The sequence below is a fragment of the Dromiciops gliroides genome, chromosome 1, assembly GCF_019393635.1.
Source record: "Dromiciops gliroides isolate mDroGli1 chromosome 1, mDroGli1.pri, whole genome shotgun sequence".
NCBI classification, from domain to species: domain Eukaryota; kingdom Metazoa; phylum Chordata; class Mammalia; order Microbiotheria; family Microbiotheriidae; genus Dromiciops; species Dromiciops gliroides.
In genome coordinates, this window is record NC_057861.1 from 129,908,447 (window position 1) to 129,980,535 (window position 72,089).

The window sequence follows — 72,089 nt, forward strand, 5'->3', positions numbered from 1 at the left end:
CGGACTTGAAGTTAGGAAGATCATTTTTCAAATGCTTCCTCTGGTTTGCCATGACTACTCATGTATAATTTATGTTGAATTGTTTGAGTTCTTGGGGTTGGGGGGAGGGGAGAGAGGAAGAGAAGTTGGAACACAAAGTTTAAAAAATTGATGTCAAAATTTGCTTTTACATGTAATCTGGAAAATAAAAGTCTAAAATTAAAAAAATTTATAAGAACAAATGCTGCCTCTGACACCTTCTAGTTTCATGACCTCAGGTAAATCACTTAATCCCTATATGTTTCAGTTAACTCCTTGGATTTATAAACTAAGTCACAGACAAACTTTAACCTGTGTTGGTTGAGGGAATTACCTTAGTAGGCACTTTCCATACTGATGAAATTTATTCGGTATTTCCAGGATCTTTCCAATATTCCTTCATGTATTTTTCCGTGAACTGTTGAAGTGTTGAATTTAATTTCTGTTCAATCAGTTTTCAGTTCTGTCCAACTCTTCATGACCTCATATAGGGTTTTTTTTTGGGGGGGGGGATATATTGCAGTGGTTTGCCACACCCTTCTCCAGCTCATTTTATAGATGAGAAAACTGAATCAAATAGGATTTAGTGACTTGCCAAAGGTCACACAGCTAGTAACTTTTTTTTTTTTTTGGTGAGGCAGTTGGGGTTAAGTGATTTGCCCAGGGTCACACAGCTAATAAGTGTCAAGGGTCTGAGGCTGGATATGAACTCAGATCCTCCTGAATCCAGGGCTGGTGTTCTATCCACTGCACCACCTAGCTGGCCCCAGCTAGTAACTTTCTGAGGCTAGATTTGAACTCAGGAAAATGAGTCTTCCTGACTCTAGGCCCAGCACTCTATTCACTGTACCACCAAGGTGCTCCAACTTTCATTTCTAGCATTCTACAATTTCAATCCATAGGATCTTGAAGATAAACTCCTCTTCCTACTTCTCCTTTTCCCCAAATGGTTAAGAGGTTTTCTAATTTACTTTTCTTCGATCATCTATTCAGTTTTTGGATTATTGCCAGTAAAAGACATCTTTTCCCTTACTCATCAATCTGTAGCACCTACTATTAAAAAAAGAAGAAAAAAAAGAAAGAAAAACCTTTCCACTACATCATTCTTTCCACTGGGATCTTGCTAAATGTTAAACAATTTTTGCTTTCTCCAATATCTACACTCTGAGCACACTTTGCTAAACATAGATGCCATGATGCAAACAGAAATAAATCAGCACAGAAGTTATCAGCCTCCTCAGGGAGCTGACCTAAAGAAGCTTGACTCACAATCAATCATTTCATTTCAAGAGTTGATCTCCAAAGTACCATAGAGTTAACACTTATACCTCCCAAACTTTTGTTTTACTCACCTTTCTACTTAACATACCTGCTAAGCCCACACCAACTTCTTTCTTTTTGCTCCTAGATTACCAGACATTCTTTTGTTTTTTAATCTTTTTTTGTGGGGCAATGAAGGTTAAGTGACTTGCCCAAGGTCACACAGTTAGTAAGTTTCAAGTGTCTGAGGCCGGATTTGAACTCAGGTCCTCTTGAATCCAGGGCCGGTGCTTAATCCACTGCCACCTAGCTGCCCTGATTACCAGACATTCTTACAGGAAGTCATGAAACTGTGCTGACAGTCCATCACAAATTCAGGATACTAGATTATAGTCATACCAGTACTGCTATTCAATTAAGCCTTTTTATTCATTTCTTACCAACTACCTATAGAATGAATACCTCACCAGAACTATTCCAAAAGCTTTCTCACTTTCATTAAATTTTGGGGGGGAATCTGTTTAACTTTCAACTTACTTTACCAATACCCCCAAATTTCTCTGTATTTTTACCAGTGGATTACAGAATCATAGATAAAAACCTGAAAGGTAACTGAGAGGTCATCTAGTTTGATTTTATAATTGATGAAACTGAGGCCCAGCGAGGTTAAAGGGCTTCTCCAAGGTCTCACATGTAATAAACACTTGAGAAGAAATGGGAACCAAGAGTCCTCTAACTCTAAATGGCTCTGAGCCATTGCTTTTTCCACTTTCCCATGGAAAGAGCAAGAGACATGGTCTTCTTTCTTATGAAGACTATGCCTTTAATCCCATCCCATACCCCCTGCTCTTAGTCATGCTCCATAAATCATCTTTCTCTCTTACATCATCAATTTCACTTCCACTAGTTCTTTCTCCTCTTCTTACAGATATAATCAGACCATCCTTCTTTTTTTGTGGGGCAATGAGGGTTAAGTGACTTGCCCAGGGCCAAACAGCGGGTAGGTGTCAGGTGTCTGAGGCCGAATTTGAACTCAGGTCCTCCTGAATCCAGGACCAGTGCTTTATCCACGGTGTCACCTAGCTGTCCCCACCCTTATTCTTTAAAAAGAAAAATCAAATCCTTTTATCTATCCTCTTAAGATAATTATATGTCCTCTTTCCCCCTCACTTTTACTGATAATCTTCCATGAAGAATAAATAATCCACATTCAATGTTTTTATTTCATTACCACCCCCTTGTTCCTTAGTCCCTTAATTTAATTTCTACCACTATTCTATTTAAATTATTTTGTTAAAGGTCACCAGAGATCATCTAATTGCTAAATTTTATATATATATATATATATATAAAATATATGTTACATAATATACATATGTATATACATATACATATACATACATATATATATATAATTTATATGTGTTTGTATAAAACTTCTCTTCCTCCTTGACCTCTCTAGCATTTCCCACCACTGATCACTGCCCCTTTATCCTTTAGCTACTGTTACTCTGTAAGTTCTTGGTGATTTGTCTACTTTTCTGGCCCATACTCTCTTTTTTGCTGATTTCTTTTGAATTAGTCAACATTGTTTTTTGTCTTCTCTTCCTTAATATTGTGATCTCTAAATGAATCTTTGTATGCTCTTGATGTGAATGTCTCCCATATCTAAATCCCTAGCTTGGATGTCTTTGCTGAACTGTAGTCAAATATTCATCCCTCACTCCCTATTGACTATTTCCCCAAGGATGCCTAACATTACTTCATCCTTATTTCTAATACTGCAATAATCATTTACCCCTAAAACTTGGCATTTTTGCTGAGTTACCATTGCTTAAAATGTCGGAAACAAATTAGAGACAAATTATGACCTTTCCCTCTTTCTAGCCTTCCATATCAAATTAGTTCCCAAATCCATTTTGCTCTAACCACAGTAGAGCCCTTCTATTGATATGTATACATACATACATATATGTATACACACATGCACCCCAACAACACACATATATTTGTTGTTCAGTCATTCAGTTGTGTCCAAATCTTTGTGACCCCATTTGAGATTTTCTTGGCCAAGAAATGGAGTGTTTTGCTACTTCCTTCTCTACCTCATTTTATAGATAAGGAACTGAGGTAAGTAGTGTTGACTTGTCCAAGGTCATACAGCTATTAAGTGTCTGAGGCCAGATTTGAACTCAGGAAGATAAGTCTTCCTGACTTTAGGTCCAGGACTCTATCTACTATGCAACTTAGGTGATATATATCTATATCTATGTATGCATATATATGCACATATATCTATATCTATATCATCTATATCTATATCTACATCTATATCTATCTATATCATCTATCTCTATCTCCATATATATTGATCTTTGTGTGTCTTTAGCAAAATGTGCTGAGTATAGATATTTGAGGGAACAAAAATTGTTTAACATTTATCCAGATTCCAGTGTGTTAAGGGCTAAAATTCTAGCTAAACTGTCTAAAATATCTAATGAGTGGTCGCCAATAAATTATAAGCTTTAGCAAGAGTTAGACTTTTAAGCATTTATTAAGGAGAATAAGAATTTGGTAAAGAGAGAGAAAGGCCTAGATTCCTATCTATTAAAGGGAGAGCACATTTCTAGCTCCGCTCTCCACCAGAGTCCAAAGGAAAGACCCAAGACAGAGCGCTAGTCTCTTCCTTCTTCCTCCCACTACCCAACGTCACTTCCTGACGCCAAAGAAAAGACTCCTGGTCTTGCCCTCAAAGACCTTCGCTTCATGGGCGGAACTCTTCTACAGTAAGTCTCCAGCAGGTGGCGTCATTCCAATCGTTACAAGTGGAAAGAATGATGTAATGGAAAGGTTTTTCTTTCTTTTTTCTTCTTCTTTTTCTTTAAAATAGCAAGTGCTACAGATTGATGAATTAGGGGAAACACATATATATATATGCATATATATTTATATATAGATATGTCTAGATATAGAGAGATATAGTTATGTATATATAGATAGTTATATATATGTATGTATACATACATAAAATCAATGCAATTTGAAATTTTAATAGTATATATGTATATAATATATGCATAAACAAATAAATTACAGAGTGTTCAGAAATCTTAGTGAAGTTTTTAAATAGTTTTAATAGCTTAAAATTGCACTAAGGCTTTTAGGACACCTTGTATTTATGAAATGGAGCATTCATAATCAGATATAGTTAGCATTCTTCTTTGTTACAAAAAAGGTTTTCTTTGGGGGTTGGTAGAGAAGTCATTGATAGATAATGATGGTGTGAAAAAACATCAATAAAACATTTATTTTTTTTAATTAAACAAAATTATTGGACTAGGCAATTTCCCAGGGCTCTTCTGGGTCTAATAGTGTGTGGTTTTGTTGCAAAGAGAATTTTTATTATAGCATAGATAAGCTCTGGAGCTATTTGCCAAACTTTCATTCTTACTGGCAGATTGAGTCTCCAGAGCCAGACTATTCCTCTCCTCAGAGTTTTAGGATTAACTCTGAGGAGCTGTTTTTCTCACCCTGTATGGCTAAGAAGCTCCAGCCAGTATAATTCTGACCGTGATGGAATTGTTATATTACTCACTTATCTTTTAGAAAGGAGTATTTACTAAGTTAGTGTAGTAAGAACTGTTGGGACTACACATACCCCCAAAGTCTGTGTCACATTCTCACATATTACACACAGTTCCCAAGAGAAAGTAGTCTTAAACTTACAGATCACATGTTAACTCACATCTCCCAGAAGTTCCTTTTACAGATTATTCAGAAGTTCCCTTTAGGTGTTGTATAGCTTCTCTAAAGTTTTTTTTTTTTAGGACCTCAAATTTTCATACCATTTTCAAACTGCATCACATCATCTTTAAAGCTTTTGAGATCCTGCTTCAACCAAGGGAAGAGACTAAAGCAGCCTTCTTAGGACTGGCTCTCTCCTTTTTCGACCACCTAACTCTCAAATAATGGTTCCAGCTAGTTCCCCAGAGGTTATGACAAAGTCCCTTAGCCAAACTGAATAGACTAACAGACACTTCATAGCACCTAGAGAGGTTCTCAGGCTATGTTAACACTTAGCGAACAATCAGATAGGTTTTCACCCGATAAATCTTTCAGAGCTTTCCATCTTGTTACTTTAAATCGTGTGGGGGTAATTATCTAGGCTGACCCTTACTCTAACACTGGTGTTTATGACTTGGCTTTACTTCATAAGAACAGTAAATATGAGCCTTGAGAATACTTAGATGGTTTTTACCTCACTTTATTATCACTCTTTTCCAATTTGCTTATTCCTATGAACCAATAGTTAGTGAAATCAGCACTTCTTCCCACTGGCCTAGTTTATTTACTAATACATCCTAGGCAGCAACTTAAGATCTTTGCTTTAAGATATCATTTCTTCAGAATATTAAGGTGGGTGGGGAGAGAGGAAAGAGGATATATTATTTTCAAGGGGCTATAAAACACCTTTTCCAGGCTTGTTTATTGAACTTCAGAGGTTGAGTCAGATTAGTAAAACAAAATCAAAGGGCTCAAACAGTAACATAGTCTACTCCTGAGTCAATCATGAGGAGTACTCAGTTGTAAAAGGAACACTTGTAGCCCAAAGAAAAGATCTTATAGCTTCTAGAAGGGAACCTTTTAGACTCATAGTATCATAGAAATAGAGCTGTAAAGAACATTAGGGTCAGCCTAGACTAAATTTACTTAATAAGTGAGGAGACTAAGGTCTGAAGAAGCAGAGACAATCTAAGGTCACAAAGTATTTGAACCCAGGTCTACTGACTCGAAAATCTACCAGTTTTCCTCCTTTCATAAGTTTTGGTAAGGTCCAAAGTCAAGTTTTCTTAATGTTATATTGAAACCAATGTGGCTCAAGAGCTGTCTATTCTTTATTGCCTGCTTTTTCTATGTGGCAAACCCACATTTTTTTTAGTTGTTCATCTTTCATCAGTAGCAATGCTTCTCCTACACAATTCTTTATTTATAATGTGCTACATCTTTCTCTTGTCTATTACATACCTCTTAATTGCCCTTTGTATGATCCTCGAATTGATTCTGAGAAAATTATCCTAGGATTAAATGTTTTTTTGTTTTGCCCAGTGGCCCTAAAACTTGAATATCATGACTTACCATGGCAACTGTACCCTAGCAACTTGTGTTTTTAATGTTTTTCAGACTAATATTTTTCTAATGGTATCAAAGAGCTTTCATCTAAACCTAGTTTATACACAGTAGCTTGAGCATAATAGATGTACCACAGGATCTAAAGGTAGAAAAATACTTAGAGACACTCTAGTTTAACCCCTTTACTTCTTGGATATTTTAATTTCTCCTTGAATTTTTGTGACTTTTGTCTTTACTTCTCGGCTTTCTTTGTGATGAACAATTAAACAACATTTAGTAAAGAGATTCTATTCTATATCCATATTCTTTCCTACTACTCTTCTCACCTCTATGCCATGAGAGAGAGTATATATTTATTTTTCCATATAAATATTTTATTATTTCCAGTTACATATAGAGATAGTTTTCAACATTTGTTTTTATAAGATTTCTTGTTTCAAAGTTTTCTCCCTCCCTCCCCAAGACAGCAAGTAATCTGATATAGGTTATATATGTACAATCACATGAAACATTTCTGCATTAGTTATGTAATGAGAGAAGAATCAGAACAAAAAGGAAAAACCTCAAAAAAGAAAAACAACAACAAATATAATAGAAATAGTATGGTTCAATCTACATCCAGATTCAACAGTTCTTTTTCTGGGTTTGCAGAGCATTTTCCATCATGAGTCCTTTGGAACTATCTAGGACCATTGCATTACTGAGAAGAATCAAGTCTATCACAGCTGATCAACACACAATGTTGTTGATACTCTGTACAGTGTTCTCCTGGTTCTGCTCATCTCACTCATTATCAGTTCATGCAAGTCCTTCCAGGTTTCTCTGAAATCCACCTGCTCATCATTTCTTACAGCACAATAGTATTCCATTACATTAATATACCACAACTTGTTCAGCCATTCTCTAATTGATGGGCATCCCCTTGCCACCACAAAAAGAGCAGCTATAAATATTTTTGTATATGTGGGTCCTTTTCCCTTTTTTATGATCTCTTTGAGAAAAAGTCCCAATAGTGGTATTGCTGGGTCAAAGGGTATGCACAGCTTTATAGCCCTTTGGGCATAGTTCCAAACTGCTCTCCAGAATGGTTGGATCAGTTCACAGCTCCACCAACAATGCATTAGTGTTCCAATTTTTCCACAGCTTCTCCAACATTTATTATTTTCCTTTTTTGTCATATTAGCTAATCTGATAGGTGTCAGGTGGTACCTCAGAGTTGTTTTAATTTGCATAGAGAGAGAGTATATATTAAAGAGATAGTATTTGTAAATTTGCTTAGCAGAGTACCTGGCACATGGTAGATGCTATAAATTTACCCCTTCTTTTCCCCTTCTTTTCCCTGTTATGAAGAGTTCAGATCTCTTTATTTATATTGTTAAAATCATTGTGCATATTATTCCATTCATTTGATTTATTCCATTCTACAATATTTCTTACAAATCTTCCCAAATTTCTCAGAATTCCTCTTATTTATTATTTCTTAACATATAGGAGTATTTAATTACATACATGTATCATTACTTTTCTAGCTATTCTCCAAACAATAGAGATCCACTATATTTCAAGTTCTTTGATACTACAAAGGGTATTGCTCTGAACATTTTATATATTAAATTTGTTTCTGCCTTTAAATTCTTAGGGGCATATGTCCAATAATGGGATCTAACACCGTATTATTTTATGATTGAGGAAAATGAGAGCCAAAGATATTAAGTGACCTTGATATAAGGCCATTGTCCACTGTCATCATCCTCATTCTCATCAACAACAATAACAACATCATCACCATCACCACAACAACAGGCATTTATTAAGTGCTTACTAGGTGCCAAACACTATTGTAACCACTGGTGTATTCATGAAAGGTTAAAACATGATCACTGCTCTTAAGCAGCTCATATTCTAATGGGGGTGACAATGTGCAAACAACTATGTATGTACATACGTGATAAATGCAGTATAAATTGCACAAAATTCTTAGAGGGAAGGTGCTAGCAGTGGGGCGTAGGAGAGTCAGGGAAGGGGAAACCGAGAAAGGCCCCTTGCAGGAGGTGGGATTTGAACTGAGTCTTGAAGACAAATTAGCCAATAAATAGCCAACCTAGAGTCTGAACCTGGGTTCTCTGACTCTAAAACTATCCTTCCTATTTCACTTCTTGGTGTCCTTTAGTCAAATAATCACTGTTCTCAGGCTTTTCCAAATGATACCAAATAGCATCAGGTTAAGTGCTTCTGAAAGGTGATTGTCATTAAAACCCAAGGATATCTAAGAGCCTTATTCTAAATTAATCGGCTGTCGCTGGGGATTTTTGTACTCTAAAACAAACTCAAAAAAATAGTTAATTAAGTATTTTAGCTGTGATTATATAAACATAGGCCTAAAACATCTGAATGCTTCAGTACTTGTGTCGCCTTAGACTGGTGCTGTCAAACTCAAATAGAAATGGGGGCCACTTAATCCCTCTTAAGGATCCCTGCAGGTTGCATATTGACTTAGAAAACCTCATATTCAAATTATCTATGTTCTACTCTATATTTATTTATTTTGCTAAATATTTCCCTATTACATTTGAATCTCATTCTGGCTCATCCAGTGAGTATTGCTGGCTGCCTATTTGACACCTCTGCTGTAGGCTATACTATAATTTGTCTTAACTCAAAACTTTCTATACGCTGCCCTCCAAAAATTTTGAAGGAAAAGATATAACTTCCACCAAAGAGTTAATGTCTTTTGGATGTCCTAATGAGAACCATGAATAACTACCAGTTTAGAATTTGTCCTTTCAAGATTGCATATTCAGGTGATTACTAATTGTTCTTTTAAGGAATTATGAATCTTACATTAGTACATTGAATCCTTCATCCTATATTCCTTGTGTAAATTTTATCTTAAGAGACTATAACTCTGTCCCCTCCAACCAATCAATCAATAGAAATCCCTACAAAACATGAATAAGAATTTTATAGGGAATAAAATATTGCTTTGGGCATGAAAACTTGGAGAATGCAATGTTTATTGTTTGCTAAATCTGTGAGAAGGAAAGCTGTAACTTATTCACTCATGTTAAATGGATAAATGTTTCCAGTTTGTTTTAATTATTACCTAATCTTGAAAGGACAGGCATTTTGAAAGTTCTTTCTTGACTTCACTTTTTAAAAGATCAAACCATTTACTTTGTGCTTTTTCTACTGCCTCAAAAACACATATGTTTCCCTGAAGGAAATGCTGGCACTAGTAAGGAACTGTCTGTAGCTGAAGTTTGTTCAGATAATTAGGAAGAAAAAAATTGAACTTCAAATGCTATTGCCTCCAAAGGACTAAGTTAGAGGTTTTTAGAATTGCTAAAACCTGTCTGAAGCTCATTTTCTTTAACCTCTATCTTTAAATCAACTGTCTTACTTTTTTTGTTGTTTAGTTTCTTGGTTCCTATTGTTCCAATATTACTAGCCATGCCAAATGAGTTGCAAACTCTTGTCAACTATTTTCCCAGAATCTTACTCTCCATCATGTGGTTACTATACCACCATAATTCAAATTCTCTTTGTCTCTTACTTGAAGTCCTGAAGCAATATCCCAACTAGATTCCCTGCCTCAAGTCTGTCCTCTCTCCAATATGTCTACAACATAGCTTTAAACAGTGTAATCTTCCTAAATCACAAGTCCGAACATGTTACTCCCCTTTTCAACAACCTTTACTAACTCCCTCTTTTCTCTAGGATAAAAAGAACCCCCCCTCCACCTTAACATTTAACACCCTTCACAATATTGTTCTAGCTGACCTTTTCATTTTTATAATACAACACCCCCATTCACATTTTTTGCATTCTAGACATATTGACCTATTTGGTGCCCAAACTCAGCACTACATTCCTTTATTTCATGTATTTGCACTAGCTATTTCCCATGTCTAGAATGTATTATTATCTAACTTCCACTTCTTAGAATCTTTACTTTCTTTCAAAGTTCTCTTCCTTACTACCTCCATTAAGAGATGATCCTAATACTCAGTTTACTAGTACCCCTTGGGTTTTCATTTATAATAATAATGAAAGGAATGCAAATTAAAGCAACCCATAAAATTTCACTCCACATCTATCAAACTGACAGAAATAACAAGAGAAGAAAATGAAAAAGAGTTGAAGGTCGTATGAGAAATAGATATACTAGTGCATTGTTGATGAAGCTATATGTAGGTCCAGTCATTCTGAAAAGTAAAAGCACTATATCCATAAATTTATTAAACTATGCATACCCTTTAATCCAGCAATACTCTTACTAAGCCTATACCTCAGAGAAATCAAGGAAAAATGAAAAGGATCTATATGTACAATAATATTTATAGCTGCTTTTTTGGTGATAGAAACTAATGAGGGAGGAGTGTTTTTCTATTGAATAGATAAAGAAATTGTGGAACATAAATATAATAGAATATTATTTTGTTTTAAGAACTCATGAAATAGAAAATTTCAGAGGAAACTGGGTATATAATGAACCGGTATAAAGCAAAGTGAGCAGAACTAGGAGAATAATGTATAGGAAGATAACATCATAGAGAAATACAATTTTGAAAAATTTAGAACCGTGATTAATAATGATAAGCCATGAGGCCAAAAGAATAAAGATGAATTATGCTGCTCACCTTCTAACAAAGAGCTGATGACCTTACAATGTAGAAAGAGATGTATGTACATTTTAAGATGGCTAATATGGAGATTTGCTTTACTGGACTATGTAGTTATGTGTTGAGAGATTTTGTTTTGTTTTAATTTGCTTAATGAAGGTGGTAGTACATGGGACTGATTGATTAAAAACAGTTATTAATGGAAAAATTATAAAAATAATTTAAAATATATTTCTCTTCAGGCTCCATTCTTTTCTTTTAAAAAATAACATTTTATACTCCCATATTACATGTAAAAAGAATTTTAACATTTGGGGTTTTTTAAAGTTTTGAGTTCCAAATTCTATCATTTCCTTTCCTCTCACCACTCCATAAAAAGGTAAGTAATCTGCGATGTCATACACATGAAATCATGTAAAATCCCATTCTTTTCTCTTCAGACTTTCTCTACCATGCTATAAAAGTCTTCTTTACCTTAGAAGTTCACTTTATCCCTGGGGGACAGTTAGGTGGTACAATGGATAGAGCATTGGCCCTGAAATTGAGAGGACCTGAGTTCAAATCTCACCTCAGACACTTACTAGTTGGGTGACCTTGGGCAAATCACTTAATTCCAATTGTCTTAAAATATCTGGGGTCAGCTCCAATCATTCTGATGTATATCTTGCCACTGGACTAATATGGTTCTGGAGGAAAGAGCGAGACTAGTGACCTTACACAGCCCTCCCTCATTTAAAGCCAATTCACTGTAAGTCATGACATCGCTCCAATGTCATGTTCCTCTTCAAGAATGAAGGACAAACAACAGAACAGAACTTTATCCCTGAATTTCTCATCCTGGAAATATACTCCAATTCTGTGTCCTCTTCCTCTGATTGGCTGTTTCCTCCCAGGGCCACTATTTTAAAGATGTCAAGGTCAGATTTTCCTTCATTCCTCTCCCTGTTCCACTCTGTACTTTCTAGACTTTCTACCATTCCCCATAGGCTTACCTTCCTCTTTTCATGCTTTCTCTCTTACTTTTATGTGTAGTCTTCACCATTAGAATATAGGATCCCTGAGGGGAAGGGCCTTCTTTATTTCTATTTTCATTTGTATTACCAGAATATAGCCCAGTGCCTGGCACATACTAAATATCTAATAAATGATTGTTGACTTGACTAAGTAAAGAAAAAAAGTTTTATATATCTACCTCACACTACAATAAAGTATAAGCTACTTCTAGACAAGGATTTTTTTTTTTTGCTTTTTCTTTCTATTCCTAGCACCCAATATAATGTGATCCACATAGGAGATACTTAAATGTTTGTTATATTGGATTATATACTTTTAAATCTTGAATATATTTCTTGAACCTGGGCTTTTACTTTTTTTTCTTACAGTTTTGATAAAGAATTCTCCTGTATTAAGTGACTCACCTCATAATTCTGATACTTCACTGTGATGATGCAGCTGCTTACTAACCCACCCAGGTTTGGTCAGCCTTCTCCTACTATATTCAGCACTATGAAGAGTTATCAGCCATAACTCCTGCCAAATTTTTTCTTAGAACCATGGGAAGAGGGAATGATACTTTGAAAAGTAAGGTACATGACTTCTTGTTATACTGAACAAAATAGCACTCCCTTCTTTTGGAACTCTAGTCTACTTTATTGATTTATTCCCTTCTCTATGTGAGTACTCATACCAACACTTCAAATCACAACCTGTTCATAGCTGCCCATCCTTTGTGGATTTTGAACTGTAGATGTAGAAGAAAGGGGTTTTGCTAAAGATTTTATTTGAAAAAATAACTGGGTGAGAAAAAGAGCCTCTCTCAGTTTCCAGCTATATGAGTGACCCTGTTTCACCCTGGGTAGTAGAGTCATTTGCTTATCTAGATAGTACTCTATGACTCTTAGGTTTCATAGCCAAGGGCAGTCTACATAAAAGATCCTTATTAATTAGATTAGCTGGACAGACTAGATCTAGCCAGTGATGCTACTTTATGAAGTCAATCAATCAATAAACATTTATTAAGTTACCCACCAGATTCTTAATTCCAAGAACTATGTTAAGCACTGAAGTGTCTCACTAGAAATGTAAGCCTGCCTCTATTCAATATAAAGATCTTTATACTACCATGCTGTGGTTCTCTCTGTCTTGGTCCTCTTATAGTGATCCCATGATTTTTCCCTAGAACCTTCGAGATCTGTAGCATATAGCACAATGTTGCATTTTCACAACTACTGACATAAATGGGTTTAATTACCTATATAAAATAGTGAGTCTGGAACACTGTCTACCTTTGTTATTAATGTTCAATAATTGGATTAGAGTCCATGTTCTGTTGGTGATGAATATCAGGTGAAATATCAAATTACAATTCATGGATCTTTTTTTAATAGCCTGTGGGGGGCAGCTAGGTGGCACAGTGGATAAAGCACTGGCCCTGGATTCAGAAGGACCTGAGTTCAAGTCTGGCCTCAGATACTTGACACTTACTAGCTGTGTGACCCTGGGCAAGTCACTTAACCCTCATTGCCCTGAAAAAAAAATCGCCTGTGGTGGTTCAAGCTGTAAAGTCTAAAATTCTAGCTGTGAAGTTTAAAATCTAACATGTGTTCACCTGACCTGACCCCAATGTGGGGAAGGAACTAAGATTTACTTATCAATTCAGCAAGAGTTTAGGCTTTTAAGTATTTATTAAAGTATATTAGAAGTTAGTGAAGAGAGTGAGAGATTGAAAACAGATTTCTTATAGAATGGAAAACCCTAGCTTAGATCCATTCAGGATAGCCAGAGATAAAATCTTGCCTTACCCTAACAGCCCACGTGATGTTCTCTGTCTGCCACCAAATCAAAGTCCTGAATGAAAGAAGCCAGATCCTTAGCCACTTCTCCCAGAAGCTCCCTGTCAAACAGGAAGCAGGGCCATCCTCACACACAGTTCCAAGCTAATTGGCTGGTAGTACTGATTGACACGACCCACAGGCGGTAGACACAACTTCCAGATGCCAATCTGACCTTCAAAATCCCAGAAAGGTCACCTCATGATTTCTCCTCAGGGCAGAGCTTCCCTGCAATGTCTTTCTCAGTAGGGTGGTGGAGCTCCAATTCTCACAAAGCTGAACAGTGTCCCACACATATGAGTTCTTTGCTTTAAGATAACTCAAGGTTAAAAGTGGAGAATTGGATTCCATTCTCATTTGATACTGTAAGGATTATTTATTCTTAATTTTCTTAGACCTTGTTTATTAAAGGGAATGCTCATTTTTACATTCTCTTTCAGTTTTCTATCCTTTGCCTTATTGTACTTTCAATCTTCAACTAAACCTCTCCCTGCCAGACTCTAGAGATGCCTATAAGTAAAAACAAGAATGTCTACAGGAGATTGTAGTAATAACCAGAGCTACAAATAAGAACTACAAAACTACTAAGAGAATGATTCCTTCTCCACCCCCATACTCTCTTGTTTTCATTAAAGAAAAACAGAAGATCAATGGGATTCAGCCTACACTCTTCCCAAAATTTTTTGTACTCTTTCAAGGGCCCTCTTTAATAAGAGGGAACATGCTTAGCTTAAGATAATATGACAAAAAAAAAACTTTACAGGTGAGATGCTTAGATTCTTCTAAGTGACTCTATGAGTGGCAGAATAATTTCCTCTGTCACTATTGTCTATTCACTTGGCCTCCATTTGCTTGAGAGTAAAACTATGACAGCATTTCTAGGTTGTGTTGTTTCAAGTGATGCCAAATCAGAACATGTCTGTGCTGCACTATTAGGTAAGCTTCATCCTGACCCTTTCATTGTTGGCCACTTGTAGTATGTTCAGCAGTTTGATGCTCCTGTATTTTAAGCCAAATATAAACCTCATTTATTGAATTCAGATACTATACATGATGGTGTTTTTGGTTTGCTGAAAGCCAAGTTAAGCCAATTAAGGTTAAGATACACTTAAGATATCCCATTGCAGCATAGTAATGATTCTTTTCATGAAAAGGGCTACATTTCCTGTGGACACATGTCCACAGGGTTATGACAGAAATTTCATAAGTGGAAGTGAACATAATTTAAAACATAGGTCACATAAGGGCCAAATTTAATATGGGGGATTAATTGGGTGGCTTGCCATAATATTGGGGTAAGGAAGGAGATTAACAGCCTCTTTCAAAAAATGAAACAGGGTTTACTAACAGGAACAAATTCAAAACACAAGTAAGATTAGTAGAACTAGGGACAAGGGAAAAAGGGAATAGGGGAAGGAAAATAATATGACCTGAAATCACACCAACTGGACTCAGCTGCACCATGTCTAACCCTCTCCCTCTAGCCTATCAGAATGAAATTGACTCCTTCCTTCTCTCTATCCCAAAAGGCCCCCTTCCACAGGAAACAGGGTCCACATACACACAGCCCCAAGCTAATTGGCTGGCAGCCCTGATTGACAGAATCAACAGGCGGCTGTAGAAATGCCAGCCACCCCAGTTTCTGGATGCTAGGGGTCACCTGACTGCCCCCACTGGGGTTCCAATCATTATAATTTGGCCAGGCCCACATAGGCGTCAGCACAAAGTGATGATGTGAGCTGCAGTGCCATGGATGGAGCACCTTGCCAAAGCAGAGGGGGTGGAGCCTGAGGCCAGGCTTCTAATTTTAGCCAAAGGTGGGGTCAGAGAAACCTCAAATCACAATTAATTCTTTACAGTCACATTTGAGGATATTAGATGGTTCTGGGGGAGGGATTTTAGGACAGAACAAACAAAAAAACTTTAGATTCTAAAAATATAGAAGAAAAATCAAATCTATTTTTTGAAAGTTTTAGAGATTTCAGATGGAGAAGAGGCTAAAAGCATTGACCTGGAAGTCAAGCCACTTAAGTTTGAGCCTTTGATCCATCACTCCAAAGTTGTTAAACCTTGTGTGGGTTACTACTGTAATGATTGGAATGATACCACCTGCTAAAGATTTACTGTAGGAAAGCTCCACCATGAGTTGAAAGCCTCTGAGGGCAAGGCCATGCAGCTTTTCTTTGGCATCGGGAAGTGACATTTGCTTATGAGTACTGTCTACCAAGGCTACCAGCCAATCAACTTGAGGAGCCTCCCATTTCTGGGAGGAACACATGAAGTAGGAAGCAGATGCTGGTGGAGGAGTTCACTCTCTTTTGGTTCCTGACCTGGCCGTGGTGGAGGCCAGACTCCAGAGGACTTCACAGGACAGTTGAGGAAAGATAGGTTTTTCAGGCTGTAGGAATTCTGTTCTCAATCTTTCTCTTTCTTTTACTATCTTTCAATAAATCCTTAAAAACCTAAACTTGTTTATCAGCAATTTTAGTCAGTTTCCCCCCAAAACTAGGGGGACAGATTAGAAGCTACATTTAGAAATTTAAATTACACACTACCTACCAAAGTCTCAGTTTCCTCATCTGCAAAATGAAAGGGCTAGATCAGAAGATCTCAAAAGTCCCTTCTATCTACAACACTCAAGGACTTTCTGTGGTGTGAGAAACAGGTTGTTACCTCCTGCTGACAAAGACATTGTAAGAATCAGGGCACCGCCCCCTGATGAGAAAGCATGAGACTAGCATCCAGGAAGTTGCCTGGCATCCCAGAAGTTGCCTCTATTCATAGAACTGCCTGTAAGTCATGTCAATCAATGGACCAGCCAATTAGCTTGAAGCTGTGTGTGGGAACTGCCCTGCTTCCTGTTCCACAGGGGGCTTCCAGGAGTGGCTGGGACTTTCTCTCTTTGGAAGCCTGAGCTGCTAGGTGAAAGCAGGTTTTCTTTCTATTTATCCTGCATAGATCTGAGCTAGGTTTTTCCATTCTTTCAGAGACTGGTGCTCACTTTCTCTCTCTTCACTAACTTCTAATACACTTTAATAAATACTTAAAAGCCTAGACTGTTTCCGAATTTATCAGTAAATCTTAGCTAGTCTCCCCCCGCCACCACCAAACTAGGGGGGGCAGGTAAAGACACACATTAGATTTTGTATTCTTTTTTTGTTTTTTTTGCTGGGAAATGGGGGTTAAGTGACTTGCCCAGGGTCACACAGCTAGTGTCAAGTGTCTGAGGCCGGATTTGAACTCAGATCCTTCTGAATCCAGGTCCAGTGCTTTATTCATTGTGCCACCTAGCTGCCCCTACACATTGGATTTTAAACATCACAGTGGCAAGGTGAAAGGACAGAAGGAAGTTGGGAAAGAACAAGCACAGCAGACTTGAGCTACAGCATAATATGTTCTATGAGGAGATGTAGATTTCCCTGCACTAGCCCTACCCCAACACCTAATGATTCTTGAGACTTGGTCTCCAATTAGCATGAGCTAGACCAACTTCTTGTATATTTCCCCCAGGAGAATGGGGGCTCAAAGACATTGCATGAGACCATGAATCATATCTTTTGACCCTACTCTCACATCACTGTAAAACAGGAGTCCTCGGCCTGGGGTCCACCTTGATTAAATTCAATTTATAATATTATTTCATTATGATTGATTTCCTTTTTAATCCTATGTATTTTATTTTATGCATTTATAAACATTATTCTGAGAGGTAGTCTACAAGTTTCATCTGACTGGCAAAGGGATCCATGACACAGAAAAGTTAAGAACCCCTGATGAAATAGTTAAATCACACACAAAGTTAGATAGATAGATAGATAGATAGATAGATAGATAGATAGATAGATAGATAGATAGATAGATAGATAGATAGATAGATAGATAGATAGATAGATTATAGATCTAGATCATAGATAGAGATATAGAGATAGATGCATATGTATATACACACAGGTACACACATATGTACATATGGCTCCAGAGGAGAGAGTAAGACTGGAGACTTTGCACAGCACCTTCCTCACTTAAATCCAGTTCATTGCAAGTCTTGATATTTGTCATGGTCCACTTTGAGAACAAAGAACAAACAACACATATACATATATATGTTTTTTATATACCTCTATGTATATATGCTATTGCTTCTGATAGAATGAAGTCAAGGCTTGTTTAATTTTTTGTATATCCCAATTGCCAAGTACAGTGCCTGCCATATAGTAAGAACTTAATGAATATTTATTGATTGATTCACTTTAAAAAGGTTGGTTGCACCTTCAGAAATTCCAATCACCACCTAAACCTTACCTAGTTGCTTACTGGGTCTGAAATTACTTTAAGGCTGGAAAAAGTTTTTATTACACAATGAATGATAAAAGGCTAAATGACTAGATGCAATAATATGAATGAGTGAATTTCTGGTAAAATGTAAATCAATGAAGTTACACCTTATACTAAAATAAGGTCAAAATGGATACACGATTTAGACATAAGAGGTGATACCATAGGTAAATTAGGAGAGAAAGGAATATTCTACCTATCAGATCTTTGGAAAGGAAAACAGTTTATGACCAAATAAGAGATAGAGTATATTATAAAATGCAAAACGGATGATTTTGATTACATTAAATTAAAACATTTTTGTACAAACAGAAGCAATGCATCCAAAATTAGAAGGGAGACGGAAAGCTGGGAAACAATTTTTGTGGCCAGTACTTCTGATAAAGGCCTCATCTCTAAAATATATAGGGAACTAAATCAAATTTATAAGAATCCAAGTCATTCCCCAATTGAGAAATGGTCAAAGGATATGAACAGGCAGTTTTCTGATGAAGAAACCAAAGCTATCTATTCCCATATGAAAAATGCTCTGAATCTCTAATGATTAGAGAGATGCAAATTAAAACAACTCTGAGGTACCACCTGACACCTATCAGATTGGCTAAAATGACAAAAAAGGAAAATAATAAATGTTGGAGAAGCTGTGGGAAAATTGGAACACTAATTCATTGTTGGTGGAGCTGTGAACTGATCCAACCATTCTGGAGAGCAATTTGGAATTATTCCCAAAGGGCGATAAACCTGTGCATACCCTTTGACCCAGCAATACCACTTTTGGGTCTTTTTCCCAAAGAAATCATGGAAAGGGGAAAGAGACCCACATGAACAAAAATATTTATAGCTGCTCTTTACGTGGTGGCAAGGAATTGGAAGTTGAGGGGGTACCCATCAATTGGGGAATGGCTGGACAAGTTGTGGTATATGAATACAATGGAATACTATTGTGCTGTAAGAAATTATGAGCAGGAGGAGTTCAGAGAAACCTGGAGGGTCTTGCATGAGCTGATGATGAGTGAGATGAGCAAAACCAGAAGAACATTGTACAGTGTCATCAACATTGAGTGTTGATCTATTGTGATGGACTATATCCTTCTCACCAATGCAATGGTACAGAAGAGTTCCAGGGAACTCATGATAGAAGAGGATCTCCAAATCCAAGGAAAAAAAAAAGAACTGTGGAGTATAGATGCTGAATGAACCATACTATTTCTTTTGTTTGGGGTGTTGTTGTTTTTTTCTATTTTGAGGTTTTTCATCATTGCTCTGATTTTTTCTCTTATAACATGACTAATGCAGAAATAGGATTAATGTTATTATGTGTATGTATATCTATATGTATAGATATATCATATTACCTGCTGTCTAGGGGAGGGGGGAGGGAGGGGAGGGAGGAAGAAAAATCTGAAATTGTAAAGCTTGTATAAACAAAAGTTGAGAACTATCTTTACATGCAACGGAAAAAAAAATAAAATACTTAATTAAAAAAAAATAGAGTATAGATTTAGAGCTCAAAAGAACCTTAGAGATCATTTAGTATATTAAATGTTCTCATGTTTCTGATAAGAAAATTGAGAACCATAGAAATTAAGTGACTTTCCCACAGCCACACAGCTAATAAGTAGTAGAGATATGATTTGAACTCAGCTCTACAAATTGATTCTTTATGCTACACCATACCATCTTTTTTTTTAATGTGTTTTTTTTTTTTTTTTTGCAGGGCAATGGGGGTTAAATGACTTGCCCAGGGTCACACAGCTAGTAAGTGTCAAGTGTCTGAGGCCCGATTTGAAATCAGGTCCTCCTGAATCCAGGGCCAGTACTTTACCCACTGTGCCACCTAGCTGCCCCCCATACCATACCATCTTTATAGTGGAAGTAGTAAAAAGAGCATAGTAGTATTGAGTGACAGAAATTGTATTAGATGTCCTTTGACATACCCTTTTCAGGAATGATGGAAGTATTGATTTGATTATTACTCCATAGTTGGAAATCAGTTCAGGTTCTGTGGGAGTGGGTGGGAATGAAATGGCAAGGAGGCTGGGGAAAATATGAGTTATTCAGGGAGGCAAATTGAATTATCACCAGGGAAAGACTAATATAGTGGATCACATAGGCCCTGTCCAATCAGACCAGTAGAGGGCTTCTGGAACAAGTTTCTATACATGCATATACCTTTTCCTTTTTATATAGTTTGAATTATCCTATATGCCTGCCAGTCATGACAGTGACATCTCATGGTAGTGATTCAGCTTGAACATATCCTCAACCCACAAGTGGTGACAGATACCAATTCTGATGATTGGCCTGAAAGAAATGAATACCATTGAATGGTGGGGAGGATGAATGGGTGGTAGAAGATCTAGGCAGTGTAGAGTTAGTCTGAGGGGAACAGCATTGTGCTCAAAAGGGCTAAGACCTGGTGAGAACCAGGGAGTGATCATCAGAGCTCCCTTTGGCACCAGGATCTCTGGTTCCTGTAACTTCCAACAAGCCGCTTGACCTCTTGTATCTCACTTCTTCAGGGGAGCAATGTCAAATGCTATGTTAGACACAGACTCTAAAAGGTCAGGACTGCATTACTCCTATTTATATTCCCAGAATTCCCAGGAAGCACTTAATAAGTATTTGTTAATTGAATGAATGAATAGATTAGTGAGATGAAAGAAAAATGAAAACCTTTAAAAAACCATCATGGAAACCAAGTCATGTCACCCAATTTAAGGAGGCAGCATGATGTCATGACAAGAGTACTGAACTGGGGGTCATAGGACCTGAGTTCGAATTGTGGCTCTATATTTTATTCATCTCTCTGGACCACAGTTTCCTCAGCTATGAAATGAGGGAACTATATGGCTTCTAAAACCCCTTTCAGCCTTAAATATATGAGGCCATAATCTAACACCAAAATAATGATTTCTGTTTATTTGGTGTTTTACCCCCATTGTCGACTATGCCTCAGAGAAATCAAACACTTTTTTTCCAAATTCTCAAAGACAGTATGTAGAAAGGCAAAACTCTAACCCTCAGATTTTCTGACTTCAAGTTGAGTTCTGTTGCCATGATATTACACTGACCCTTAAAAAGCATGAAATCAAATTGATACTATCCCATTTCTAAGTATTACAGATGATTATTTTCAAATCAAATTTCTAGGGTTACCTTTAATGAGCTCAAAATGATGGTCATTTTGTAAAATCTTAGTAGAAATAAGTTTTTGAAAACTCTTCAAAGCAAGACAAGCTAAATTATTGATTTAGAGATTTCACCATCCCCTCCTTCCCAGGAGGACATTTCTTTTTCATTTCCCCCCAAAGTTGATGTTTTAAAGTTTTTTTAAAGACCCAGGAAGATTGGGACTCTGAAATTTTTTCTCTTCTTAGAAAGAAAAGATTGACTATGCTATTTTCATATATTTTTCATCTCTATACTCCATGATGTTCAATGAGTAATGTAATGGAGAGAAACAGGAGAGTTTTGACCAGAATTTAAAGCAAACAACAGACTGGCTTCTTCATCAGGCTCAGACATTTCTGGAGTTGTTTCCTGGACTTTACTTGGAAACACACTGTGTACTAAATGATATGCTGAGGGATGTCTGTTCTTTGTGCTTGATGAATATTAGAGTAATAATATGGCCTCTGCCCTTCTGTGCCTTTATAATAACTGGTTTGGGTTTTATATCTGTTTTCCTATTTTTTTGCCTTTTTATTCTCTTGACTCACTGTCAGGCAAATCAGTTTTACTGGATGTGTTTTCAGACCTAGCAATTTTTGTGCTTGTTACAAGGACTTGGTCCTTGCCTATGATATGACTGGGGGGAAGAAGGCCACTCTAAGTTACCCCTATGTTTTTATACTGCTGAAAGTTTGGTGTCAGGTGGGGGATATAGGAAAGGAAAGGGATGTGGATGCTACTGTTGAGGGGAGTGAACCTTTGGTAGGATGTGAATACCTCAGGAGTGGGGCCAGTCAAGGGAGAAAGTACACTCCCAAATGCCGCTATTAGAATCTTCTAAATTACCACTCTGGGATAAAGCCCTATTACCAATCCCTAGTTATAGTGCTACTTCTTGGGGGTTTTATACTATATGTTCCATAAAACTATTTAATGCATGTCTTTTATGAAGTGAATTAAAAATCTAAAATAATATGTAAATAACATCTAAAATGTTTGTTATCAATTATGTAATTTAAAAATCTTGGAGGAAAGTACAAGAACTACAGTAAATGTCTAAAACAGTCAAAAACATGGCCTGGCTATTGTTCTTTCTCTTAATTTCTAAAATAATTATAGTGTACAATACAATTTTATTCCTAGGTAATTATATACATTTTATGTCATCCAGAATGCTTTTGTTTGTTTTTAAAAGGTCTCTATGGCTTGGTTCCCACTATTTAGCCAATTTTATGTCCCCTAGTTCTCAGGCTATATCTTCTTTTTCAGTCAAGCTGTTATCCCTATCATGCTTAAGACAGCCAATGACAATTCCCACATCCATGTGTTCATGTAGCCTTTCTACTCTCTTCTCTCTTAACTTAATTCTTTAAAGGTCCAGATCTAATCTCTTCCCTTCATTGAAACTTTCAACCAGTTCTCCAGGTCCAGTCATACATTGCCTTGCAAGGATGGTCCTGTATCTAGGTGAAGAAGACAGTTTCCTTACATGATGTGATTTCAAGAATACTGGAAAACCTTTCTCTTGTTGTCTGATATTCCACTATCATGGGAAGTTAATTTTCACCTGTCCAATATAGTTGGCCTGGACTTAACAAACGTTACTTACTTTATAATTTTACTTAAGTGTGATCCTATTCTCTTGGGCTATTATTTAAGTGTCCTAAGTGTGTATGACTCTTTCATTGGTTTAAACTCTTTAAAACTAGGGATCATTTGTTAATACCTTCTGTAACTCTCACAGAACCAAGAATAGTCTCTTGCACTCTATAGGTATATAATAAAATTTCTGGGTTTGATTGTTTAATAGGCATTAAATAATAGACTCAAGAAAAGAAATATTTTGTGTCTATGTAACGTCATGTGGGACACTATAGGAATTTGATAAGAAAAAGAGGAGACAACGTTTTCCACCAGAGCCTGGTTCTTGAAATATTTCCCAGCAGGAATAGAAATCACTTCTGAAAGATGTGCAAATGAGTTATTTAAATCTAAGAGACTACCATGTTAAGTTTTAAAAGACAATTGAGAAGCATCTACATAGAAGATCTATGATTCTTCAGCACTGACCTCTAGATAATTGAATGGTGGCAGGAGCCATTGCTTTACAGAGAATGGCAATAGTATAACTGCTCCTGGGTGTCAGCTACATGACAGAGATAAAAGGCAATGGCTTCGTAAGTCTGTAGAATTGCTTGTAACTGGAGTTATTCAAAGATGAGACATGCCACCATTTATTTTGGTGAGGCAATTGGGGTTAAGTGACTTGTTCAGGGTCACATAGCTAGTAAGTGTCAAGTGTCTGAGGCTGGATTTGAACTCAGGTCCTCCTGAATCCAGGGCCAGTGCTCTATCCACTGTGCCACCTAGCTGCCCTGAGACATGCCACCATTTATAAAGGATAATGAAGTCAGTCCCACCCTAAAAGACTGCATGACTCACCAGAGGTTCTATCACATCAAAAGTTTTCTGTGGTGGTGAACTGAGGGAGAATAGCTGGAATGGTAATCCTAGTGATGACCTAATACAAAGTACATAAGTTGCATTTTTTCCCAAATCAATTCACCTTTGGAAGTAAGAAATTAGAAAGATGTAGAAAATTGTGGAATAACTTGGTCAAAGTCAAGAGCAGAAGTGAAAGCGGAAAACAAAATTTCCTTTTGAGACAATTTGTACTCTAGCCACTCATATTGGATCTCCTGTGCAAGGAGAATTGACTGTTTTGTATCCTCAGAAGCTCTTTGGATGAAACATAATTCTTTCACCCAGAGATATTATTCAGAGTTTTATTTGTTCTTTTCCTGTGAGACAGATACTTTTATGAGCAGTTGTTTGTTGTTCATCCTTCATTTTTGAAGAAGACCAATGACATCACAATGTTGGGATCAGGGTACAGTGTGTTTGGCTGTGGCTGATCAGTCCAATATGAGTTCAGAAAGCACTACTACAGATTGAGCACAAGTGGTCTGTTAGAACATTCAGGGTAGAGGTGACACTGGATTTGCCCCATCTGCATTTCATTTTGTTTCTATGATTCTGTTTTGTTCATGGAATAGAGCACCTTCTTTGATGTAGGTAGTCTTTTGCAGGCATATCCCATGTCTCATAGTCAATACTAAAGTTCTTTAGAGATACCTTGAGAGAATCCTTATGCCATTTCTTCTGACCATGGTATGGACTTATCTTGTTCAAGTTCTCTGTAAAATAATCTATTGGGTAAGTGTACATTTGGCATTTGTGCTATGTGGCCAGTCCATTGGAGTTGTATTCTCTGCAATAGAGTCTGAATACTTGGCAGTTCAATTCTGAAAAGGATCTCAGTGTCCAATACCTTATTTTGCCAGATAATCTTCAGTGTGTTCCTGACACAATTCAGGCTGAAGTGGTTCAGTTTTCTGGCATGCTGCTGATAGACTGTCCAGGTTACACATACATACAACAGTGTAGTAAACAAAACAGTTCTGTAGACCTTCAGTTTGGTATGCAACTTGATACCTCTTGTCTCCCACACTTTCCTTTGAAGGCTCTCAAACGTTGAGCTAGCTCTGGCAATGTATGCATCACCCTCATTATCTGTGTGGACAGCCCTAGAGAGTGTGCTGAAAGATAAATGAACTTATCTACAGCATTGAACATTTCTCCATTTACTGTGATCAATGGTTCCATGTACAGATTGTGTGGTGATGGCTGGTAGAAGATCTCTTTTATTTGGTGTTTATTGTCAGACCAAAATTAGCACGTGTTTCAGAGAATCAATCAATACTCTGTTGCATCTTGGCTTCAGAGGTGCATTGTTTGCGTAGTCTGTGAACAAAAAGTCATGCACCAATTCCCCCTTCCACTGTGGTTTTGGCTTGCAGCCTTTTCAAGTTAAATAATTTGCCATCAGTGTGGATGCTGATCTTGATGCTGTTTCCATCCTTCTTGAAGTTGTTTCATGAAAACATCAGGCTGAAGAGAATAGGTACAAGCACACAACCCTGCTTCACTCCATTGGTGTCTGGGAAATCATGAGAGAGCATCATCCTTCATCTAGAACCCTTGTGAGCATGCCATCATGAAAATGGTTGTACAATGCTGATGAACTTATCTGGACAACCAAATTTCTCCATAATTTTCCACAAGCCCTCGTGACATACAGTATCAAAGACATTGGTCAGGCCAACAAATTGGCCAAATGAATTTTTCAGGCCTCTGTTCTGCTCCTGGCATTTCTCCTGGAGTTAGTGGGCAACAAACACCATATCAACTACTCCATGGCCCTTTTAGAAACCACACTGACTGTTGGACAGGTGTCCATCTTCCAGATGAAGGATCAACTGATTAGGAAGGACTTGCCAAAGATCTTGCCAGAAACCGACTAGGAAAGAGATTCCTCTGTGATTGTCACAGGAGAGCTTGTTTCTTTTTTCTTTATAAAGATGGACAATAGAGGCAACTTTAAACTCCTGGGGGATGATTTCCTCTTGCGATATAATCCATGAGATTTAAGTCAACTTCTGTATGAGCAATGGGCCTTGTCGATTTCTGCTGAGATGGAATCAGTGTCAAGTGCTTTGCCACTCAGGAAAACCTTGATGGCATTATGTATCTCTTCATCAGTTTGAGATCCGGATAGAGAATAATTGATTACAACCTGAGGCATACAAGTCTGTTAAGAACACTATTGAAGTGGTCAGCCTATTGATAATGCCCTTGTCACTGATCATTGTAGCTCCATCAGCGTTGAGTAGTTGAGATACAACAGAGGTTTTTGTTCCATAGTCATCAGCACATCATAGAAGTGCTCGGGATTACTGCTGTCAACCTAAAATTGAATCTCATTTGCCTTTTTGCCGAGCCAAGAATCCTGCAGCTCTCTAAGGTTTATGTGCACTTTACTTTTGATGGAGTTAAATGCAGTCTTTTTGGAGAAAGATGAACTTTCCTGATAAACCCTGTGGAGTTCTTGTTTCTCATTTAGCAGCTTCTGAATTTTCCCACCATTTTCATCAAGCCAGTCCTGATGTTTGAAAGTGTTCTGGATCAGATAAGCAAATGTGGTGCTGTACACCAAGTCTCTGAATGCTACAGAATTCTCTTCTGTTCCACTGTTGCTGACTGTGTCCCTACAGGTCAGCAATAAACTGTTCATGTATAGAGAAATGTTCTAGTCTGTTAGCATTGAGTCTGCTGACAGTTATCTTGCCTTGGGGCCACCACTTTTTCTGAGTGTGAATGTTTAGCTTGGAGAGGAATATGAGACCATTTAGCACTCTGCCACATGTCACCTTTATCATTCTCACATCCTTCCTGTCTCTTCTCCTAACAATGATATAGTCTATTAAATGCCAGTGCTTGCTACAAGGGCTCACCCTTGAAATTTTATTGTAGTTAGGTAGGCAGAAGACAATGCTGGTGATGAGAAGGTCATGGATACACAAGCCTTTGGTAGTAAGCGACTGTTGCTATTGCTGTTTTAAAGTCCAACTCTCTCAAGGACACCCTGCAACATCTGATAGTCTTTGTCAACTCTGGCATTAGAGTCTTCCAGAATTATAAGCTTGTTGTCTTTCAGCACATTGATGATGAGGATCTCCAAGTTTTCACAGAATTTTTCTTTGCCCTCCTCATGATCATCAGTCTTGTTAAAAGACTACCCAATGTCCTGGGCCACCTGTGTGTAGAGTTGTGACTATAGCATCTAGTGTATCCACACCTTCTGCTTTGTCACTCACCTGTCACCACAGGATGTCAAAACAGGTGAAGTAGTTATTGATGGGTGATGTCTTGACTTGCTTGTGAATTTGTTTTATGAGCTACACAATAGCTAATTGATTTAAATTTTTACTGATGATCGTCCAGGTCAGGGATTTAAACTTTTGGTGGGTGTGTATCATGAATTCCTATGGATGCCTATTCTTCAGAATAATGATTTCTGGCTACCTTTATAATGTGAGGAAATGCTAAATTTCAGTTAGTAATTAGTGAAAATAAAAATATATTTTCCCTATACAAGATCATAGATGCCTATGGACTCCAAATTAAGAGCTCCCATTCTACAACTTACTTTTGTTTTGAGGTATTTGAAAGCTATAGCATAAAAGTGGAAACTATTTAGTTTCTAAATATTGTAAAAAATTATATTAACTGGGACCTAATCTGTGGGCTCCTGGCTGGCTATCTGACTGCTTTTAATTTAATATGGGAAGAGCCAATTGGGAGGCTCCCCCTCCCCCACTGCCTCTCCCAGCCTGATAAGGAAAAGATTAAAAAACTTCTTTCAATTAAAGCAAAAGGGAGGACCTTTACGAGAACCAATTTAGAAATAAGAATACAAGAAAGTAAGATAAACAACCTGAAACCTCAGCCAACAAACTCTGCTGCTTCCTATCCCTCTGCATGTCTCTCACTCTGTGGGTGTGGCTGCCATTGTCACTGCCTGTGCTTACAACCCCCAAGCCAAGTCTCCTCCATCCTCTAGCTGTTCTCTTGTGCTTCCTCCTATCATGCTCGCTTTCACTACCAACTGACCTTCCTCCTACATCTTCACTACGTCCTCTTTCACTACCCCGCCAGCTCCTTCACCTTCACTGTCAGCGACCTCCTCTGCTTCACTAGATCTTGTTGTCTCCCCTACTAACTGAAATCCCTGGCACTGCTTGTGCTTCTGCATAAAAACCCTTTTGTTCATGGGAAACATGGGCTGGCCAATGCCCACGCCCTCAAACTAATTCATTGGCAGCGCCCAAGGCCAGCTGGGGCATGAAGCCCCTGTCCCAGGCATGCCCACTGGATGGAGGGAGCCGGGCAGAGGAATCGAGGCATATCCCAGCTGAGCAGGGTGTGGCCCAAGAGGCTTGCGTGCCTTGGAGGGGCAGGGAGCCATTTAGGGTGAGCATCCCAGGCTTTCCAACTTCAGCCAAAGATGAGATCCCCAAATCAATTCTTACAATGTACAGGTAGAAATGTGTACAAAATAAAGTCCTAAATGCATGATTTAATGCATGTTCTTGTCACATGTCCTTATGATGCCAATTATAGACATGAGAAAATCCATTTGTTTACAAACTACATGATGAATGTTATGGTAAAAATTATTTGTGGTAAAGAGTAATATTGGAAGTTTTAGCTGAATCATTTGAGAGATTGCACATGCTACTGAAGCAGCTTTTGAAGGACCTCCCCTTTTGGGGAGGAACACGCAAGAACACAAGGAACTTCCAGAACACCAACTTAAAAGTGAGGGCGGGAATGGAAGTTTGCTCTCACTGGCTGTTAAACTTAGCCGTGGTGGCAATCTGGAGAGAGGAGTTTGGAAGCACTTGGTTGGTGTTCGAGCTTGGGTGTGCTGGTTTGTGGCCTGGTGGGCAGTTTGGGATTCAGTGAGTTTTATAAAGGAAAATCCTAAATTCCTTTAAACCAGCTTAATCTCTGGGATTGAAGAGACTAAGCTTAGATCTAAGAACATTCATCTGTATTTCTACTTCCCTATTTCCCTAATTGGTTTCACCTTTTGTTGTCTAATTAACTCCCAAGCAATAAAAATCAACCCCTCGTAGATTAAAGCTCAGAGGCTCCTTTTTCTTATTGGTCTGGGAGATATGTATAAAAGGGAAAAGTTAAAGGGGGAGATTAATGTTCCGTATATACAATTTTGAATCTCACAATGTGCTTCTGGCATGGTCATAGAGTTTTAGAAGGGACTTAGAGATCATATCCTGCAATCCCCTTTTTTTTTTTTTATTGAGGCAATTGGGGTTAAGTGACTTGCCCAGGGTCACACAGCTAGTAAGTATTAAGTGTCTGAGGCCAGATTTGAACTCAGGTACTCCTGAGTCCAGGGCCGGTGCTCTATCCACTGCACCACCTAGCTGCCCCTCAACTGAGGCCCAGATAGGCAAAGTGATTTGCCCAAGATAACATAGGCAGAATATGTGTACCAGTAGCTGGGAAACAGAAACAAAATGGGGCCTTGCAATAATGGTGGCCTTAGGTTCCAGACATTTGATTTCTTTGAAATTACTTAACAATGAAACCATTTTGATGCCTCAGCTACTAATCCATTGGATGGTATTTGTCATAGTGTTTTGGGTAAGGTTCCATTGTTCATAGGTTCATAGTTGTGCATAAAGTATGAGCTGGATGTTCTAATACCCTGAGGGAGCATTCTCATTGATTCCACCCCTTCACCTTATAGCAGTTAATAAATGTTTGTTCAATTTATTTGTTGAATAAATATTTTTTGAAAAAAAAAAAACAAGCCACATTTGGCATAAATGAATTTCCCTTACAAACTCAGACCACAATCATCCACCAAAATAAGGCAATAGAAAGGTATTTTTACACAATATAATCCCTTTTTGCTATGCTTACCTGACCAGGGGTTGTGAGAATCAAATGATCTTCTCTTGACCTTGACAAAGTTCTTCAATGTCAGTTTCCTTTCCAAATGAAACTTGTTTTAATATACTTTTATTTCTCAGATTTGGGTAATGATTTACATTGCATCTGTTCACCAATTCACCATAACATCTTTAAAGCCCCCATTTTCTAAAGGAAGAGCCAATGGAATATCACCTGACAATGTGTTGGCCCAAAATGGATATATACTTATAGATTTCAGATATCTGCCCCTTCTGCCTAGTTACTTTAAATGTTTTAATATAGATTGTGACCTTTATATAATAGATTCCTGTCCTGGCTAGTAAAGTGCATTTGGAGACTGACTCAGTAAGTATTTACTAAGTACCTACTATGTGTCAGGCATTATACCAGGCATTGGAGACACAAAGAAAGGCAAAAGATAGTCCCTGCCCTTAGTGAGATCACAGTCTAATGGGGAAGACAATATGTAAACAACTGTGCACAAACAAGATTCATATACTGGATAAATTAGGGGTAATCAAGAGGACATCACCTGAATTAAGGGGGATCAGGAAAGACTGTGATTAAATTGGGGAATTGAAAAAGCACTGAGAAAAACTATCATGGGGTGGGAAGATACCTCTCTTTTTCAGTGTTCTGTTAGATACTGATGGTTCTAGAGATGGTTAAGGTTAAGGTTAAGGTTAAGGTTCAGCTATCCTTTCTAGACAGCTATCTTTTGTGCACCGTGTAAAGAATATAGAAGCCCGCTGTGACTCTGGGCAAGTAACTTAACTCCAATTGCCTCACAAAAAAAAAAAAAAAAAAAGAATATAGAAACTCTTTTTGAAAATTTTGCTTGAGGTACCAACATTTAAATATATTCATCTGCAAATGAGAAGATAGAATGTTCTGGTATCCATCTATAAAGACAACCATGGGTCATGGAATGGATTCAGCAGGGACAATCATGTAGAATGACATTAATAATCATAGCTGACATATAGCACTTTAAGTTTCACAAAGCACATCACATACACTGTGTCATTTGAACCTTACAGTATCAGGATGAGGCAGTTGAAATAGAAATGACTATCTCAATTTTATGGATGAGGAACCAGAGACTCAGGAAGATTAAGTGACTCACCCATGGTCACAGAACTAGTGAGTTCTGACGTGGGATATGAAAAGGTTCAGTATTTTTCTTTTTCTATGCCATATTAGTTTTTTGTTATCATTAGTATAGTCATCTCACCATATTGAGAATAATTTTACACACACAATCTAATTCCTCAAATTACAAAGATGAAGGAATAAGATAAAAGCATCCTTAATTGTCAAGCTTTTGTGTACTAATTTTCCCCATAATAATTCTTCTGGCATTTTCAGTTAATATATAAACAATCCAAGTTTTTTTTTTTTTCTAAATCACCACTATTAGTCTAGGTTTTTATTTCAGACACTGTTAAGGCAAATCTGATTTTTCTTTTCATTCTTCCTACAAATGTGAGCTCCTTTCACTTTGTTGCCATAGCTTATTTCTCATCAAGTGCCATAAGGCACAATAGAAATGCAAATCTTTTCTTATTCCTTCCTTCCTTTCCTCTTCCTTTCTTATTTTATTTTTCTTCCTTCATTCCTTGCTTCCTTCTGTGGAAATTTATTTTGATTTGGGGACCCTGCCTTTGTGCTGAGATTAAAAAGCCTTAAGTCCTCAGGGTTTTGTTTTTTTTTTCTGTGTAAGAGGGGCTGGTGCCCCTCCCCTTCCACTTCAGCTAAGCCAAAAAGTCCTGTGGACTTTATAGAACACCAGGTCAGATGGCTGGGAGAAAAAGCCTCAGCTCCTTCTGCCCTGAGAGAATCTACCCCAGAGATCCTGGGCTTGTCTAGGGGCATGGGCCCCTGGAGCCCTGGGTGTGGTATGCACAGGACACTGGAGAAGTCCGCTGACCTCAGCCCTAGCACGGCCGGTGGATTAGCTTGGCGTGTGTGGGGGTGCAGTGAGCCCAAGGTTTGAGGGGAGAGAAGAACATATATACAGGGGAGAAGTAAGATGAGGGAGGCCAGCAGATTAAGAGAACAGGAGACAGTATGGTGGTTGGAGAAAGTGAGAAAGGGGGGCAATCCGCACAGAGGAGGCCAGATGATTGAGAGAACAGAAGGGGGCTCCGGAGGATAGAGAAAGGAGAGATGCTGAAGGGGGCAGACAAGAGAAGGACTCTGGAGAAAGAGTACGGAGCAGGAGGGCTTTTCAGTGAGGGGAACGCTAGAAGAAGGTCCATTGGTATGCAGGAAGAGGCTAAAAAAGGTAGAAAGAGACACGCCAGAAAGCAGTCAGGTTGTTTCCTTGTATTCTTAATTTTAAATTGTATCTCATAAATAAACCCTCTGCTGTTAAAATGGAAGAGGCTTCTTAATCTTTTGCTTATCACTTTTGAGAGGAGCAAGTGTGGGGAAATTTTATAAATGGCCCATACTAAATTAATAGCAGTCAGATAGCCAGTCGGTCAAAAGTCCCCAGATTAGTCTTCTTCCAGTAAGATTAGGCTGAGCTAAACAGTTAAAAATATTCTAACACTTCCTTCCTCTTTTCCTCTCTCCCTGACCTGTGTGTGTGTGTGTGTGTATGTGTGTGTTGTAAAAGTTACTACTGAGCAGAAAGGACACAGAAAATGTCAATGGATCCTAGAATCCTGTGATCACCAATTTAGAGCTACAAGGAACCTTAGAGGATGTCTAGCTCAATCTTCTTATGTTACAGATGAAGAACTGAGGCCCTAAGAGGTCAAGTGCCTTTTCCAAGGTCCAAGTCTAACCAGGAAAACCAGCATTTGAAAGCAAATCCTGTGATTCCAAGTTCATCATACTTTCCAATGCACCAACTGTTATTAAACCATATCATATGTAAACTATATGCTTTATTAAACTATTTGTAATAATAATGTCTAGCTACTATTCCTCACTCAAAAAAAAGAGGTAAAGATATGTACCTTTCTCCTTTCCTTGGAGAGGTGGAGGATTATGTTGCATAGGCCATGATATATAGTTGTTTTGTTGTTCAGTCTTGCTTAATTGACTTTCTTCTCACAGCTATGGTGGTTCTAGGACTTGGGGTTGAGGTATCAATATTTTCCCCCCAAAAAATTCTCATTTTGGTATCTTTCTCTGCCATCAGTCTTTTATAGGTATGACAAGTAACATTAAATGTGGTCACCCTATTTCTGTCCCAAGTATAGAGAAAATTTGGGGGGTTATCATATATTTGTTACTTAGAAATTAGAGGCTACTGTACCAATTTGGGGCATTAAGTATTTATTAAAGTATATTAAATATTAATAAAGAGAGAACATGTGGAGTTCAGAAAGTTTAGACACCCTACATACCTAGCACAAGGTACTGCTACCACCTCAGAGTCTCAGGCCAAAAAGAGGAAGTTCCTGTACCTGTGGGTCCAGAAGAGAAGTGGTCCCTACACAATGCTCCAAGCTAATTGGCCAGCATCACCCAAATCCATTGGTTCAATGAATCTGAGGGCAGTCCATGAGTAGAACGTGCTGAGGTCAGGATTCAGATCCCCTGGCAGGAACAAATCTTTCAGGTAGGTGTGGTTTTGAGTGAGGTAACTTCATGACTCTGGGTTGACCTTAAGAAAGGTCAGGCCTGGCTCTGTTATTAATAATTTTCTCACACAGGTGAATACAGTTTTTTAAAGAGTAAATGGACCTTGGGGGCAGCTAGGTGGCACAGTGGATAAAGCACTGGCCCTGGATTCAGGAGGACCTGAGTTTAAATCTGGCCTCAGGCACTTGATACTTACTAACTGTGTGACCCGGAGCAAGTCATTTAACCCTCGTTGCCCTGCAAAAAAAAAAAAAGAGTAAAAAAGAGTAAATGGATCTTTACTGGTTAAATTAACTCTTTGGTCCACCTAATGATGAGTTTTGTAGTATAGAAATGAGCTCATTTTCTTTTCCTCTTCAAAACCTTTATTAATAGAACAAGATATTGGTTATCAGAATGGCCACAGACTTTCATCTTGATCTGTGATTTCATTGGTGTAGTGACCATCCTGGTGAGAAACTTACATCTACCAAAGCAGATCAACATCTGCTCTTTATTATCTGGTTGTACTTTAAGGTTAAGTGACTTACACAAGATCATATAGCAAATATGTATCAGAGACAGGATCTGAACACATGTAGACCAGACTCAAAGGTCAGCTTTCTAGTCAATACATCATGCTAGACCAAAGAAAATAGACTTTTGAAATAATTTTCTACTGTATTGCTCTACAATAGACACCATAGGAAGCTCTGCTTCCCAGGTAACAGCAAGCTCTTGAAATTCAAATCAATTCAATTCAACAAACATTTATGCAATGCCTAGTTTGTACAAAGCATTATGCTAACAAAAATATCTAATAATGGAAGTTTACAAAGTAGAGGGAAAAAATCAGTTCAACTACATAGCTTGTAGGTCCATGACAATATGGATCAAAATAGAGTTAGAAGTAGCTGCATTGAAAATAAACTGATGCAGGACTTCTTTATCCTGTCTCTGTTTTGTTATGCATTTTAAAAAAAGAATAGGTGTTTAATTTTTTACATCAATTATCCCTATAAGGATGATGTTCCAGTTATTACTACCTTCATCTTACAGATGAAGAAACTGAATGAGGGACATTAAGTGACTTGTTCAAACACATGTGAGAAGTGTCAGAGGTTCTTCCTGCCTCAAAGTCCCACACACCATCTGCTAAGCCATATTGTCTTCTTTGCAATGCATTTTAAAAAGAAATCTATCTATGTTTTACTTTGATACCATTTTCCTTCTCTCTATTATGGACATATCGGAAAACAGAACTAGAATGGTAGTAGTGTGATAAAGGGCATTTAGATGAGAATCAACATAGGGAGAAAAAGAAGGAATATTACCATGGGATTCTATTTCAGAGTACCTGAAAGGAAGAAATAAATGAGATAGCCAAGGGGCAGCTAAGAGAAACAATGAATAGAGTTCTTGGCCTGGAGTCAGGCACACCTGAGTTCAAATCCAATCTCAGACACTTACTAGTTATATGACTCTAGGAAAATTAGTTAATCACTGCTTACCTCAATTATAAAATGGGTTGAAAAATAACATCTACCCCACAGGGTTGTTTTGAGGATCAAATGAGGATAAAATTTGTAAAGCATTTAGGATAGTGCCTGGTATGTAGCATTATATAACAAGCATTATATAAATGCTTGTTCCCTTCCTTGCATCATATCCCCCCAAAATAAATAAGAAGGTATGATACATATCATGATTGGAAAAAATGGGCAAATTTAGATTGTAGAAGGGAAAATTGTAAGGAGGACTATGATGTCTGTCTTCAAATGTTTGAAAGGCTATCCTATGGTAGACATCAGAAAAATTTTCCAAAACTTAGTCCTAAAGAATTACAGCCTACCTTTGGAGTAGTGGGTTCCCTCACACTACAGATTTCCAAATGAAAGTAGAATGACCACTGCATTAGAAATAGAGTTATAGAGTGAATTCATGAACAAGGAAGACTTGGACAGTTACTTCTGAAATCACTTCCTACTCTGTGATTTTGGGAATGTGCTAGCAGAAAAATTCCTTTTTAAATAGGGACCAGACAAAGCTAATAACAGTAAACAGAATATGGATAATGGAGGTGAAGGGTTAAAGACAGAAAGAGGTGACTGGAATGGAAGTGAAGCCAAAACTAAGATGAGCACAGCCTGAGCATCTAGGGAGAACAGTAAGGAGGTCCACATGGATCTACCTCAAGGAGTTAGGTGCAGAATTAGACAATAGGGAATTGAGTGGGGGCAAACACTCCTAGCAATTTGCTATACTTAGACTTCTACTCATGCTTGCTTGTTTTTGTGTCTAGCCATTATCAGCCAGTCTTGCCCTTTAGTTTCATCTGAATTCACCTTAAATGAATAGCTAGTGTAGTCACCAGTTGCCTTGCTCTCCATAGCAACAGCTGTCTCTAAAGCAGTGAACAATAACCAAGAAGCTTGGTGTTTATGTTAATCTTTCAAGATCTTTTTCAGACAAGCAACAGTAGGTACAATATATTCATTTTATACCAAGGGAATTGGACTATAAACATTAAGTAACTCTTTTGTTTTATGCTTCTTTATATTCTTTCTACCAAATAGATTATAAACTCTTTGATACTAAGTCTTCTACATTCCTTTCCTTCACAAAGTGGGAGCCCAGTGTAACTCTCCTCATTCACCCCCTCTCAAAGTAGAATAGATCTTTAGGATGCCTCTGATGCTTACACAGAGGGAGACAACTCTTGACTGACTAACAGATGCTTTGTAAATATGGAGAGATTTTGGAAGAGAGAGGAGCAGAATTCAATAAAGTGTTTTTAAAAAAGCTAAAAATTTGTCATGAAGATATAATCTAAACGTTTGTTTTAATTCCCAGAACCTGCCTCCCCAGAGATTTCTGGGAGAGGGTTTGACCATGGGTTCAGTTGAGATGTTGTCTCACTACCAAGTAGAAGAGCCCATTTAATCTTGGGTATTTTATTGTCTATTATAATTTGTATGACTTCATCGATTTGCTTATTATTTGCTTGGATAGATGTTTGGTCAATATCTAAGATGATTTTGTATGTAACCAACATTCAGCAGGATTGATCTTAGCTGGTTGAGAGTAAGCTGCCTCTTGTTAGAAGCTACCAGGGAAAATATTTTATTCTAATTGCCTAAAATAGCATTTAAGGGACACTATCCATATACTAAAAATATTTAAAGTAAGATAGATAGAGGTCTTCTAGGGGCAAAGCCAAGATGGCAGAGGAAAGATATTAAACACACAAAGCTCCTGACACAATTACCCCCAAAACAGCAATAAAACAAGCCCTGGAGCAGCAAAACCCACAAAAATACAAGCTGAGATTATTTTCCAGATTAAAGGGAGCTGTACTGGGCTGCCAGCAGAGTCGAATCCTGCGATCATACCAATACAGACCCCAGACACGTTATGCAAAAAGAACTTACCCCTGAGCCTCCAAATCAGCTGTAGCACCAGTGTCTTCTGGAACTAAGCTTACTGTCAGGCGAGAGGGCTGAATGTCTGAAGGGGGGGCTGGAGAAAATACAGGGGTATCTGCTGGACCTAAGGAGGGATTTGGCTAACCCATCCCAGCAGGGAATCAGGAAGAAATCCTGAGTGGTGAGAGGCCCAGGTCAGGGAGGGGCACAGGCTCGTCGGAGCAAAGAACCACCACAGCACTTTGCTGGCTGGTGAACTAGTGTGTTATTTAAAATCTAAATTGTGGGTTCTAATCTTCCCCCCACCCAGTTCTTGGGGGGGGGAACTGGATAAAAATCACTGATAAATTCAGGAAGAGTTTAGGCTTTTAAGGATTTATTAAAATATATTATAAATTAGTGAAGAGAGAGAGAAATGGAGAACAGATTCCTTATAGCATGGAAAATCCTAGGTTGGATCTATTTGGTATAGCCAGAGAGGAAAAAACAAACAAATAAAAAAAAAATTCCTTTCCTAGCAGTCCACATGAAATCCCTCACTATGCAAAAAGTCCTGGATGTCCTGGGAGACCATCCTTTTTCTCCTGTCACCAAGCCAGTTCCTCCACTTCAGCCAGTGAACCTCCACTTCCTAGTTCCTTTCTCCCTCCCTAAAAGGAGAGGTCCTTCAAGCTGATTGATTGAGAATGGTCTCTTGCTGATGTCAGTAGTACACTGCCCCTAAGAACAACACATCTCTCAAGGACAGCCAGGTGTGGCCTCCATACAGTCATCCTTAAGTAGGTACTTAGTTTCTCAGTCTCACCCAATTAAAACAATTCTAAATCAATCCTCAGGTGGGACCTCTGGGCATCTGCCAAATCCCATTATTTTATCACACTAGCAAGTAGGCTTGAGGTTATCTTCAGACCAGATAACAGGCCAGGCAAGAGAAAAACCTGCCCTCCCTCAAACCAAAACACCTGGAAGCCTCTGAAGCTTGGAGCAGTTTAGCTTGGAAGTAGGGACCCACTGTAAGAGAGAGTTAAAAGTCAAGTAAAAAATGGCAAGATGAGCAAGCAAAGAAAGTTGAGAACTATAGAAAGTTTCTTCAGCAACAAGGAAGATCAAGGTGCATCCTCAGAAGAGGATAACAACCTCAGGGCCCCTACATCTAAAGCTCTCAAGAAAAATATGAACTGGTCTCAGGCCATGGATGCACTCAAAAAGGAATTTGAAGAGAAAGTAGGAGATATAGAAGGAAGATTTAGAGAGGTGGGGGAAAGAATAGAAAGAGAAATGAGAGCAATGCAGGGGAGTCATGAGAAAATGTCAACAGCTTGAAAAGCCAAATGGAAAAGGAGATAAAAAAGCTGTCTGATGAAAATTATTGCCTAAGAACTAGGATTGAACAAAGGGAAGCTAGTGACTTTTTGAGAAACCAAGACACAGTAAAGCAAATCCAAATGAATAAAAAAAATAGAGGGCAATATGAAATATCTCCTTGGAAAAACATCTGACCTGGAAAATATATCCAGGAGAGTCAGTTTCTCATTCTCACCCAATTCCAACAATACTAAATCAATCAAATGGGACCCCTGGGTGTCTGCCAAGTCCCGTTATTTTATCACATTCCTCATGTAGGCCAGTCAGTCTATGTATATGGATCTCTCTCTGTCTCTCTCTTTCCCTCTCCTTATAGCTTAATATGTATATATCTATGTGTCTATATCTACATGTCTGTGTGTACAGCAACACATAATTTTATGTATATATGCATACATATAACATTCCTACAATACATTTAGCTATTATGTGTATATATATTTTTGTGTCTATATATACATATTCATATGTATGTAGATATGATAATATAGATGTACATATATAGATGTATATACCCATATCTATATGTATATTTGTATTGTGTATATTATATGGCTATATATATATTTTATAACATAAATTGACTGGTCTACACATATATGTGTGTGAATATTTGTGTGTACATGCATATATACACACATCACATCAATAATTGCCTAATGATTGGTTGGACATGTCTTTCACTTTTAAGTGATGGAATATTTCCACATCCCCTAAATAGTAAGGAAAACTGATGGTGAAAAACTATAAACTACAATAAACTATATAAATGCAGCATGATAGCAGGACATTTTTGGATAACCAGAACTCTCTATGAATGGCTTTGCCATTATAAGAAATTGCAGAAAGCATCAAATTAACAGAGTTAAAGGGACAATAGCCTGGGCAATGATTACATACAGTAGTGGACAAAACAAGACAGTATGTACAGGTCTTCTGGAGAAGGCAGCTCTCCAACATTTCTCTGCTAATTGGCAAACAAGAATCCCTAATTGTTTACAAAAATGTAACTCAGCATCATAAAAGATCAGAGCTGGAAGGGTTCTGAGAAATAATTGAGTTCTAGCATCCTAATTTTATAGATGAGGAAACTGAAGTCCTTAAAAGTAGGGATATGTCATTTCAGGCAAAAGTAAGAACCATCACAGTAAGAGACTTGGAGCCTCAAAAATGAAAGCAAGTTTGTTCTATATGGATGCAAAGGACAGGTTATAACCATCAAACAGGAGCCCAAGTCTTCCTGTTAATAAAAGAAGATGCACTTGGTGACACCAGGCAGAAGCAGCCCACACTGAAGTAGGAGCTCGGTGAGTACTAAGAGGCTAATAATGATTATGTAGGGAAACTTTTAAATATTCCTTAGAAGAACTTCCCCATCAAATAAGGACCTTAGATTAACTCCCTGAGGGAATCTTTTTTCCCATTCTAGCTGCATTGGGTTTAGTACCTAACCATGCCTTAGCCTAACTCAACTCCTGACCTACCACAATCCATCTTCTGCTTCCTGATTCCCTATGGCCTAAGTGTCCATGGTTACTAAATTCACTCAAATTATAATGATGTTCCAGAGGCTATTGCCATTGATTGGTATGGAAACATTATACCTAAATGAGTATTCAACCATGCCACTGAAATTCTTTTTCTCCTTAAAAGCCTCTAATCAGTTAAGACATACATCTCCCTACAGTTCCTTAGCCAGGAGTAGTTTCAAATCATTTCACTGATAATGTCCTTCCCAAGTCCAAGTGGTTATGTTGATGTTATTCCTAGTTGAAAGTTCCACTCATTAAAAAGTATTGTTGATTCCAGGTGGAGCATACACACATAACCAACAGTCAATATAGTTTGTCTGTGAGTTAGATTTGGGACTACCTGGTAGGTAGGATTGGCTTGGAAATGGGTGAATGTAGATTTCACCAGGTTGGTTTTAATCAGTAACAACAGAAGCCATGAAGATAGGTATATCTGAACCAAGTGATATTTTGAGTGACCTCTCCCTATACCCCCCTCAATATTTCTAGACTTCTTGCCATTGCTTTTTTAGATTCTCTAGTTTTACTAGCCCTTGCTTTACTTTCCTTTGACTCCCAATGCTCTCTCTGTCTCTCTCCCTCTTCACTTACTTGATTTGGAGTTCTCTCTCAGGTGCAATTACTGGGAAGGATGGGCAGCTTGACTTTGCTTCCTCCACATGTTTTCTTTGCTGTCCAGGTTGTATAATGACAATATAATTTCCCTAGTGAAGTTATATCTTAGCTCTCCCTACTGTCACCATCCCATTGCCAGGGCAAGCTACGTCAAGATGAAATCTTCCCACACCATGAAGGGAGAAGGGTAGAAAAAGCAACTGATGGAAAAATTTTGGTGGAAAATTTAATAAAAATGGATTGGATTGAAATGTATGTTATAATGTTATAGCTAGCATCTATATAATACTTTATTGTTTCAAGCAGTTTTTTCATTGATTCTTTAGGATTCTCTAAGTATGCCAAAATATCAGTTTCCTTCTTGCTTATTTTAATTCCTTTGATTGCTTTTCCTTCTCTTATTGCTCAAGTTAACATTTCTAGTACAATATTAAATAATAGAGGTGATAATGGACATCCCTCTTTCACCCCTGATCTTATTGGGAATGCCTCTAACTTATCCCTATTACGTATAATGTTTGCTAATGGCTTTAGGTAGATACTGCTTATCATTATAAGGGAAGCTCTATTTATTCCTATGCTCTCTAATGTTTTAATAGGAATAAGTGATGTATTTTGTCAAAAGCCTTTTCTGCATCTATTGAGATTATCATATGATTTTGGTTAGTTTTGTTATTGATGTGGTTGATTATGTTGATAGTTTTCTTAATGTTGAACCAGCCCTACATTCCAGGTATAAATCCCACTTGGCCATAATGTATTATCCTGGTGATAAATTGCTATAATCTCCTTGCTAATATTTTTGCTTCAATGTTCATGTTCTATAATTTTCTTTCTCTGTTTTGGTTCTGCCTGGTTTAGGTATCAATGCCATATCTGTGTCATAAAAGGAATTTGGTAGAACTCCTTCTTCACTTATTTTTCGAAATAATTTATATAGTATTGGAATTAATTGTTCCTTAAATTAATTAATTAAATTAGTTGTTCCTTAAATGATTGGTAGAATTCACTTGTAAACCCATCTGGCTTTGAAGATTTTTTTTCTTAGGGAGTTCATTGATAGCTTGTTCAATTTCTTTTTCTAAAATGGTCTTGTTTAAAGATTTCATTTCCTCTTCAGTTAATCTGGGCAGTTTATATTATTGTAAATATTCATCCATTTCATTTAAATTGTCAAATTTATTGGCATACAGTTGGGCAAAATAGCTCCTAATTACTGGTTAATTTCCACTTCATTGGTGATGAATTCACAACTTTCTTTTCTGATATTGGTAAATTGGTTTTCTTTTTTTAAAAATCAAATTAACAAAAGTTTATCTATTGTATTGATTTTTTTATAAAACCAGCTCTTTTATTGATTAATTCTATAGTTTTCTTACTTTCAATTTTATTAATCTATTTGATTTTCAGAATTTCTAATTTAGTATTTAATTGGGGATTTTTAATTTGTTCTTTTTCTAGCTTTTTTTAGTTGCATGCCCAATTCATTGATCTCCTCTTTCTCTATTTTATTCATGTAAGCATTTAGAGAGAGAAATTTTCCCCTAAGAACTGCTTTGGCTGCATCTCATAAGTTTTGGTATATCGTCTCATTGTTGTCATTCTCTTGGATGAAGTTATTGATTATTTCTATGATTTGTTGTTTGACCCATTCATTCTTTAGGATGAGATTATTTAGTTTCTAATTAATTTTCAGTCTATCTTTCCATGGCTCTTTATTACATATAATTTTTATTGCATCACAATCTGAGAAGGATGCATTTACTATTTCTGCCTTTCTATGTTTGACTTTGAGGTTTTTGTGCCCTAACAAATGGTCAATTTTTGTGTATGTGCTATATACCACTGAGAAAAAGGTATATCCCTTTCTATGTCCATTCAATTTTCTCCAGAGGTCTATCATATCTAACTTTTCTAAAATTATTTTCACCTCTTTAACTTTCTTATTTATTTTGTGGTTAGATTTATCTAGTTCTGAGAGGGGAAGGTTAAGATCCCCCACTAGTATAGCTTTGCTGTCTATTTCCTCAAAGAATTTGGATACTGTACCACTATACCACTTGGTACATATGTGTTTAGTATTGATATTACTTCATTTTTTATGGTACCTTTAAATAAGATGTAGTTTCCTTCCTTATCTCTTTTAAGTACATCTATTTTTGCTTTTGCTTTGTCTGAGATAAAGATTGCTATGTCTGCTTTTTTTATTTCAGCTGAATCATAACATTCTGCTCCATCCTTTTACCTTTACTCTGTGTATATCTCTCTGCTTCAAATGTGTTTCTTGTATACAACATATTGTAAGATTCTGGTTTTTAATCCATTCTGCTATCTGCTTCCGTTTTATGAAAAAGTTCATCCCATTCACATTTAAAGTTATGATTACTATTTCCCTCCATCCTATTTTCCCTATTCATACTTTTTTTCTTCTTTCACCCTATTCCTCCTCACCAGCATTTTGCTTTTAGCATCTGCCTCCCCCAATCTGACCTCCTTTTAATCAACCCTCCTTACTTTTCTTTATCCTTTCCTCTCCTGCTTCTGTCCTCCCTTCTATCAGTGCCCTCCTTTTCCCCTTACCCTTTTACTTTCCTAAAGAGTAAACTAAATTTCTTTATCCAAATGAGCGTATATGTTATTCCCTCTTTGAACCAAATCTGATGAGAGTAAGGTTGAAACAATGATCAGCCCTCCTTTCTTTCCCTCTATTGTAATAGGTTTTTTGCACTTCTTCATATGATTTAATTAATTCCATTCCACCTCCCTTTTCCTTTTTTCCCCATATACTACTTTTTTCGCCCTTTAATTTTCTTTATATCATCACTTCATAGACAATTTATATCTATGCCCTTTATGTATACTACTTCTATCTGACCAAATAGAGATGCTGTTCTCAAGAGTTATAAGTATTACCTTCTTGTGTAGGGATGTAAACAGTTTAACCTTATTGAATAACTTTTTTCCTGTTTACCTTTTTATACTTTTCTTGAGTCTGGTATTTGAACATCAAATTTTCTGTTCAGTTATGGTCTTTTCATCAAGAAACCTTGAAAGTCCCCTGATGTATTGAATACCCATCTTTTCCCTTGAAAGGGAATGATCAGTTTTGCTGGGTAATTGATTTTTAGCTGCAATCCAAGTTTCTTTGCCTTCTGATTCTTTAATGTTGAAGCTGTCAGGTCCTGTGCAATCCTGACTGTGTCTCCATGTTATTTAAATTGTTTCTTTCAAGATGCTTGCAGTTTTTTCTCCTTCACCTTATAATTCTGGAATTTGGCTACAATATTCCTTGGAGTTTTCCTTTTGGTGTCTCTTTCAAGAGGTGATTCGGTGGATTCTTTCAATGACTACTTTGTCCTCTGATTCTACAATAATAGGACAGTTCTCCTTGATAATTTCCTGGAATATGGTGTCTAGACTGTTTTTCTCATCATGGCTTTCAGGTAGTCCAATAGTTTGTATATTATCTCTCCTTGACCTATTATCCATGTTAGTTGTCTTTTTGATGAGGTATTTAACATTTTCTTCTATTATTTCATTCTTTTGATTCTGTTTGACTGATTCCTGGTTTCTCATGGAGTCATTGGCTTCCATCTACCCAATTCTAATTTTTAAGGCATTGTTTTCTTTAGTAAGTTTTTGAACCTCCTTTTCCATTTGACCAATTTTTTCACCCATTTGGCCAATTGTGTTTTTTAATAAATTGTTTTCTTTAGTCAATTTTTGTGCTTCCTATTCCAAGCTGTTGATCCTCTTTTTTGGAATTTTCTCAGTGGTAAGGGTCCTTTTCTTTTTCTTACTCATATTTTAGCTTTTTAAAAATTTTTTTTTTTACTTTTAGAGTTGACATCTGTTTCTGGGACACGGTGACCAATGTTGTAAGCTTCTTATGCTGGAGGATAAGGGCTGGGTCAATGGCTTTCTGCTCTGAGACCTATGTGGCTTGTGGATTCCTCAGCACCCTGGGCTTGCTCCCTGTGCTGGGATGGCTTGGCCTTGTCATGCCTCTTGTGTGGGTGGTTCTCTAGGTGGCAGTTTGCCCTCTTAGCTGGGGCTGGCAGGTCTCACAACTGGACTGCTGCACCACCAGCCTTCTGAGCCAGGACCAAGGGACCTCAGTTGCTGCACTGTGGCTGAGAGCCCCCTGCTGACTTGCCAGACCCCCTCCACACAGAGCAGCTCAGCACAGTGCTCCCTTTTCACCCAAGTGAGACTGACCTTTCCTGAAAGTCTTCCAAATTATCTCAAGTTGGAAGATTGTGTCTCTCTGTCTTTTTGTAAGTTCTGTAGTTTCAGAAGCCATGCAGAGGCTTGATTTAATGTTGTTTTTGAGGGAAACTTGGGAAAGATCAGGCAACTTTCTGGTTTCTCTCTACCACCTTGGCTCCACCCTTAAAGGTTATTGATGTTAACAAGATGACCCTTTGTTTCATTGATTTCTCTGGATTAAAAAAAAAAAAGAACAGGGGCAGCTAGATAGTGCAGTGGATAGAGCACCGGCCCTGGAGTCAGGAGTACCTGAGTTCAAATCTGGCCTCAGACACTTAATACTTAACTAGCTGTGTGACCCTGGGCAAGTCACTTAACCCTAATTGCCTCACTAAAAAAAAAAAAAAAAAAAAAGAACAAACAAAATCCCTACAATTTCTCAAAGTCCATTACTTTCTTCTTGCTCAGTTCTGAGCCCACCTCCTTCTCCATTTGTAGCAGTTGCTGTTAAATATATATGAACTGATGGAATAAATAACACCATTATTGGTCCTGCCAACTGCATAGCATATTATATACAATAGCTATTCAGTGACTACTTGATTTTCTTGTTTGGATACGTAGATCAAACTCTTTCCCATTATTATGGATCTCATTTAAGAAATTCTGCAAAGTTCTAGGGATTTATAGAATTGCCAGGATGTCATAGGTAAACAGGGAACATCTGGAAGAAATCATAACTTACTCTTTGATTTTCATTCTCTGGTGGAGCTTTTCCATGATGATGGCAAACACCTTTCATGAGAATATGTTCCTTTGATTTAGAACTCATGTGATATGAATAATTATAAAATCAAAGAAGAAAGTTACCTCTGTTCTATTTTTCAAGGAATTGTGTGTGATTTTGACATTTGAATGAGAGAGGCCTTATTGGTGGGGAATAATTAATGTGATGTTTTTACCTGAATTAAGTGTTTTTTTTTTAAATAACCAACAAAAGTATGTGTAACAGAATATTGTGTTCTTTAAACCTTCAGTTACTTTGGTGACTTTCAAGATTAAAATATGCTGTAGAATATTGTTTATGAAAACCTTCCTGATCCCTTCTCATACCCTCAGCAATGGTGCCATTAATGAGTACGTTGCCTATTCTCATGAAAAATTTTATAAAGATTGAAAAGCATACGTATGAGTGAGTAGTTATTGGTGTTTTCCCTCCTCTTTCTTTCCTTTTCAAAAATTGTATTGATATATTTTGTTTTTAAATAAAAAATTTCAGATTACTCCCACTCTGTTATAGCTCTCTTGTAATAAAAGTAAAACAATTAGCAAAACTATACAGTGACGTCATCTTAAAGTTCATGCAATGTTCCACATCTATAGCAATCCACCCAGACTATTTTTAAAGTGTCTTTATTAATAGAAATTTACTCTCTCTTCCCCAGCCCTATCCCATAGGTAAAGAAAAAGAAAATTCTCATAAAAAACATGAATAGTATCATACACACCCAATTGAGAGGAGAAATCTATCTAACCCTGCAGGAAAGTAGGAGGGGAAGAGTATAAGGAGAGAAGGGTGAAAGAAGGGAGGGCATAGTGGGAGAAGGGGCAGTGAGAAGCAAAACACTTTTGCGGAGAAATAGGGTAAAAGAAGATAGAAAATAGAGTGAATATCATGGGAAGGGAATAGTATGGAGAGAAATAGTTATGATGATTGATTATAATGGTAAAATGTATGGTACCTACTTTGCTGGGCTATTGTGAAGAAAATTCTTTGTCAAGTTTAAGGTACTATATAAGAATGATTAACAAATGAAAAACCTGGAAAGACCTACATGAACTGAAGAAGAGTGAAATGTACTGTATACAAAATAACAGCAATAGTGTAAGATGATCTGCTGGGAAGGATGTGATTATTTTCAGCAATGCAATAATTCAATATAATTCTGAAGGACTTATGAAAATTGCAATCCATCTACAGAGAAAGAACCGATGGTATCTGAAAACAGATTGAAGCATAATTTTTTGATAGTTCCTTAATCTGAAGTTTTGTTTTTGTCTGTTTTCTCTCACAACCTAGCTAATGTAGAGATGTTTTCCATGACTACTCATGTATGACTTATATTGAATTGCTTGAGTTTTTGGGGGTGGGGGTGGAAAGGGAGGGAGGAAAAAAAGTCAGAATACAAAGTTTTAAAAAATTCATGTCAAAAATTGTTTTTACATGTAATTTGGAAAATAAAATTCTAAACATAAAAACATGAATAATAAAGCAGAAACAAATTACCTCCTTGAATGTAAACAAATATATCCATTTCTATTTATATATCATCATTCTTTGACCTTAATAAATCATCTCATTTTCAGAAGATGGATATCTTTCATCATTGTTCTTCCAGAATCATAGATGGTCAATGTATTTATCATTGTTTTTATAGCTTTCAAAGCTATTTGTTTTTACAATATGGTTCTTATGCAAATGATTCTCCTGGAGGCAACAGAACCAGTTCTTACTGGGGGTATTTCAGAATTAAATGCGAATGAAGACAGTCAAAAATTGGAAAAGAATGGAAAATAGTTTTATAGAAGCTCTTTTTTCTATCATTGACAATATTACCAGCACATCTGAAATTTGGTTTTATAGTCTTATCTATACTTCTTGAGGAAATAGTAATGGCACTAAAGAAACCAAAATGGGAAGACTAGCTACATTATACCAAGCATAAGACCAAAAGAGGTTCACAATGTTGATGTCATTGAGAGATAAATTTATACAGTAACTGAAAGAAAGGAGGATACAAAACACTTGGAAAAATCTTAGCTCTTATTACTTAAAAAAAAATGGCAACAATGAAATGACCTATATATTGAAACTTTGACAACTGATTTATTCAACAAGTATTAAGAGCCTTCTATGTGCTAAACAGTACACTAGGTGATGGGGATACAAAGACAAAAGACCTCATATTTTACTGGGGAACACAAAGTCTAAATAAGTAAATATAATACACTGTGAAGAAAGAGTTAATCCTATCAACAAAGGGAATTAACTAGGCTTAAATAGGAAGTGGTACCTGAACTTCCGCTGAAGAAGCTTAAGGTTCCATGAGGCAGAAATGAAGAGAAAGGCTCTAAGAACAGACTGTAGAAAGTTACAGAGGTATAATATGCAATTGTGATCTAAATAAACAACAAGCAGGCCATTCTACAATTTCCATCTACTTAGGTCTCATGATATAGTGGACTCCAATTCTGTTCAGCTCTTCCTCATTGAAGATTGGAAAAAAACATCATAACTCTTATTCCAAGAACTGAGGATGTTATGAAGGTCAAATGGTATCCTTTTATAAGGTAAAGGTCTATTGTCTATCAAGGGTGTCTTGCTCTACTAAATAAACACACACAAAAATCTCTCCTCAGTTTAGTAACATTAATCATGTTGTGGCTCACTCTCTGAGACTTATTGTTGTGGCAGGAATCCATTTGAGAAGGATACGGTATTCTGTCCTCCTATTTCAAGCAGCTAAAAGGTAACTTGATGTCAGTTGATAACTTATGAAGTTGACAAGAATGACTGAGCAGGCAGATTCCGAATGTTTTGTCCCAGAATCTTGGTTATATATCATTAGAGGGCATCATAACTGTCTCTGGCAGTAGCCAAGGAGATCATTCTTGCTAAAATAAGCAGGATCTCAGACAAAACTACTAGACAAATCTACTAGAAAATATATGAAAAAAAAAAAGCTTAGCAGGGGGTAAGACCCTCATTTATAGGTCTCCCTCATTTTCTAACTTAGGAAATGCACATTAATTCTAAAACAAAATTTAGAGTTAAAATGAGGCAGAATTTTAAAAGATTTCCATGACAAATTCAAAGAGCATAGACAACTACTCTAAGTAATTAAGGGCAAAAATGATTCTTTTGGTATAAATGTCACCCACATTCATTTTTCTTAGATTTCCTCATCTCTGCATTTGTATAAGAACTGCTTGTCTTCTTTATCAAAATGTTGTGCTAATTAATTTGCTGAAATGTCCTTTGATCACTTAAAAGAAAAGAACCAGACAAAGAAAACACTGTTTCAGAAGTATACAGGGAAATGAAGGGATTAGGGAGGAGAAATGAGGGAAGAGGTTTTGTAGAAAGGTAATATCAGAAATGTATTGTACAGCCACATCCAACTCTGTGACATTATTTGGGGTTTTCCTGGCAAAAATACTGGAATGGTTTGCCATTTCCTTCTCCAGTTCATTTTACAGATGAGGAAACTGAGGCAAACAGGGGTAAGCGACTTACCCAGGGTCACAGAGCTAGTAAGTGTCTGATACCAGATTCAAATTCAGAAAGATGGCTTCTTGACTCCAGGCCCAGCGCTCTATCCACTTAGCCATAACTGTTCATTCAAATACTTTCTCTTAAATAGTTAAAAAGAATGTAATTTTGTCTCTGTGGCTACTCCTCTTACTGGTACCAAATGGAACCCTCCTTTGACCAATTATAGTTCTCAGATCCCAAATCTGAGAGTGGAAGTAATAGAGAGCAGCTTAACTCAGCACCAGTCACTCACCTGCAGCTCCTAGAAAGCAAGAGAAATTAACTAACGCATGTTGGAGATGGGACTTTACCTGCAAAGAAGAAATGGCAGCAATTCATCTTTGAGGAAGGTATTACCCTCTGCCCCACAAGTTGGGATGGGAACAGAGTTTGAGGTTTACAAGCATCCCTTGAACCCAGGGCTTCTGAGATCTCAAGCAACTATACAGAATATCCCTCAACATATTTCTTTAGCATGTATAACTTTTGTGCATGGGATTTCTTTTCCCTTCTATGGTATAAATAGTGATTTACTACAGAATTATCATTTGGAGAAACTTTTTTTTGTATTGTATTTTTCTCCAATTACATGTAAAAACAATTTTTAACATTTATTTTTAAAACTTTGAGTTCCAAATTCTCTCCTTTCCTCCCTCCCCACCCCACTTCACTGAGAATTCAAGCAATTTGATATAGGTCATACAAGTGTAGTCATACAAAACATTTGTATATTAGCTATATTGTGAAAGAAAACATAGACCAAAAAAAAAATCCTCAAGAAAAATAAAGTTTAAAAATATGCCTCAATGTATATTCAGACACCATCAGTTCTTTCTCTGGGGATGGATAGTATTTTTCATCATAAGTCCTTAAGAGTTGTCTTGGATCATTGATGAAAATAGGTTATTCATAGCTGAACATTTTACCATATTGCTGTTACTCTGTACACAGTATATTTCAAGTTGCATCAGCTCACGTAAGACTTTCCAGGTTTTTATGAGAGTATCCTGCTCATTATTTCTTATTGCACAATGGTATTCCTTCACAATCACATATAATTTATTCAGCCATTCTCCAGTTGATGGATATCACCTCAATTTCCAATTCTTTGCTATGAAAAAAGCTGCTGTAAATTTGTTTTGTAAATATAGGTTCTTTTCCTTTTGCTTTTTTAATTTCTTTTTGGATACAGACCTAGTAATGTCATTATGAGGTCAAAGGGTATACATAGTTTTATAACACTTTGAGCATAGTTCCAAATTTGCCGTACAGTATGGTTGAATCAGTTTGTAACTCCACCAACAGTCCATTAATGTCTGTTTTCCCACATTCCTCCAATATTTGTCATTTTTCTTTTGTATTCTATTAGCCAATATCATAGATATGAGGTAGTACTTCAGAATTGTTTTATTTTGTATTTCTCTAGTCAATAGTGATTTAGCACATTTTTTCATATGGCTATAGATTGATGACTTAATATGCAAACTGTTCATATCTTTTGGTCATTAATCAATTGGGGAATCACTCCCATTTTTATAAATTTGACTCAGTTCTCTATACACTTGTGAAATGAGGCCTTTGTCAGAGAAACTTGCTTTACAGTTTTATCACAATTACTACTGCTGACTGTATTTCCCTCCATGCTATCCCCTCCTTTATTGTATTCTCTCTCACCATTCAATCTATTCCTCCTCAAAAGTGTTTTGCTTCTGACTATCACTCCCCCCAATCTGCCCTCCCTTCAGTCACCACCCTCCTTCTCTTATGCCTTTTCCTTCCTACCTTCCTGTAGGGCAAGATAGATTTCTAGACTGAATGTGTATGTTTTTCCCTTTTTGAGTCAATTATAATGAGAATAAGATTCACTCACTCTCCTGCCCCTCCCTCATCTTCCCCTCCACTGTAAAAGCTTTTTCTTGCCTCTTTTATGTGAGATAATTTACCCTACTCTACCTCTCCCTTTCCTCATTCCCCCTTCTCCCAGTGCATTCCTCTCTCACTACATAATTGTTTTTTAGATATCATCCCTTCATATTCAACTCTCCCTGTGTCCTTTGTCCATATGTACTTTTTCCAACTGCCCAAATAATCGGAAAGTTCTTATGAACAACAGTTATCATCTTCCCATGTAGGATTGTAAAGAGTTTAACCTTATTAAGTCTCTTATGATTCCCTTTCCTCTTTATCTTTTTATGCTTATCTTAAGTTTTATATTTTAAAGTCAATTTTTAAAATTCAGTTCTGGCCTTTTCATCAAGAATCCATGAAAGTCCTCTATTCATTGAATGTTTATTTTTTCCCCTGAAGGATTATACTCAGTTTTGTTGTGTAGGTGACTTTTAGTTGCAATCCCAGTTCCTCTGCCCTCTGGAATATCATATTCCCAGCCCATTCATCCTGTAATGTAGAAGCTGCTAAATCTTGTGTTATACTGACTAGACTATGGCTCCACAATACTTGAATTGTTTCTTCCTGGCTGTTTGCAATATTTTTTCCTTGACCTGAGAGCTCTAAAATTTGGTTATAATATTCCTGGGATTTTTCATTTTGGGATCTCTTTCCGGAGGTGATTAGTGGATTCTTTCAATTTCTAGTTTACCCTCTGGTTGTAGAATATAGGGCAGTTTTCCTTAATTATTTTTTTTTAATTAAATTAAATTTTTAAAAATAATTTCTTGAAAAGTTCTTTTTTTTCATTAAGGCTGTCAAAGAGTCCAGTAATTCTTAAATTACCTCTCCTGAATCTATTTTGTAGGTCAGTTGTTTTTTTCAAAGAGGTTTTTCACATTGTTTCCTATTTTTTATTCTTTTGTTTTTGTTTTGTTATTTCTTGATTTCTCATGAAGACATTAGTTTCCATTGGCTCAATTCTAATTTGAATTGTTTTCTTCAGTGATCTTTTGTACCTCTTTTCCCATTTGGCCAATTCTACTTTTTAAGGAGTTTTTTCTTCAGTGAATTTTTGTGCCTCTTTTTCCATTTGGCTAGTTCTGCTTTTCAAAGCATTCTTCTCCTCATTAGCTTTTTGTATGTCTCTTACCATTTGGCTAGTCTGTTTTCTAAGCTGTAATTTTTGGATTTCTTTTTAACTTTTTGGGGTCTCCTTTACCAAGCTGTTGACTCTTTTTTCATTATTTTCTTGCATCACTCTCATTTCTATTCCCAATTTTCCCTCTACCTCTCTTACTTTATTTTCAAAATCCTCTTTGAGTTCTTCCATGACCTGATAATGATTTATATTTTTCTTGAAGGCTTTGGATATAGGAGTTTTGACTTTGTTACCTTCTTCTGAGTGTGTGTTTTGATCCTTCTTGTCACCATAGTAACTTTCTATGGTCAGAATTTTTTTCTGTTGCTTCATCATTTTTCCAGTCTATTTCTTGACTTTTAACTCTTTGTTAAAGTAGCACTCTGCTTCCAGGGTGTAGGGTGCTGTCCCAAGCTTCAGGGCTCTGTGAACCCATTTCCAGAGTATATTTCCAGGGACCTGTAAGTTTTCAGTTTTTCCAAGATGGGGTGGTCTAAGAAGAAGTGTGTTTACTACTTTCCTGGCCTGTGAGTGACTACAGGCACTCTTTTCTGCCTTGGAATTGTGATTGGGGTCCCTGCTTCACTGTGGCCACAAGTTCTGGTGTGCTATTGTTCTTCCTTGTCCTGCCATCCAGGACTACACCCCAGATCAGAATATGGGTAAAGCAACAGAGTCCCACCTCAGTGCTAGTAATCTTCTTATCAACTATTCAACCCCCTTACTGTCTTTGGGCTAAGAGTTCTGGAAGCAACCACTGCCACTGATTATTAAGTGGCTCCTAAGGCTTTCTCCTGGTTTACTAGGGCCTGGACTGTGCTTGTATAGTCTGTGCTGGACTATGTTCCACTCTTACCCAGGTGTAACAGACCTTTTTAAGTTGTCTTTGGCTGGAAAATTATTTCACCCCTTCATTTCATTCGTTCTGCTGCTCCAGGAATTGTTTTATGGTATTATTTAAAGGTATACAGAGGGGTTTTGGAGATAACTCAGCCAAGTAATTGTATTTTCTCCACCATCTTGGCTCTGCCCTCCAATAAATATTTGGGGAGACATTTACTACCAAACTTCATATGATCTAACTATCCCTAATTAACAATCCTCCTATATTTTTCCTCCTTTCATGGCTAAATTTCCATTTCCTCTCCTCCCATTCTCTTCTCTCCTATACCTTCTGCAGTATTGCTCCCTACTTTTATCATTCAAGTGAAATTACTATCTCCAGAGAAACCAATGAACATTTAATTGCAAAATATCATGAACTTTCCTCAATCCACATCCTTCTTGACTTTTCTATAGCCTTTTACACTGTCAACAACTTTTTCTCCTGGGAGTTCTCCTTTTTCAGTTTTCATGACATTGGTTTCTTCTTGTTACTCTCTTAACTACCTGGCCACTTTTTCTCAGTCTGCTTTAATGCATCTTAAGTCAGATCATACTCATTAACCTTGGGTATCCTTCAAGAATCTGTCCTGGACCCTCTCTTCATATATATATATATATATATATATATATATATATATATATATATATATAACCCTGGACCCTCTCTTCATATATATATATATATATATATATATATATATATATATATATATATATATATATATATATATATATATATATATATATATATATATATATATATAGTGATCTTAGTGGCTCCCATGAACTCAATTATCATCTACATCCAGCTATATTTTCTATACTTACATCCACCTATAATTTCTATTTTTTCAAATGGATTACTATAAATATAGGTACCCAAATCCCATATCTATGCTAATTCATAGAGATGACTTCTGTCTTGACTTCTTATTTTCTTTCCTAAATTAACCACTTTGTAGACTAATTCAGCCATACACTATCCTCTTCTCTTGAATTAATTGTTCCTTTATCCTATCAAAAATCTTGACTTCTCAAGATTCAGTTCAGGATTCAGTCCTGAAATGAATAAAAACTTATTTAGACTTTATCCATTTTAAATTTTATTATATTCAATGTATTAGTTTAGAGAAATTTTTACATTCTGATTCTGTCATCTAGCATATCCCTCTAAGTTTCATATCATGCACAAATCTGAAAGCATGGCAGATATATGTTCATTCAATTCATTTGATGATTGATTGAACAGAGTTCAAGGAGAAAACTCAAAGGTATTTCATTCAAGACTTCCCTCCAGGTTTATATTGATCAAAATCAATGCACTTTGGGTTAATTAATTCCATTGATTCTGAATCCACTTGACTACATTATGAAAGGGCTAGTATTTCCTGTTCATGTCAATGTTATGAAGGACTGTATCAAATGATTTGCTGATATCCGGGTAGATTATATCCATAGATACATTTTCTCCTGCTATGACTTGAATACTTCAAAAATTTTGTGATATGTGCTTTTGTCAGAGTATTTATATTGTTCTTTGTGGTATATCCCAATTCCCTCCTCATTATAATCAACAATATTCATTCCTTTGACTAACAAAATGCATCATGTCTTTCACTTGGCAATTTCATTCACTCCTATGGTTCCAACTACCATCTCCATTTTAGACTTTAAAATCTATAACTCTAGTTCTTATCTGTCATCTTAGTGTCATAATCAAATCTCCAACTACCTACAGGATATCTAGATATCTAGCCAACAACTCAAGCTCACAATATTTAAAACCAAACTCATTATCTTTCATCCTAATCCTTCCTCTTTGACTTTATTCTTTCTCTCTGTAGTACCATCAGCCAACCAGTCTCAAGGGCTAATAATATTGTAGGATGAGAACTCTCTTAACTGATAGAGATTACAACTCATCTATACTTTATTATCATAGAGAGTTGCCAGAGACTCAAAAATATTATTACTTTTTTATGGTTTTGCAGCTAGTAAGTGTCACAGGCAGAATTTGGCCCTCAGCTTTTCCTGAGCACAAGTCCAGATGATTAACTAATACCATAGTACTTCTATAGACAAAAAATTATATTAACCAGGCATGACTGGCTTTTATTAAACCCATGCTGATTCCTAGAAATCATTTCTTCATCAACCACATGTTCCCTTTGTGGTAAAGATTAATATTGAAAGTTTTAGCTGAATCATTTGGGAGGAGCCACACCTGCCCCACCCTGTGATGACATATGCTACTGAGAAGGACCTCCCCTTTAAGGGGAGGAAAAATGGGACTCCGGACCTCCCCTTTTGGGGGAGGTAAAAAACGGAACAGAAAGGGAACTTCCAGGAGGTGGGGCGTGTTCAAAGAGTTCATGCTGTTTTGTCCTGGAAAGCAGTCTGGTGGCACTCGGTGTGGCGGCATCATGTTAGCGGTCTGGGTCTCAGCATGGCACTGGAAAACTGCATATTGACCCTGGGGTCTGTGAGTCACTTACAAAAAACTCTAAATACCTTTGAACTAGCTTAATTGGGAACTGTCTGGGAGTGAATAGGTTAAGTTTAGAATATTTCTCTGTATTTCTATTTTCCTATTTCCTTATCTTTGATTTTTATTAGTTTCCCTTTTGTTGTTTAATTAATTCCCAGGTAATAAAACCTTATCCTTTATGAACTAAAGCTCAGAGGCTCCTTTTCTTATTGGCCTGGGAGGAATATATAAAAAGGAAAGTTCAAAGGGGAGATTAAACCTAAAAGAGTCCCTCATATTTCCAGGACCCCAATATTAAGGTGAGTCACCCTAATAATGCTCCATATATCAAATTTTGGCCCTCACACCTTCTCTATCTTGACCCTTTGGTCAACCAGTTCAACTCTATACTGTGCTGTTCTCTAGAATTCCTTGCTCCTTTATTTTATCAAAGATCTTGCCCACCAAGCTTCAATCCTGGATTACTCCCACCATCCATTGCCTTCACTTCTACTTACCTGCAACTGAATGAAGCTAGAGAAAATCATAATCCACAAGTGTATATTATGCATAAATTTTCAACTGGTGGTGGGCTTATTGAAGCAAGGTAATCTTTTTACATGTCCCTAATTGACTCACTATGCCACTTCTTAAACCTACTATAATTCCTCCCCCACCCCAATCCTCTTAGCCGAGAATTTTGCTTCATAGCTCACTTAGCTTTCTCTTGTCTGCTCTTCCTCCTCCTCAATAAAATACAATTTTCTTCAGCATCTATTTCAAATGTTGCTTTTGTCTCCCATAAAGAGGTGACCCTTCTCCTTGCCAAACAAAACTCCATATGCACAAGTTATCCCATTTCATCCTGTCTCCTTACACATATTGTTCCATCTGGAATCCTTAGTTATCTCCAATCTCTCCATGTCTATTGGGTGCTTCACTATTGATTACAAACATGCCCAGGTTCCTACCATCCTCAAAAGAAAAATCCTCACTTGATCCATCTGACCCCACTAGCTATTACCCTATATACCTCCTCTTGATTGAAGCTAAACAAATAAAATCCTACCCGTTACAAAAAAACCTTTCCTGACCTCCTTTAATTCTAGTACCTTCCTTTGTCATATCTACGACTTATTTGTACATAGTTGTTTTCATAATGTCTCCTCCATAGAAATGTGAGTACCTTGAGAGCAGTGAATGTCTTTTACCTTTTTTTTTTATATATTCAGCACTTGGTACAGTGCGTAGCATACAGTAAGCACTTAATAAATGCTTGTTTATTGACTGATGATAATATGACTTCCCCTCCCCCTCCAGGGCAATGAGGGTTAAGTGACTTGCCCAAGGCCACACAGCTAGTAAGTGTCAAGTGTCTGAGGCTGGATTTGAACTCAGGTCCTCCTGAATCCAGGGCTGGTGCTTTATCCACTGTGCCACCTAGCTGCCCCCTGTGACTTTTTATATGCTTATATGAACCTATTATATTCATTTCCACCATTTTCCCATTCTTGAACTTTATTACAGTCTCCAGAAACTTATCGTCCTGCAAGATCATATCAACTCTGAAAATCACATCTCTTCAGTACCCTCTGTCCTTGGGTCTCCTACCTCCTGCTAATTTTCTGATCATAGCTGTATATGTCTGTGTAGAAACAACAGTTTCTGTTGAAAGAGTTGGTTATGTAGACCAAGAATGAATCTTGGTTCACTTGAAATATTGGTTCACTCAAACAGATTTTTACAAAAATAAAATTCTCTAAACGCTTAGTTAACAAGTCAGGTATTTTATATTTTTTACTCTCTTCCATTCTTGGAGTAAAAATGACCAAAAGGAACTATTGGAAATATGAAGATGGTATATCAAGGGAGTCTTAATAAAATCAAGGAATTCTCCAATCAATCTTAGGTTATTGTGAATCCCTAATCCCATTGAACAAGTTTCTCAACCAAACCTATGTGATTTCTGAAGGCAGTCCATTGCTGGAAGTCAAATGATGGTACACAGGGACCCGCTAGTGATTAACTAAAGCTCAATCATCCCTACTCAGGGCTTATTAAAGTCAGTGGGTCCAATCTCTGAAGCTCTCAGCTCTTGAGGCTTTTTCCTTTTCTTCCTTCTCAATACTATCATTTTCTGAGTGCTGAAAGTCTCTGATGTCAGCATTGTGAATTCCAGAGGGCAACCCATCTATGATATAATAGATGAGTTCTGGGAAATTTCTCAAGGACCATAGAAGTTAAGGTATCTGTCCAGAGTCATACAGCTAGTAAATGTCAGAGATGGAATTTGACTTTTGGTCTTCCTCATTCTAAGTCCAGAATGAGTATAATAAACTTATTCTAGTCAATATCTTCAACATCATGTTTCCTCCTACAGAGTTCCATTACACTTAATATTATGTGCATGTATACACATATATTTTTTCCTTTTCTGTATTATTTTATTTTTTATCACACAATACATCCATTTAAAAATAAGAGCTTGAATTTAAGAGCAAATTTTGACAATTGAAAGATCAAAAAGAACTTGCTGTTTTCTTGAACCACAGCTTATTTTTTACAGATCACTATGATGAAACATTTTTATATTTACAAACATTGCTACCACATATAACAGGCTTATATAAGTCTAATGGCATCCTTTGAAGTTTCTTGACTATTTTTCATATTGTAACTAGTTTTTTAAGGAAGGCTATGATGATAATCATAGCCCAAAGATATTTATCAAATCAACATGATTTGTATTTGAAATCTTACATGATTGCTGCGAAGTATTTTATCTGCTGTAGAAGGACAAAGTAATTAAGCAGCATTTTTATCATCAAAGGCACTTTTCTACCAAGAAATGGATTAAAGAGCGCATTCTCTAATAGTCCAAGTCCTCTTCAAAAGAAATCAATATGGTAGCAATAAAATTCTAATGGCAGTGTTTAGATTGATTTTTTTGTAGCTCCTAGTGGTATCACCTGAGGGGTGTGTGTACATCATCATCATCATCACCACCACCACCACCACCATCACCATCATTGCTAGCATTTATATAGCACTTAAAGTTTTGCAAAGAGAGTTACATTTTTTTCTCATTTTATATCCACTGTAATCCTGGGAGGTAGATTCTGTTAGTTTTTCCCCCATTTTATAGATGAGAAGACTGAGGCAGGCAGAAATTTGACCTCAGATCTTCCTTATCTGAGCTACCTGGCTCCATGGTTTTAGACTTCTCAGGCCTTAAAACAACTAATTAAATCTGTATCTTCTATATAATTAGATAGATGAGGATTCATTCCTCCTCTATTTTTAGGACTCAGATCCTTGATATGTAAGATACAGCTAGAGACCAGTGCAGAGATGAAAACCTCCAAGTTCTCTATTATAGACAATAATGTTTCCTGAAGGACCTCTTCCTTTCATTCCAGCAAGAGATCCAGCCAGGGGAACTGGAAGTCAAAAAGTTTTAAAAGAAAAAGATTTTGATAAAAACATAAATCTCCAGCCTCCTGGCTAACTCTGATACTTAACTCTTGTTAAATTCTTTTAAAAAGTCTCAGAAGACTTTCTGGTTCAGGATGAAGGACAAAACCAATGTTTCAGTAATAAAATTTTGCCACCCATGATAGCTGGGTATTATTGGATTTAAAGGTTCACTATGAAAGTGAGTAGAGTCTCAACTCCATTGCCTCTGAGAACAGCTGCTCTATTCTCATTGCACAGTTTGAAAAAAAAATTGTATTGTCCCCCATTATTTCTTATATCATTAGAAGTTGTTAAAAGTAAAATTTTCAAGTGCTCTCTTGTTTTAAAGAGCTCATTTACAAGTAACCTCCTTAAAGCATACTTTTCTATTGTTTAAATACATATACTATTTTTGCTGAAACAAAATTGATATAAAAGCAAAATTAGATTCTTTCATTACTTACATACATAAAGTTATCCCTTCCACATTTCAGGGATTAAAGGCATGGTGCCTTCATGATCTAGAAAATCCATGTAAAAAAAATAATTGGCCCTCCCTTAGTACCAGAAAAATCAGAGAAGTCTGATTTTTTCCCCTTTTTCTTTTAAGGGGTGTTTACAGTTATTCATTGTAAAGTTTGGGTTGAGTATTTGGTCATAGACACTGTCATCTGCTGGCCTTCATGTGTTATCTGCAGTTTCCACAAAACTCCTAAAAAATGTTCATTTGATTTCTTATGCAGACCCAAGAACTGCAATAGGAAAAGTTGCAATGGGAAAAGGATAACTGTATATACTGATTGTAAATACAATAAAAAAAATCTAGAAAAATTCTTGTGTGCTCACTTGAGGCCATTAGACCTTCAGGAAATCCAGTGGCTTACTTGGTGATGTTTTTCCTTGACATCACAGCATTCATAATGAAGATAGATTCAAATACCCTGCAGTGGGTGACTGTGGAGGCTGTGTCTCTATTGGTATAGCTTAAAATCGATTATGTTTAGGAGCTTTCCTCTTCTTTTTTTGTTTTTTGTTTTTGCGGGGCAATGGGGGTGAAGTGACTTGCCCAGGGTCACACAGCTAATAAGTGTCAAGTGTCTGAGGCCGGATTTGAACTCAGGTACTCCTGAATTCAAGGCTGGTACTTTATCCACTGCACCGCCTAGCTGCCCCCGAGCTTTCCTCTTCTTATCGCTAATTTATATTGAGATTTTAGCTTACTAAGACCAACTGATCTATGTCACGAGGCATTATTTCACAAGAAATGCTCACAATAAGCTTATAAAGTTGTTGTTGAGTAATCAATCATTAATGAACAAGCATATTATTACTCATACCTACTATGCTATTGGTAATATGCTAGGGCAGAGGGTCAGGAACCTACTGCTGAGGGCCAAATTCTACCACCATCTGTTTTTGTAACAGATTTAGGAATGGTTTTGACATTTTAAATTATAGTAGAAGTTTATTTTAAAATGTCAAAACCATTCTTAGGTCACTCCTTTTACAAAAACAGACAAGGCAAAATTTGACCTGGCTCTAGTTAGCCAACCCAAAATAAAAAAGAAAAGTTCCTTCCCTCAAGGAGTTTAGCATTTGTGGGTAGATTACAACATGTTCACAGATGTGTAAATACATACATAATAAATATACATTGATTTAGAAGTAAAGGGTGGCTAACAACTGAGGAAACAAGGAAAGGCCTCTTGTAGGATGTAACAAATTAGTATAGTCTTAAAGGGGAGTGGGAATTCTTGGAGTCAGAGTTGGAGAGAGTATTCTGGGCATGAGGGAAAGCTATATTCTAGAGAGATAGAATTTCACATATGAGGAACATCAAGTAGGTCATTTTAGCTAGAATGTTAAGCATGTGAGGGGAAAAACATACTTATCATAAAAGGTAGACTGAAGCAAGATTGAGAAAGATTTAAATCCTTTAAAAGATTTAAATGTTTTAAAATGTTTAATATATAATAAATATAATTTATTCACATATAATAATAAACATATGATACATATAATAAAACAAGAGTTATGTATTGTATTCTAAATAAGAGGTTCTTTACCTGTGTCACAGGAGCCCTATAGGGATTAGTTGATAGATTTCAGGGGGTTCATGAAGTGGAATGGAAAAATTACATATTTATTATCATTAACATCTAACTGAAATTTAGAATTTTATTTAATTATTAATTAAAGGAAATACATTCTGCAAGGCATCCATAAGTTTTACCAAACTGCAAAAGGAGTACATGACATACACACACACACACACATTGTTCTAGAAAAATAGAACGTCATTAGAACTTTTTGAGTAAGGGCGTCATATGATCAGACCTGTGCTTTAGGAATATCACAGTTGTGTAAAAGATGGATTGAGAAGAGGGGGGAAATGGTATCTGCATGGAGAATGGATTAAAGGACAGAGAAGGCTTAACTAGGAAGTCATTGTAATAGACCTTGTAAGAAGTGATGAGGTCCTGAACAAAGGTGATAGATATGTTATTCTAGAGAAGGAAAAGAACATGAAAGACACAGAAAGAATTAATAAAATTTGGCAACTGATTGGATGTGAAGAATGCATGGAAGTGAAGTATTGAGGAGGTTTCTTAGGTTGTGAACGTAACAGTCTAGAAGAATGGTGGTGCTTTTGATAGAAAGAGGGAACTGAGGAGAAGCATTTGGATTAAGAGGAAAGATGGTAAGTTCTGTTCCTGACATAGTGAATTTGAAATGATTATATGATATCCAGGTGGATTTGAAGATTCAGGTGGCCCTGAAGATTGAGAATAATTGAATCCATGGGAACTAGTATGACCACTTAGGGTAGAAAGAGAAGAAAAGAAGGCCCAGTACAGAGCCCTGGAGTAGGCCATGTATCGGAGGTGTGATTTGAATGATTATACTGCAAAAAAAGCCTAAGGACTGCCCATAGAAAGTTTTTATGGTGACAAGGAAGATCAAAATAGACCCTCAGAAGAAGATAACAAAGTCAAAGCTCTTACATCCAAAACTTCCAAGAAAAATATAAATTGGTCTCAGGTCATAGAAAGGCTCAAAAAAGACTTTGAAAATAAAGTAAGAGAGATACAGGAAAAAATGAGAAGAGAAATAAGAGTGATAGAAGAAAATCATGAAAAAAAGTCAACAGCTTGGTAAAGGAGTCAGACACAAAAAAATACTGAAGAAAATAACACCTTAAAACACAGACTATACTAAATAGTAAGAGATACAAAAAGCCAGTGAGGAAAAGAATGCCTTGAAAAGCCAAATTGATCAAATGAAAAATGAGTTACAAAAACTCTCTGAAGTAAATAACTTCTTAAAAATTAAGAAACAATGAAGAAAAAACCAAACCTCAAAGAATGAAAAAAATAGAAGGCCATGTGAAATCCCTCATTAGAAAAACAACTGACCTAGAAAATAGATCCAGGAGAGATAATTTGAAAATTATTGGACTACCTGAAAGCCTTGATTTAAAAAAAAAAAAAAAGGATAGAGACCAGACATCATCTTCCAAGAAACTGTCTGGGAAAACTGCCCTGATATTCTAGAACTAGAAGGTAAAATAGAAATTGAAAGAATACACCAGTCACCTTCTAAAAGAGATCCCAAAATGAAAACTCCCAGGAATATTATACCCAAATTTCAGAGCTCTCAAGTCAAGGAGAAAATATCTAAGGCAACCAGAACAATTTAAGTATTGTGGAGCCACAGTTAAGATAACACAAGATTTAGTAGTTTCCACATCAAAGGACTGGATGACTTAGAATATGATGTTCTGGAGGGCAAAGGAACTGGGATTATAACCAAGAATCACCTAAACAGCAAAACTGAGTATAATCCTTCAGGGGGAAAAATGGGCATTCAATAAAAGAGAGGTCTTTCAGGCATTCTTGATGAAAAGATATGAGCTGAATAGAAAATTTAATTTTTATTTCTATTGGGTTTTTTGTTTTTCTTTTTTGATGTTTTTTCTTTTTGCTCTGATTCTTCTCCATTACATGACTAATGCAGAAATATGTTTAATGTGATTGTACATATATGACCTATATCAGATTACTGTCTTGGGGAAGGGGAGGGAGGGGAGGGAGGGAGAAAAATTTGAAACAAGAAATCTTATAAAAACAAATGTTGAAAACAATCTCTACATGTAACTGGAAAAATAATAAAATATTTATATGGAAAAAAAAGAAAATTTAATTTTTAGTTATAAGACTCAAGAGAAGCATGAAAAGGTAAACAGGAAGAAAATCATAAAGGATATTAGAAGGTTAAACTATTTACATTCCTACATGGGAAGATGATATTTGTAACTCATAAGAACTTTATCATTATTACGGCAGCTGAATGGAGTATATTTAACAGAAGGCACACAGATGTGAGTTGAATATGAAGGGATAATATCTTAAAAAATATAAAATTAAGGGGTGAGAGAGGAATACACCATGAGCAAAGGAAAGGGAAAGATGGAATAGGGTAAAGTATCTCACATAAAAGAAGCAAGAAAAGCTTACACAGTGGAAGAGAACATGGTGGAGGTGCAGGGAAGTGAGTGAACCTTACTCTCATCAGAATTGGCTCAAAGAGGGAATAACATACACAGCCAATTGGGTATAGAAATCTCTCTTACCCTGCAGGAAAATAGGAGGAAAAGGGGATAATGGGGAGTGATAGAATGAAGGGAAGATTAGGGAATGGGGCCGCTAGAAGCAAAAACACTTTTGTGTACAGACAGGATGAAAGGAGATAGAGAATACAGTAAATGACTTGAGGATGGAATGGCATGGAGGGAAATAGTTAGAAATAGTAACTATGAAAAGAATTTTGAAGAAGTCTGTCTGATTAAGACCTCATTTCTCAAACATATAGAGAACCGAGTCAAAAGTATTAAAATAAGAGTGATTCCCCAATTGATAAATGATAAAAAACAGTTTTCAGATGAAATAATCAGCTATCTATAGCTATATTAAAAAATGCTCTAACTGGAGGCAAAGCCAAGATGGCAGAGAGAAGACATTGAGTTGCCTGAGCTCTCCTTCTGTTCCCTCAAAAAGAATATTAAATCAAGCCTCTGGACAGATTCTGAAACTACAGAACCTGCAAAGAGACAGACACAGTTTTCCAACCAGAGATAATTTAGAAGACTTCAGGAAAGGTCAGTCTCACTGGGGCAAAAGGGAGGTACAGCGCACTGCATACAAGACTCAAGAGAAGTTTAAAAAGGTAAACAAGGGGAAAAAGTTACTCAATAAGGTTAAACTGTTTACATCCCTACATGGGAAAATAATACTTATAACTCTTGAGAACTGTATATGTATTTGGGCAGACAGAAGGATTATACACAGAGGATATAAATAAAAATTTTCTTTGATGTGATGATATAAAGAAAATTAAGGGATTAAAAATGGAGTTTATGGGGAGAAGAAGAAAGGGGAGGTGGAATGGGTGAACTACATCATGTGAAGAGATTAAAAAAACTATTACAATAGAGGGAAAGAAATGAGGGGTGAACGTTGTTTCAACCCTACTCTCACTGGATTTGATTCAAAGAGGGAATAACGTATACATTCATTTGGTTAAAGAAACTTAGCTTATTCTTTAGGGAAGTAAAAGGGTAAGGGGAAAGGGGGCACTAATAGAAGGGAGGGCAGAAGCAAAGGAGAAAAGGGTAAAGAAAAGGGAGGGGGGGTGATAAAAAGGGAGAGCAGATTGGGAGAGGCAGGGGTAAGAAGCAAAACATTGGTGAGGAGGAATAGTGTGAAAGAAGGGGGGAAAAGTACAAAGGGGGCAAATAGAATGGAGGAGAATAGACAGTTAGTAATAATAACTGTGAATGCAAATAGAATGACCTCTTCCATTAAATGGAAGTGAATAGCAGAGTGGATTAAAAACCAGAATCCTATAATATGCTGTTTACAAGAAACACATTTGAAGCAGAGAGATACACACAGAATAAAGGTAAAAGGCTGGAGCAGATTATGCTTCAGCTAAAGTAAAAAAAAAATGCTCTAACTCACTATTGATTAGAAAGAAGCAGGTCGGGCAGCTATGTGGCACAGTAGATAAAGCACTGGCCCTGGATTCAGGAGGACCTGAGTTTAAATCTGGCTTCAGACATTTGACACTTACTAGATGTGTGACCCTGGGCAAGTCACTTAACCCTCATTGTCCTGAAAAAAAAAAAAGAAGCAGGTCAAAACAATTCTGGGGTGCTACCTCGTACCTACTGGATTGGGTAATAGAACAGTAAAGTGTGATGAAATAATGAGATTTAGCAGATACTCAAAGACCCACCTGGATATTAATCTAGACTGATTGAATCAAGTGAGAGTGATTAACTGCTGATTAACCTACTTCAAGTTAACTGGATTGTAATCACACCTTGAGACCACCTTCAGAACCAATGGATTTGCATGATGCCAACCAATCAGCTTGAAGCAGTGTGTAAGGACCACCTCTGTTCCAGACCTATAAAAAGCTTCCACAATCAGTTTGCTAGAGAGAGTTCGTGATTGAAGCAGGCTTGTGGCAAAGGATTTGAGGAAGAACCAGACCAGGCTGGAACTCTAGGCTAAATAGGCTTTTTTCTTAACTTTCTGAACTCCATGGGAATATCTGTATGCTTTAATAAGTGTTTAATGCCCAAGGACTGGTGCTAAAGCTTCTAATTTAAGGCAACCACAATTTAGATTTTAAACATCACAAAAGGAAAATGACAAATATTGTAGGGGACATGGGGGAAATGAGACATTAATGCAACTGCTGATGGAGTTGTAAACTGATTCAACCATTCTGTAGAACAATTTGGAACTATGGCCAAAGGGATATAAAACCATGAATACTCTTTGACCTAACAATACCACTACTAGGCCACTATCCAAAAAGAGATAGAAAAAAAATTAAAGGACCTATATGCACAAAAAATATGTATGGCAGCTCTTTTCTGGTGGCAAAGAATTGGAAATTGAGGGGATCCCCATCAACTGGGGAAAGGCTGAACAAATTCTGTTATGTGATTATGATGGAATACTATTGTGCTATAAGAAATGATGAGCAGGATCCTCACCAGAAAAACCTGGAAAGACTTAAGTGAGCTGATACAAAATGAAATGTCCTGTTTAGAAAGTAACAGCAGTATTGTAAGATTATCAGCATGAGTGACTTGGCTATTCTCAGCAATACAATGATCCAAGACAACTCTGAAGGACCGATGATGAAAAATGCTACCTGTACCCAGAGTAAAAACTGATGGTGTCTGAATACATATTGAAGCATAATTTTTTTTTTTTACTTTATTTTCCTTGAGGTTTCTTTTGGTCTGTTTTCTTTCACAACCTAAGTAATATGGAAATGTTTTGCATGACTACACATGTATAACCCATATTAAATTGCTTGCCTTCTTAAAGGTGGAGGTGGGGCGAATGGGGAGGGAGAAAGAAAGAGAATTAGGAATACAAAGTTTTTAAAATGGACATTAAAATTGTTTTTTACATGTGACTGGAGAAAATAAAATTTTAAATAATTTTTAAAAAATTAAAAAATAGGGGCAGCTAGGTGGCATAGTGGATAGAGCACCGGCCCTGGAGTCAGGAAGGGGTCAAATTAGGCCTCAGAAACTTGATACTTAATAGCTATGTGACCCTGGACAAGTCACTTAACCCCAACTGCCTCACAAAAAAATTAAAGTGCATGAGGTGAAAAAAAAAATAAGTATTAGAGGCAGGATTTAAATTCAGGTTTTCCTAAATGTAAGAAGAGTACTCTAGCCATTCATACCATGGCATCTCTCTAATGAGAGAAGGGACATCTTTACAGAAGAGGTGGCATTTTTGCTAAATCTTGAAGGGTAAACTGAGATTTGAAGAAAAGTAGGTGATTCAATAAGTAGAAATAGGGAGAGGGCATTTCTGGCATGAGGTGAACATTATGGAAGATGAAAAAGTTTAGGGCATGTTGTGATATGATAAATTATTCATCAAATAAGGTACCATATGTAAGGTTGCAAACCTTAAAGGACTATGTAAGTGATCATCATCGTTGTCATCATCATTGTCATCTTTATTATTCAGTTTGACTAAACATATGGCTGGCTTAATCCCATTTATTAATCTAAGATTTTTTTGTTGTCATTATGTTGTAGTAGTATGCAGAACTAATGGTCAGGAAGATTTAGGTTCAAACCCTGAGTCTGACCTTTGATTAATTGTGTGACATTGCCCAAGTTGCTTAACCTCTGTGAATCTCATTTTCCTATCTGTATAGTGGGGAGAAAAATTCCTCCTGTGCCAATCTTTTTTTTCTGTTTTTTTGTGAAGCAATGAGGGTTAAGTGACTTGACTAGGGTCACATAGCTAGTAAGTATCAAGTGTCTGAGGCCACATTTGAACTCAGGTCCTCCTGAATCCAGGGCCAGTGCTTTATCCACTGCACCATGTAGCTGCCCCCACCTGTGCCTATTTTGCAGGATTACTGTGAAACTCAAATGAGATCATATATTCAAAGCACTTTACAAATTGTAAAAGCACATCTAATGGAGCATTGAAACTCACTGTGATGGAGTATTCCCACTGGATCATGTAAGGATCAGGGTGAACCTGAACCCCTTCTAAGGGCCAATGAGAATGTTCCATCAGGGTGCACTGGTGAACCTGGCCCATGATTTATGTATGCCTATGAAGCACTATATAAATGTCAATTTTTGTTATTATTGCTGAGGACATGGTGAACAGATAGACAAGCAGGCATACTACCTGATGTCTGAGAAAAAGCTATATATCTTCTCAGACAGCTGTTCACTCCCCAAATCTGCCTTTCCCTTCTGAAGGCCTTCTTAATAGGAGTGAGGATAAAAGCACCATCCATCACTCTTCCCACCTCCCATTTTAACTAATCTTACTAAAGTGCAGATCTGACTGTGTCACCGTTCCCTCCCCTTGTTCAATAAACTCCAATAGCTCCTTATCACCTCTAGGATGAAATATAAAATCCTCTGTTTGGGTTTTTAAATATTTCATTTGGGTTTTTTCATACCTTTCTAGTCTTTTTGCATCTTATTCACCTCCACATCCTTTGATTTAATGACATTGGCTTTTTTATTATTCCTGATGCAAAATACTCTCCATCTCCTGACTCTGCGAATTTTCATCCTGTCCTCCATGAATAGAATTATCTTCTTTTTATTTCTTTCATTTGCCTTCCCTGTATTCTTTCAACTCTGAACTAAAATTGCCCTCTTCTACAAGAAACCTTTCTTGATCTCCCTTAATACTATTGCCTTCCTTTTTTTGATTATCTCTAATACAGCCTGAATATATCTTATTTGTACATAGTTGTTTGCATATTGTCTCTCCCATTAGACTATATACTTCTTGATAACAAGGACTTGTTTTTTTGTTTGTTTGTTTTGTTTTGGCTTTTTTTTATATCCCTACTACTTAGCATAGTGCCTAACACAATAGGAACTTAATAAATGGTTGTTGACTTGACAAACCAGAAAGGCTCCAACTAGTGCAATTGACACAGCTTGTGCTCACTCCCCAACCCATAACTTTTCTTTTTAAATTTTTTTTGGTGAGGCAATTGGGGTTAAGTGACTTGCCCAGGGTCACACAGCTAGTGTCAAATGTCTGAGGCCAGATTTGAACTCAGGTCCTCCTGAATCCAGGGTTGGTGCTCTATCCACTGTGCCACCTAACTGCCCCAACCCATAACTTTTCATTGCAAATGTATTACATTATTTTGGGGCAATATTATTTAAAAGTGATATAAATATTATTTACTAGATGTTAAAAAACTTCCTAACTCAAAACCACTGTTAATAAAGAAGTGATTTATTCTATTTATCTGTAAAATCCAAATGATTCTTTTCTATAATACTATTATACTCATTTTATATGAAACAGTTTGCTTCTCTTTGATTTCTGTAACACTCTGACATTAATCAGTATATAGGGAAAAACACAATAATGAATTTATCTGGTTGCCATGAAACCTGGCTCATAGTGACTGTAATTTTAGGTAACATTTCCATTTGTTTTTTTATTTAATTGTTTTCTTTTAAACTCTATATTTTTTCCAGAGGAATTAACTTTAACCTTTCTTCCTTCCATTCCCCCCCAACAGATACTCTATGAAGAACATTCTGTAATCTTTCACATAGTAGAATATTTATCCATGGATGAGCTCTAAAATCTGGGTGTCAGTTCCTTGGAACATAGAATGCTTCTTTTTCATGGAAACAACATTATTAAATGGGCTTAGGCTGCCAGGTCACCTGCAAAAACCTATTTGAATGAATCAAAAAGCATTTATTAATTGACTGTGGGCCAAACACTTTGCTCATTCATTACCGACAATGAGCCAAATATTCTATTAAGTGCTGAGCATACAAACATAAAAGCCTGTTCTCAAGAAGCTTACATTCTAATTGGGGCAGACAGCACATATAGCATAGTGGTATTTTGCGAGAGGTATTTTGATTTAAAAAGTGGCAAGAATGGTGATTGGAGCCATAGGAGCATGAGTAGATTGACTCACCCTATCCAGTTAGTATGGTAGAGCTGTTCAAGGCTACAGAGCTGGAATGGAGAATAGAAAGGCAAGGAAAGAATATGGGTGGCAGTGAGTAACTTGTGGAAGGGTTAGCTAGAGGCAAAGCATGGACCATGATTTCTGGAAATATTGTTCTTGGAGCTGTATTTACCTGTAATGTGGTTAAATTACATTACCAGGTTAAATTCTTGGTACATAGAGATTACAGTTTATAAGAAGGAGGAGGAAAAGAAAGTATAAAAGAATTCTGCTGTCCTCTTCACCCCATCCTTTCCCAGCTATAGGGTCAGATTTAAGAAAAAATAATTTAAAACAGAGAATTTTGAATTTGGCATCTTCTGGCCTTCTACTTTGTATCTCCCTCTCAATAATTCAATTAGAAATATTTGTTACATACTTGTAATTTATTATGAACTCTATTGGGGTACTATGATGATAAACAACACTGTCCTTCCCTTCAAGAAAAACACTTTCACAAATAAAAACGCCATCAATGAGAAGAGTAGGTATAAGCAAAGAACATTTGTGAGAAGGCACATGTATAGGGACCACATTTGACTAGGACACAAACATACATATAAGAGAACACATATGACCAGGGCTTGCACATAGGGAACATGTAGAACTAAGGAATAGCTGTAGTGGTATATACACCAAAATGACATGTGGCTAAATTAAACACATGGAAGGTCAAACTCCTACTATGAAGAAAACAACTCCTGCTCAATAATTCTCTGGAACTCAGCTGCAGTCATGTGTCAAAGGCTCAATTATTGTCATTCTCTTGAGAATGGGCAACCCCGTGTGCAGCTGGTTGGTGCAAAAAAATGGGGATGCACAGGCTGATTGATTACTCAAGGGTTACAATCTACATGCAAAATCTAGCTAACCAGAACACAGTATTCCTAATTTCCATAATTATTCTTTGGGTTCTTAGCCAATGGGGGAAGTAACACAGGGGCAGTTCTTCAATCTTCCCTTATATGGACACAGCCTAGGAGCGGACTTAAATGAGATCAGCTCAGGGCTCCTTGAACCATGTGATCTTGTTTGCTGGAGGTGAAGGAGAAGGAGACCTTTTTCCTCAAACAGGTCTGGAGGAGTGTAATTTGAATGGTGATTATTATATTCTTATTGAGAGGAGAGCATTCCCCATTTCCTCATACCTACCTTCATGTTTATTTCTATTTTTCAACTGTGTTTATCGTCCCCATAGTCAGCATCTCTCCTAGAAATTTCTCTCCAAATTTGGATCCTTTTAAATTCTCATTTGTTAAACTTCAGAAATTAGTGTTTGTTTTCGAAGTTATTTCTTTGTTAGTTTGAGATCTCCTCCAATTCCCCAACTTCAAGGCACTTTTTCTCTCCCATGCCAAAGAGTGTGAAGTGAAGGAAGACACAGTAATAAAGATAACAACATGGGAAAGTGATTGAATTCTACCTCCCTAGGTATATATAAAGAGGGATTAAGGCAAAAGATGGTTTCCATATAAAGCCTTTCTCATGAACTTCTATTACATCTCACAAACTTCTTGCTAGACATTTAGAACTTGATGTCCCATAGACACCCCAAAATAAATATGCACAAAAAATTTTATTTTTTCCTCTTCAAAACCTCTCATTTTTCTTGGGGCAGCTAGGTGGTGCAGTGGATAGAGCACCAACCCTGAAGTCAGGAGGACCTGAGTTCAAATCTGGCCTCAGACACTTGACACTTACTAGCTGTGTGACCCTGGGCAAGTCACTTAACCCCAACTGACTCAACAACAAAAAAAAAAACCCCTCTCATTTTTCAAACTGCCCTATTACTTTAAAGGGCACAGCCATTATTTTAGTCACCCAGATTTTCAATGTTAGTATCATCCTCAACTTTTCAGTTTCACTCCACATATCTAATTTTCTTGAAAAATCATCTTTCTCAATATCTCTTGTGGACATTTCCTTCTCTCCATTCATACAGGCACTGTTCTGGTTCAGGTCTATATCACCTCTTAACTACTGTTAACTGGGAAACTGTAAGGGGCTAAAATTCTAGCTAGTCTGTCTAAAATATCTAATGAGTGGTCACCAATAAATTATAAGCTTTAGCAAGAGCTAGACTTTTAAGCATTTATTAAGGAGAATAAGAATTTGGTGAGGAGAGAGAGAAAGAGGCCTAGATTCAGCTATTTATCTCGGGGAGCTACAGTTCTGCTCTGCTTTCCATGAGAGTCCTGACAAAAGAGAGTGAGAGCACCAGCCTTGCCCCCTCTTCCTCCCACAAGCAAACATCACTTCCTGATGCCAAAGAAAAGCCACATGTCTTGCCCTCAGGCACCTTTTCCTCATGGTGGAGCTTTCCTACAGTAAGTCTTGCGCAGGTGGCATCATTCCAATCATTACAAAACTAATGCAACAATCAATATAGGAGAAAATAAGGTCTTTAATCAGGGCAGAGGAACTATAACTAGTGGTATCCTAAATCAAGAAGCTAGGAATACTCAAAGATGGGAACCAAGGTCAGGGTTTTTATGGGGTAACAGAACAAAAGGAAACTTAATGTAAATGTACCTTTAACAAAAGAAAGTATAGAACTGCTCCTGAGTTAAGTATAGACACTACTTAACTCTAAATAGAAACTACTTAATGTAGGTGGACCCTTTCACATAATAACATAGAGTCCAGAGAGTAAGGTGGAGAACCATTGGGAGGGGATAGGTTGTTTGGGGGAGGTCCATAAGTTGATCAAGATTCTGGAATTGACAAAGATTGGTTAGCCCCAGGCAATTCATTTGCCTGGAAAGGGGGAGTGGGTGGGGATCAGTCAGTTCTCAGTAAATTTGTAGTTATCACTAGAGAACGTCCAAGTTGGTTACCTTTCTTCTAATCTTTCCCTCTTCAAATCAACTCTTTGACAACTGCCAACAGAATTTCTGTAAAGGA